We start from the raw sequence: 72,089 nt of genomic DNA, 5'->3' as shown, positions 1-72,089 counted from the left end.
TTTTTTCTCACAGATTAACAATATTGGTTTATGTAAATAGTGAAAAGATCTGGACCAACAATGGATCCCTGTGGGACACCCTTTATTAAGTCCTGATTCCACACCATCACTAAATACACACTGTGTTCTGTCCTTTAAATATATCTATTTTTTACCAGCTACATGCAGCCAGACTAACACCATCACTAAATACACACTGTGTTCTGTCTTTTAAATATTTGTCTAACCAGATAAACGCAGCCTGGTCCAGACCAATTGATAAATATACTATAGTGTTTTTGCTGACTTTTCTATACTGTAGTATGTACTGTAGTGTTTTTGCAGACTGTAGTATACTGTAGTATTTACTGTAGTGTTTTGCGGAAATTTCTGTAGTATTTACTATAGTGTTTTGTTTTATTATCTTTGACATAGAAGTGTTTTGCGGAGATTACTGTAGTATTTACTGTAGTGTTTTTGTGGACTGTAGTATTCTGTAGTTTTACTATAGTATTCTACAGTATACTACAATATTCTATAGTAAGTACTGTAGTATTCTATAGTAAACTGTAGTATTTTTTCATGTGGGATGGGCCTTGAGAATGCACTGTACTGGTGAGGACACTTGACTTGCTCTGAAGAATGGAGGTGAACAGATAGAGAATGTGTAGCTACTTCACATGGATTGCGTGGGCATAAAGACCTCAGATTTACTGAGATGAGCTAAGAGATAGAGGGAGGGAGAGATAGAGAGGTAGGTGGAGGAGGAGGTAAATGGAAGGAATATTATTCAATATGAATAAACTTTAAACCCCCACCGCTTGTGTCTGACATATACTGTACAGTATATGTACTTATGTTAAGTAAAAATAGAACATTCTCCATGGGTTCCCTTCCTGTGAACCCAGTGTTCTCCAAATGAAAGGATAATTCCCCATAAACTTTGGTTTTATGACAATATAGACACTAGACAGGGTCAAAGCAAATTCACGCTGTCAATGTGTATTTTACAGCAAACAAACATGAATGACCAAATTCCTCATCCATATCTCGTCATGATTCCCCAAACAGGGTAGATTAGGACTTGTTAGGCCATTCTCTGCTCCAAATAGGCTTCTGGATGGAGCCAGTGACTTGGCAGGGTTGTAGTGATAATTAGGCTTTATCCAACCACGGTTATAGGAGCTAATCAGGCTCAAGATAATGCAGGATATCCTCACTATCGGCTGGCTGGGTGCTAGGCTTGAACGACTGACTGCCCCTTTCGTCTGACCCTGACAATCGGCTATATGTGGGTCTAAATCTACTTTCTCCAACTTAACCCCATTTCAGGCTGGGGATCTCTGAGAAGTTGAGAGCAATGGCTGTATGTCAGTCTGTCAGTATCTCTGTTAGGCTTGGGCAGTATCCAGATTGTCATACCTTCGTACCGACCTTGTGCCATATTGGGATATTTGGTAATGCCGGCACTGAACACAAGGGGCACTATTTTCTAACCCCACAGCCTCTGTAATCCGAAGGTTAGCAATGCTAACAAGTACATGTAAATTCCCAGCTAGAACGCAAACTAAATGCTAACGAGCGCATTGTGAACATTTTATACAGTCTCTGACCTAAACTATTTTCAGGACAGACATAAAGTAACTCAAGTCACTCAAAAATGCTACTCACAGTTTGCTGCATGCACAAAACAAATACTAGACAGAAAAAGCCCTTGATCCAGGAGGGGATTCTCTGCTGTTACCAAGCAAAGGTTGATTTTGGAAGAAGCTAACCACTTAGCTAGATAGCTAACTAGCTACTAAATGAGCAAACCAAATGCACAACTGCAGAGCATTTACCGCATTTAATACAGTTAACTTAAAAGTTATAAGATATGTAGCTGGCAAACATTTATACTGAAGAAAAATATAAATGCAACATGCAACAATTTCAACGATTTTACTGAATTACAGTTTATATAAGGAAATCAGTCAATTGAAATACATTTATTAGGCCCTAATCTATGGATTTCACATGACTGGGAATACAAATATGCATCTATTGGTCACAGATACCTTTAAAAGAAAGTAGGGGCGTGGATCAGAAAACCAGTCAGTATCTGGTGTGACCACCATTTGCCACATGCAGCGCAGCACATCTCCTTTGCATAGAGTTGATCAGGCTGTTGATTGTGTCCTGTGGAATGTTGTCCCACTCTTCTTCAATGACTGTGCGAAGTTGCTGGATATTCGCAGGAACTGAAACACGCTGTCGTACACATCGATCCAGAGCATCCCAAACATGCTCAATGGGTGACATGTCTGGTGAGTATGCAAGCGACATTTTCAGCTTCCAGGAACTGTGTACAGATCCTTGTGACATGGGGCTTTGCATCTCTGTGCATTCAAATTGCCATTGATAAAATGCAATTGTGTTTGTTGTCCATAGCTTATGACTGCCCATACCATAACCCCACCGCCACCATGGGGCACTCTGTTCACAACGTTGATATCAGCAAACCGCTCACCCACACGACGCCATACACATGGTCTGCGGTTGTGAGGCCGGTTGAACGTATTGCCAAATTCTCTAAAATTATGTTGGAGGTGGCTTATGGTATTGAAAAGAACATTACATTCTCTGGCAACAGCTCTGGTGGACATCCCTGCAGTCAGCATGCCAATTGCACGCTCCCTCAAAACTTGAGACATCTGTGGCATTGTGTTGTGTGACAAAACTGCACATTTTAGAGTGGCCTTTTATTGTCCCCAGCACAAGGTGCCCCTGTGTAATGATCATGCTGTTTAATCAGCTTGTTGATATGCCACACCTGTCAGGTGGATGGATTCTCTTGGCAAAGGAGAAATGCCCACTAACAGGGACATAAACAAATTTGTGCACACAATTTGAGATAAATACGCTTTTTGTGCATATGGAACAATTCTGGGATCTTTTATTTCAGCTCAAGAAACATGACACCAACACTTTACATGTTGCATTTATATTTTTCTTCAGTGTCGTTGTGAATTCCATTCTGTAACTAGATCACCTGACGCGTGCTGCACAACAGTGAGTGACTCACAAGGCTTCGGTCTCTCTGTGTTGTGTGCTTGTAAACAAACACCACGTGACTGGGGACTACCGGTAAGCTTCATAATGAATAATTATGGTACAGGTGAAATGAAGAATGTGATCTTCTTTATCTCCTAACGTATGGCACAAATTTCAAATAAATAGTTTCAACGGTATTGACGGTATTGAAAAACCATCCCGTGGCTATTTCCAAATACCCCGGTATACGGTATACCGCCCAAGCTTAATCTCTGTAGTTCTGTATTCCTTCATGTCTTTATTCTTGTATGTCTGCATTTTTGTATTGCTTTATTGCTGTATTTCTGTATTGCTGTATTTCTGGACAAATACTAAAAGAGCACATTTTCCATAACCTGATGTAGGTAGGAGTTAAAAATATAGTTCAGAGCTTCTGCTCTTTACTATAACCTGTAGGGAACACAATATGGTCTATACTTGCTGTATTTTTGTATTGCTGTATTTCTGTATTACTGTATTTCTGTACTGCATGGTGAATCAGCAGCATCCCATAGTAGTAGTTGTAGTTGTGAATGAAGCCCCTGCTGCATTCGGCTGAGTTAATCCCAGAGCCGTAGGCTTCTCTTAATACCATCGTAGCTCTCCCTTCATCCAGCCGACCATAAGGCAGAGAGAATAATTTCATTTTAAATGACTGCGCAAACAACAGCCCACACATTACTGTGTTAATCCAGCCCAATGAGAGAGAGAGAGAGAAAATAGCCTACTAATCAAAATAACAGAGGCGTGAAAACACCCCGTTCGTTCACACTGTTTCTCATAGGCTGATAAATGCAACACTTGCTAGTCGATCCCCCCGCTGCCTCGGGTTACCATTTATAACGTTTGATTATTTATTTATTTAGCGCAAATCTGAATAATCAGTTTTAGCTATAGGTCATATGCGAACAAGGCGGGGAGCTCAGAGGGACATGCATTATTCATGGATGGAGGATACACTGGGTGCCAGAGGTTTACAAGATATGTGAGTGAGATTTACCAAAGTCATCCTTTTCTTTATCGCACAAAAGCCTCTTGGACAGAGTACGACGAGCAACGCCCTTCTACATAGAGTGTGAGCAGAGAGTGTGTGATTAATAAAATTGGGAAAGGATGAGGTAACCCATATTAATATCTGGTAGTGGATTCTATTCATATCCTAGCCCCAGCACTGTGCAAACATGGACGTTTGACACTAGAATGAATGCTCCTCTTTTCACTCAGTAGGCTGAATTCATATTGCAGCTTTGATCACGTTAACTAGCCAATCAACTTGTTTATTGCTTTTTATGTATTATGAGGTATTGCAAAGAAACCTCCAACAATTATGTCAGCATTAGTTGTATTTGTAAATGTAGCATCATAGTATAAGTTCAGCTTATTGATTGCAAGATCCAGTAAAACATACAGAAAAATATTTCTTCTTACAATAACATTTGAAGGTCCAAATATGCCAAAGGGTTAAATAATAAGTTGTGGGCTGTTCTTACATGTGCTACATGTTCTGTACACAAAGCACCTTAATGTGTGAACAGGTACTTGTGTTACTGCCAACAGTGATGGTGAAAGGCTATGGAGTTGGAAAAGAAAAGTAAGGAGGGTCATTTGGGCGATGAGCACTCCTGTTGTGGCCTGCCCTCCCACGGCCCGGACTGACTCATACAGTGATTAGGGGGGTAGGAGGGGGGAGGGGTGTGTGTGTGTGGGGGGGAGCTTCCCTAGATCAGAGATAAATGACTTCATTAAGGCTTGACTCTCAGAAAGCTGCAATGAGCCGCTGAATCTCCCGTCTCCTCCCTTTCTCTCCCTCCCCCAGTCTCCCCACTCTCTGTGCCACGGGAGATTATGAACTCCATAAATCAATACATTTCTGTAAAAGGATAATTTTCCCCTGCTCTTTACCTCCAGGTGTGGGCTGACACGACTAAGGACTTTTACATTCAGTCAAGGTAGAGTTTATGTGGGTTGTTGGTTAGACAGTGGTTTCCATAGTGAGGTTATGTGGTTAGTGTGGGTAGCTGTTAGCAGGAGAGGACAGTACTATGTGATTAGTGGTTAGCAGTTACCTGCTCTCTCTCTGTAGCAGAGGGCAGAGTGAATCTAGTTATCAGGTAGAGTTATTAGGTTAACCTAAATAGCTGCATAGATCACTGACAGTAGTAACATGAAGGGTTGGCAAATTTGGTAATAACATAGTATGTATGTGAATAGCTGATAAAAGTAACTCGTTCTAATGGACTGCATTGTTGAGGTCTACGATACTAGCAAACAGCCTCCTATGAACTTTATCCAGGTTTGTATGCCCCTAAAGCAAAGGATTACTGCACAGTGTATAGACTTAACCTGGGACTTGAACCTGTAGATCATTCTCATCGACGGGGCTGTAGTGGAACAGGTTGAGAGCTTCAAGTTCCTTGGTGTCCACATCACCAACGAACTATCATGGTCCAAACACACCAAGACAGTCGTGAAGAGGGCACGACAAAGCCTATTCCCCCTCAGGAGACTGAAAAGATTTGGCATGGGTCCTCAGATCCTCAAAAAATTATACAGCTGCACCATCGAGAGCATCCTGACTGGTTGCATCACCGCCTGGTATGGCAACTGCTTGGCCTCCGACCGCACGGCACTACAGAGGGTAGTGCGTACGGCCCAGTACATCACTGGGGCCAAGCTTCCTGCCATCCAGGACCTCTATACCAGGTGGTGTCAGAGGAAAGCCCTCAAAATAGTCAAAGACTCCAGCCACCCTAGTCATAGACTGTTCTCTCTGCTACCGCACGGCAAGCGGTACCGGAGTGCCAAGTCTAGGTCCAAAAGACTTCTCAACAGCTTTTACCCCCAAGCCATAAGACTCCTGAACAGCTAATCATGGCTACCCGGACTATTTGCACTGCCCCCCCCCACCCCATCCTTTTACGCTGCTGCTACTCTGTTAACTATTTATGCATAGTCACTTTAACTCTGCCCACATGTACATATTACTTCAACTACCTCAACTAGCCGGTGCCCCCGCACATTGACTCTGCACCGGTACACCCCTGTATATATAGCCTCCCTACTGTTATTTTATTTTACTTCTGCTCTTTTTTTCTCAACACTTTTTTTGTTGTTGTTTTATTTTTACTTTTTTGTTAAAAATAAATGCACTGTTGGTTAAGGGCTGTAAGTAAGCATTTCACTGTAATGTCTGCACCTGTTGTATTCGGCGCATGTGGCCAATAAAATTTGATTTGATTTGATTTGTACCCTTGCAACCCTGCACTCCACAAAAACTACAACTCCCTTGATGTGGTTGCATAGCTTACCCCCTACCTACAGACCTGCAGTGATTGAACAGGAACTTATAAATAAATAAATTGGTCATTTGGCAGACGCTCTTATCCAGAGCGACTTACAGGAGCAATTAGGGTTACGTGCCTTGCTCAAGGGCACATCGACAGTTTTTTTTTTTTTTTCACCTAGTCGGCTTGGGGATTAGAACCAGCGACGTTTCGGTTACTGGCACAACGCTCTTAACCACTAAGCTACCTGCCGTTTACATAACTTGTTTGTAATTGTATAGAGCACCTCTGTCGACCTTCTCTGTCAGAAGGAAAATAGGGGCCATCATTCATCCCTGCCATTACCGGCCTGCACCGCTGTGGATAATGCAATTTGTATCCTCTATGGAGTGCATCCAGAACAACAGCCACTCCAATAAACAAACAGTAGAAATCCACTTACTGCCGCTGGCCTGGCCAACGCATCGGCCATTAGAGACATGATCAGGTGCCATCATTCCACCCCATTCACCCTGATATATACATTTGTTTCTGTGGCTATATGATAATGGGAATATCATGCCAGCTATGTTCTGAGGCTATTTCGCAGCTAATTCTTGGGTTCTCCTGGACCTGGAGTTAAATTGTATATGGTGCACGCACACACACACACAGACACATACTGTTGAGGGATGTTCTGTGGGGTGTCTGTGTATGTGTATTACTGTGTGCTCCTTTCACAGCCGCCCCCCCCCACCCACCATCATGCCTTTCCACGCTCCGCCTGCCAGAACAAGATAATCCTTCGCTCTCCCAAAAAATGGCGGCATCTGTCATCCATAATAATCTGTGGGCGCTGGCTGAGGAACAGTCGTGTGAGGGAGGCAAATGAAGGAGAGGGAGTGCAGACGGAGACGGAGGCGGGAGCACGCTCCCAACACAACACCCAATTAGAGGGGGTATTATCTCCTCACGTGAAGAGCCTTTTAGCTCTCTGACCCGACCGCTCTCTAGCCAGCAGGGGACCAGAGGATCCAGGCTCTGGAAACGAGACATACCCATACATAAGAAAATCGCGTCAAATTTACAGTTTCACATGTCAACAAAAGCTTTTCACAGATGAGGAAAATTACATGTTTTCTCCTCACATGTGAATTGCAGTTTTTCACGTTTTTATACATATGAAACTGCAAATTAGATTTTTGCATGTGATTGTTTTTCACATATGAACATGCAATTCCAAAAATACACCTTATGGAACAGCGGGGACTGTGATGAGACACACACAAAAGGTACAGACACACATTGTAATATTTTTGTATGGTGGTATTATACATTTTGTGTTGTACATTTTGTATTGTAGATATGTAGTGGTGTAATAATAGTATATGATTTACTGTTTAATCTTTTGTTTTATATGTAATGTAAGTGCTTTAATATGTTTGGACCCCCAGGAAGAGTAGCTGCTGCCTTGCTAGCAGCTAATGGGGATCCCTAATAAATACAAATACATGTGAAAGTGAAAATTAAATTAGCAGTTTCACATGTAAGAAAACCACATGTGAAAATCTCACTTTTACATGTGGAATTGCAGAATCACATGTGGGGTTGAAATAATGTTATTTTCCTCACATGTGAAAAGATGGTGTTAACATGTTGCAGTAGGAATGCTTCCACTAGTGGAATCAGGGTGACCACATCTAAAAAGCCCAAATGTGGGCCAAGGGAAAGATTTTGCGGGATATTCGCGGAACAGTGGATAGAATAAAACATTTTTGGGCAGGTTAATGGATCACGTTCAAATGGCGACATAAAATTGATGTAGCAACTAAGAATTGCCCCTTTAACAGGCAGTGACCGTCATACAGCAGAACTAAAGGGGCAATCCTTAGTTGCTACATCTGCTGTATGAAGGTGACTGCCTGTTACAAGGGCAATCTTTAGTTGCTACATACATTTTTGGACTTATAAATTAATGATATGTACCCATTGATTCTTGAAGAATATAACATATAAACGCCTCATGAGCTTAGTTCAACTATGGTACCCCATCAGAACCCAAAATACAGTATAAGCTTGTTTTACTCCAGTGTTTGTAAAGAAAGAAAATGTAGGAAACCCCTGTATAGCCTAAAAAACATGGTTAAAACTATAATTTTGACATAATGGATGGTCAGTCCTTGCATCCATAGCATGGCCTTTTTTCCAGTTGCAAGTTTTGGCACATTCATTCCAGCAACATCGCACCCTGGCTGGCGACCAGATGTAGCTGTAAGTAGTAAAAAATAAACGTGTGAAAAAAAGTGTCACGTGGGGAACTGTTTTTCACGAGGGAAAAACACGTGAAAAATCAACATGTGAAACTTCACACTTGTCTGAAAACCACATCTGACTCGTGAATATACACTGCTCAAAAAAATAAAGGGAACACTTAAACAACACAATGTAACTCCAAGTCAATCACACTTCTGTGAAATCAAACTGTCCACTTAGGAAGCAACACTGATTGACAATACATTTCACATGCTGTTGTGCAAATGGAATAGACAACAGGTGGAAATTATAGGCAATTAGCAAGACACCCCCAATAAAGTGACCACAGACCACTTCTCAGTTACTATGTTTCCTGGCTGATGTTTTGGTCACTTTTGAATGCTGGCGGTGCTTTCACTCTAGTGGTAGCATGAGACGGAGTCTACAACCCACACAAGTGGCTCAGGTAGTGCAGCTCATCCAGGATGGCACATCAATGCGAGCTGTGGCAAGAAGGTTTGCTGTGTCTGTCAGCGTAGTGTCCAGAGCATGGAGGCGCTACCAGGAGACAGGCCAGTACATCAGGAGAAGTGGAGGAGGCTGTAGGAGGGCAACAACCAAGCAGCAGGACTGCTACCTCCGCCTTTGTGCAAGGAGGAGCAGGAGGAGCACTGCCAGAGCCCTGCAAAATGACCTCCAGCAGGCCACAAATGTGCATGTGTCTGCTCAAACGGTCAGAAACAGACTCCATGAGGGTGGTATGAGGGCCCGACGTCCACAGGTGGGGGTTGTGCTTACAGCCCAACACCGTGCAGGACGTTTGGCATTTGCCAGAGAACACCAAGATTGGCAAATTCGCCACTGGCGCCCTGTGCTCCTCACAGATGAAAGCAGGTTCACACTGAGCACGTGACAGACGTGACAGAGTCTGGAGACGCCGTGGAGAACGTTTTGCTGCCTGCAACATCCTCCAGCATGACCGGTTTGGCGGTGGGTCAGTCATGGTGTGGGGTGGCATTTCTTTGGGGGGCCGCACAGCCCTCCATGTGCTCGCCAGAGGTAGCCTGACTGCCATTAGGTACCGAGATGAGATCCTCAGACCCCTTGTGAGACCATATGCTGGTGCGGTTGGCCCTGGGTTCCTCCTAATGCAAGACAATGCTAGACCTCATGTGGCTGGAGTGTGTCAGCAGTTCCTGCAAGAGGAAGGCATTGATGCTATGGACTGGCCCGCCTGTTCCCCAGACCTGAATCCAATTGAGCACATCTGGGACATCATGTCTCGCTCCATCCACCAACGCCACGTTGCACCACAGACTGTCCAGGAGTTGGCGGATGCTTTAGTCCAGGTCTGGGAGGAGATCCCTCATCCCTCCGCCACCTCATCAGGAGCATGCCCAGGCGTTGTAGGGAGGTCATACAGGCACGTGGAGGCCACACACACTACTGAGCCTCATTTTGACTTGTTTTAAGGACATTACATCAAAGTTGGATCAGCCCGTAGTGTGGTTTTTCACTTTAATTTTGAGGGTGACTCCAAATCCAGACCTCCATGGGTTGATAATTTTTGTGTGATTTTGTTGTCAGCACATTCAACTATGTAAAGAAAAAAGTATTTAATAAGATTATTTCATTCATTCAGATCTAGGATGTGTTATTTTAGTGTTCCCTTTATTTTTTTGAGCAGTGTATATCAAAAACATTTCACGTTAACACAAGTGTCTGAAAACCACGTGTTTTTTCACATGATTTATTAATGTTTTTTTTTTTGTAAGTGTGAGACAGAGAGGCCCCTCGCTGCACGCTGCCAGCCAACACAGGAAGGTAGAAGTAAAGGCATTATCTTTCCTTCATCGGGCACACACAACACGATAGCTCTCCTCTCAGAGCGACCCAAGTCAAGCAGTACACACAACACAACAACAAACGCACAAAGCAAAAAGGGTTCTAACTGAAACCAAAAAGGGTTCTCCTATGGGGACAGCTGAAGAACCCTTTTGGAACCCATTTTTCTAAGAGTGTAGGTCAAGCCATAGTTTCCACAATAATTGACAGGGAACTTCACTAAGTGAACTTTACTAAAGGATTTTGACAAAATGATTCATTAATTTTCCAGCATTACTAGCTATGCTCTTTCCTCGCCCTCTTCCATACTCCTACATTTAGCATTTCCTGCTCAGAAATCACCAGAAAACGTTATTTCATATCTCACAACACTTTGTGCATCTATCTTATAGACCGGATAGCATTTTCCCTCTCCTGCCTCCCTCATTCTAAAGCACACCTTACCCCAATCCCCCCTGCCTTTATCCAGCACTAACCCCCCTCTTCATGCTTTTGGCCTCACACAGGTCAATTAAAAGCCTTTACAGACTTCCCTGCACTTATCAACACATAACACACATCTCCCTCCCTCCTTCGCTCTATATGTCCCCTTTTCCATCTTCTCCTGCCCTGGTGTTTTTATCTTCCCAGCTCCGCCCAATCTCTCTGTAAGTCCAGGGCAGGCAGGCAGGCTTCCATATGCTGTCTACCCACCAGCACATCCTCTTTGTGTGTGTGTGTGTGTGTGTGTGTGTGTGTGTGTGTGTGTGTGTGTGTGTGTGTGTGTGTGTGTGTGTGTGTGTGTATGTGTATCTCTGTGTGTGTCTTGAGCAAAGATAATAGTGAGATGGGTTTTCAGCTCCTCTCTCCTATCTCAGGCAAACAGGCACACACAGATCTTTGGGTTCCAGAAACACCTCTACCTACCATCACCACATGCCATTATGGTCGTCACAATTAGGAAATACAAAATCATGCTGGCGGACGCCCCAGACTTCTTCTGATCTCAAGTTGATTAGAAAATGGCTGATATAATAAGGTCTGGATCTTTGTGTGTGTGTGTGCGTGCCTGTGTGTGTGTGTGTGAGTGTAAGAAAAAGAGACCCGCCCATTGAATTAACAGTAGAGTTAATTGTGCCCTACAGTCTTAGAAGAAAGGGTTCTTCAGCTGTCCCCATATGAGAACCCTTTTTGGTTCCAGGTAGAACCCTTTTGGTTCTTTAAAGGGTTTTCCTATCGGAACAGCTGAAGAACCCTTTTAAGTTCTAGATAGTCCCTTTTTGTCGTTGATGTACTGATGCATTACATACAGTGGGGAAAAAAGGATTTAGTCAGCCACCAATTGTACAAGTTCTCCCACTTAAAAAGATGAGAGAGGCCTGTTATTTTCATCATAGGTACACGTCAACTATGACAGACAAATTGAGAAAAAGAAATCCAGAAAATCACATTGTAGGATTTTTTATGAATTTATTTGCAAATTATGGTGGAAAATAAGTATTTGGTCACCTACAAACAAGCAAGATTTCTTACAGACCTGTAACTTCTTCTTTAAGAGGCTCCTCTGTCCTCCACTCGTTACCTGTATTAATGGCACCTGTTTGAATTTGTTATCAGTATAAAAGACACCTGTCCACAACCTCAAACAGTCACACTCCAAACTCCACTATGGCCAAGACCAAAGAGCTGTCAAAGGACACCAGAAACACAATTGTAGACCTGCACCAGGCTGGGAAGACTGAATCTGCAATAGGTAAGCAGCTTGGTTTGAAGAAATCAACTGTGGGAGCAATTATTAGGAAATGGAAGACATACAAGACCACTGATAATCTCCCTCGATCTGGGGCTCCACGCAAGATCTCACCCCGTGGGGTCAAAATGATCACAAGAACGGTGAGCAAAAATCCCAGAACCACACGGGGGGACCTAGTGAATGACCTGCAGAGAGCTGGGACAAAGGTAACAAAGCCTACCATCAGTAACACACTATGCCGCCAGGGACTCAAATCCTGCAGTACCAGACGTGTCCCCCTGCTTAAGCCAGTACATGTCCAGGCCCGTCTGAAGTTTGCTAGAGTGCATTTGGATGATCCAGAAGAGGATTGGGAGAATGTCATATGGTCAGATGAAACCAAAATATAACTTTTTGGTAAAAACTCAACTCGTCGTGTTTGGAGGACATAGAATGCTGAGTTGCATCCAAAGAACACCATACCTACTGTGAAGCATGGGGGTGGAAACATCATGCTTTGGGGCTGTTTTTCTGCAAACGGACCAGGATGACTGATCCGTGTAAAGTAAAGAATGAATGGGGCCATGTATCGTGAGATTTTGAGTGAAAACCTCCTTCCATCAGCAAGGGCATTGAAGATGAAACGTGGCTGGGTCTTTCAGCATGACAATGATCCCAAACACACCGCCCGGGCAACGAAGGAGTGGCTTCGTAAGAAGCATTTCAAGGTCCTGGAGTGGCCTAGCTAGTCTCCAGATCTCAACCCCATAGAAAATCTTTGGAGGGTTGAAAGTCCGTGTTGCCCAGCGACAGCCCCAAAACATCACTGCTCTAGAAGAGATCTGCATGGAGGAATGGGCCAAAATATCAGCAACAGTGTGTGAAAACCTTGTGAAGACTTACAGAAAACGTTTGACCTGTGTCATTGCCAACAAAGGGTATATAACAAAGTATTGAGAAACTTTTGTTATTGACCAAATACTTATTTTCCACCATAATTTGTAAATAAATTCATAAAAAATCCTACAATGTGATTTTCTGGAGAAAAAAAATCTTATTTTGTCTGTCATAGTTGACGTGTACCTATGATGAAAATTACAGGCCTCTCTCATCTTTTTAAGTGGGAGAACTTGCACAATTGGTGGCTGACTAAATACTTTTTTCCCCCCACTGTAACCCCAGCAAAATCTGAAAATAAAGTTTATTTTGATGTACTTCATGCCTCTTCAAAAGGGAGGGATAGACTTTGCTTTCTCTCTTTCTCTTTTTTCCTCTTTCAAAAAGACTCTCACCCAAAAAATATCTGACTTTTATTCCTACACATGATGATAATCTCTAATATGAAATTACCCTCTTTTTCATTTTGAGGCTGAGAGAAAGAACACGTAATCGCTTTGTTCACCATCTTGGCTTCAAAAGCCCGCCCGAGGTTCAATGAGGGTATTGGCATTCAAGGATGACTTGAGATTAAAGTGGCCGTTATGTGTTTCTATTGTCCTATGGAAGCCATCCTGCGGACTGCAAATGTCAGTGTGTTTCTAACGATAACAGAATGGCCGTGTTTGACTCGTGTAAGATTGGATGTATCCTTTTGTTGGGCTTAGAGATGCTGAGAAATAAGCTGGCAGCAGCTGAGTCTATTCCTCCTCATCTTCTCCACCCTGTCGGACAAAAATGCTACTGAGTTTCCACCGAGCTCTGTTTTACAAATCCACTGCGGTTTTAACAAAAAGGCTTGTCAATTGCCATCAGGGAGGCTGGTTTATTTTCCTTTTTGAATAAGATTCTATCCAAACAGATACCTGTAATTTTACCATCTACTTCTTCACTATGGTTGGTAGGAGCTGTGCCGTGAGGAAAGCAAGTGTTTCTTGCTCAAAAGTCAGCATGTTCCGTTTCTTCAGCATTTTGATTTCTTGGTTCTATGTTTTTCTGCCTCAGAATAACTCAATAATGTGAGCAAAGATGGTGCATCAGAGCATGGAAAGGAAATTGGTGGAAGATGCACTGTTATGTTTGGTTCAGCAGTCGTGGGGTTATGGTGTGTTTGTGTGTGTGTGTTAGCCAATCTGTGTGTGTGTGTGTGTGTGTGTACTGTATGTGTGTACGCATGTGTGTGTTTGCCAGTGTGTGTCAGTGTATATTAACGTGATCAGTTCTTCTATTCTCATTATGCACCAGGCTCACCATCATCCTACCTGTTAGCCATTTAGCTCATCCCACCTCCCCTCCCCTCCATGTGTACTGATGACACATAGAGGACAGCCAAACTGAGACAGAGGATACAGAGAACCATGCCATGGCAGGAGGATAGGTCCTCTGTTGGAGGCTTCAATAGGCCTGCCCAGCCTGTCTGTCCCTGTCCCCAGCACAGCCCTGTTAGAGAGAGGCAGATCTCTGCTGTCAGAGGAGAAGAGCGAGAGGTGTGGGGAAGAGAGAGAGGAAGAGAGCGAGAGAGAGAAAGCAAGAGAGAGAGAGAGACAATGGAGAGAGAGGGAGAGCGATGGAGAGAGCACCATCATTAGAGATGATTAATGATGGTGCTTAACTAAACTATAGCATTTGATTGGTTTGGTGTACTGATTTATTCGTCCACACCTGCTCTCCATCTCCTGATGTAATTTCCTGTTGGTGACCTGAAAATCAATGATATGTCACAAGTTCAAGTGTTGCTCACATTAACAGAAGGAAGGAATTATCCTGTGATCTGTTGCATGATGAGCAGACGATTGGTTCTGGTAAATATTATTACATCTTATGACAGCACTTAAATATGTCCTTGCAGCCATGATGGTTATTTTGAACAACATAGTTCAGTTTGCAATCAACCATATTTGTTATATCAAATAATGTGTTTAAAAACAAATACTTGATGTTTGATTTACAAAAGATTACTGACTCATACCACCCTTATCAGAGACAAATGACATGGTTCACTCACGCTCTTGTATTGTGTTCCTCTTCAAACTTTTGCTCTCCATGATCACTTATCCTTCCCTTCTTTAACCCATCGCCTCTTTCTGATCCTGTCCACTATCTGGAGAGAGAGAGAGAGAGACCGAAAGATAGATAGATAGACAGACAGACAGACAGACAGAGAAAGAGAGAGAGAGAGAGAGAGAAAGAGAGAGAGAGAGAAGGAGAGAGAGACAGAGAGACCGACAGATAGATAGAGAGACAGACAGAGATCGAGACAGACAGACAGAGAAAGAGAGAGAGGGAGACAGAGAGAGAGAGAGAAGGAGAGAGAGAGAGAGAGAGAGAGAGAGAGAGAGAGAGAGAGAGAGAGAGCTAGAGAGAGAGAGAGAGAGAGTCTTGTCAGGATTCTCCTAATGGCCACATTAGCTTAAATAATTCACATTTAATACTTGATAAATCAAGCATAATGCCTCACTTGTTATGTTTTGGAGAGGGTCTACTCGGCTCTGTGTTTTACAAAATTGAGTTGAGGACGAGAATGAGTGGCCATGCGAGCCTTACCCTCTTTTTTGTCTTTCTGCATGGTTAATAGATTCAAGGCATTTAATGCTTGGTAACATCAGTGGGGAGCATGTCCTGGATAAAGGTACTCACAGGGCTGGAGGTCTATCTGCCGTGTATTAATGAGATAGAAGAAGAAGAGGTTTTCTGAGTCCCAGACTCACAAAGTTACAATACAATAACAAACAGTTATATTGGGGCAGAGAATGGCGCCAGAGAAGATGGCTGCCGTTTTACAGCCCTCTAACCAATTGTACTATTATGTGTGTTTTTTCGCGTTATTTGTAATTTATTCTGTACATAATGTTTCTGCCACCGTCTCTTATGACCAAAAAGAGCTTCTGGATATCAGGACAGCGATTACTCACCTCGTATTGGATGAAGATTTTTTCTTCAACGAGTCGGACGCAAAGGATATTCTACAGACACCCGACAAGGCCCAAATCCCCGTCATTTGCATGAGAAAGAGACAGAGATATCGTGGACATAGGCCTTGTAAGCATCTGACAGCGAGCGAGTAAACTGCTTCTACCATCAAACCTACTAGCCAATGTTCAATCATTTGAAAATAAATTGGACAACCTAAGATTAAGGTTATCCTACCAACGGGACATTAAAAACTGTAATATCTTATGTTTCACAGAGTCGTGGCTGAACGACGACATGGATAACATACAGCTGGCGGGATATACACTACATCGGCAGGATAGAATGGCTGACTCCTGTAAGACAAGGGGTGACGGTCTGTGTATATTTGTAAACAACAGCTGGTGCATAAAATCTAATACTAAGGAAGTCTCAAGGATTTGCTCGCCTGATCTCATGATAAGCTGTAGACCACACTATTTACCAAGAGAGTTTTCATCTATATTTTTCGTAGCTGTCTATTTACCACCACAAACCGGTGCTGGCACTAAGATTGCACTCAATGAGCTGTATAAGGCCATAAGTAAACAGGAAAATGCTCATCCAGAGGCAGCGCTCCTAGTGGCCGGGGACTTTAATGCAGGGAAACTTAAATCCATTCTACCAAATTTCTACCAGCATGTTAAATGTGCAACCAGAGGAAAAAAAACTCTAGACCACCTTTACTCCACACACAGAGACACGTACAAAGCTCTCCCTCACCCTCCATTTGGCAAAGCTGACCATAACTCTATCCTCCTGATTCCTGCTTATAAGCAAAAACTAAAGAAGGAAGCACCAGTGACTCGAATATGCACAGACTGGAATATGTTCCGGGATTCTTCCGATAGCATTGAGGAGTACACCACATCAGTCACTGGCTTCGTCAATAAGTGCATCGATGACGTCGTCCCCACAGTGACTGTACGTACATACCCCAACCAGAAGCCATGGATTACAGGCAACATTCGCACTGAGCTAAAGGGTAGAGCTGCCGCTTTCAAGGAGAGGGACTCTAACCCGGACCCTTATAAGAAATCCCGCTATGCCCTCCGACGAACCATCAAACAGGCAAAGAGTCAATACATTACTTAGATTTAATCGTCCTACACCGGCTCCGACGCTCGTCGGATGTGGCAGGGCTTAAAAACTATTACAGACTACAAAGGGAAGCACAGCCGCGAGTTGCCCAGTGAAACGAGCATACCAGATGAGCTAAATCACTTCTATGCTCGCTTCGAGGCAAGCAACACTGAAGCATGCATGAGAGCATCAGCTGTTCCGGATGACTATGTGATCACACTCTCTGTAGCCAATGTGAGTAAGACTTATAAGCAGGTCAACATTCACAAGGCCGCAGGGCCAGACGGATTACCAGGACGTGTACTCCGAGCATGCGCTGACCAACTGGCAAGTGTCTTCACTAACATTTTCAACATGTCCCTGACTGAGTCTGTAATACCAACATGTTTCAAGCAGACCAACATAGTCCCTGTGCCCAAGAACACTAAGGTAACCTGCCTAAATGACTACCGACCCGTAGCACTCACGTCTGTAGCCATGAAGTGCTTTGAAAGGCTGGTAATGGCTCACATCAACACCATTATCCCAGAAACCCAAGACCCACTCAATTTGCATACCGCCCCAACAGATCCACAGATGATGCAATCTCTATTGCACTCCACACTGCTCTTTCCCACCTGGACACGAGGAACACCTACGTGAGAATGCTATACATTGACTACAGCTCAGCGTTCAACACCATAGTGCCCTCAAAGCTCATCACTAAGTTAAGGACCCTGGGACTTAAGACCTCCCTCTGCAACTGGATCCTGGACTTCCTGACGGGCCGCCCCCAGGTGTTAAGGGTAGGTAACAACACATCTGCCACGCTGATCCTCAACATGGGGGCCCCTCAGTGGTGCGTGCTCAGTCCCCTCTTGTACTCCCTGTTCATCCATGACTGCATGACCAGGCACGACTCCAACACCATCATTAAGTTTGCAGACGACACAACAGTGGTAGGCCTGATCACCGACAATGATGAGACAGCCTATAGGGAGGAGGTCAGAGACCTGGCCATGTGGTGCCAGGATAACAACCTCTCCCTAAACGTGATCAAGACAAAGGAGATGATTGTCGACTACAGGAATAAAAAGAGGACTGAGCACTCCCCCATTCTCATCGACGGGGCTGTAGTGGAACAGGTTGAGAGCTTCAAGTACCTTGGTGTCCACATCACCAACAAACTATCATGGTCCAAACACACCAAGACAGTCGTGAATAGGGCACAACAAAGCCTATTCCCCCTCAGGAGACTGAAAAGATTTGGCATGGGTCCTCAGATCCTCAAAAAGTTCTACAGCTGCACCATCGAGAGCATGCTGACTGGTTGCATCACCGCCTGGTATGGCAACTGCTCGGCCTCCGACCGCAAGGCACTACATGCTGACAGACATGATAGGCTACATTGATTGATGGACCACATCAAATTGGCTAGCTAGCTAATAACAGATCACTTCAATATAGCTACTTAGTTTGTTAACTTTCAGGGGATAAACTAGATGGCTGTATTAAAATATTGTATGATTTGCTTGCCATCTATAGTGGTGATGATAGTAGTCCAACTGACAACTTTACCAGGACGAGGACTTGCCAATGTTAAGCTCTTTCCAAAAGCCTAATCTCTGACGAAGCAAGCTAAATGACATACACTATGTTGTTTGCTTAGTTAGCTAGCTACATGCCAAATGGATAGGCTACCCTCATGTATCTGAAAATACATGATCAATTTATGTTTACTGATCATGAAAAGCATGCAGTTACTTGCTGTATACAGTGGGGGAAAAAAGTATTTAGTCAGCCACCAATTGTGCAAGTTCTCCCACTTAAAAAGATGAGAGAGGCCTGTAATTTTCATCATAGGTACACGTCAACTATGACAGACAAAATTAGAAAAAAAAATACAGAAAATCACATTGTAGGATTTTTAATGAATTTATTTGCATATTATGGTGGAAAATAAGTATTTGGTCAATAACAAAAGTTTCTCAATACTTTGTTATATACCCTTTGTTGGCAATGACACAGGTCAAACGTTTTCTGTAAGTCTTCACAAGGTTTTCACACACTGTTGCTGGTATTTTGGCCCATTCCTCCATGCAGATCTCCTCTAGAGCAATGATGTTTTGGGGCTGTCGCTGGGCAACACAGACTTTCAACTCCCACCAAAGATTTTCTATGGGGTTGAGATCTGGAGACTGGCTAGGCCACTCCAGGACCTTGAAATGCTTCTTATGAAGCCACTCCTTCGTTGCCCGGGCGGTGTGTTTGGGATCATTGTCATGCTGAAAGACCCAGCCATGTTTCATCTTCAATGCCCTTGCTGATGGAAGGAGGTTTTCACTCAAAATCTCACGATACATGGCCCCATTCATTCTTTCCTTTACACGGGCCTGGACATGTACTGGCTTAAGCAGGGGGACACGTCTTGTACTGCAGGATTTGAGTCCCTGGCGGCATAGTGTGTTACTGATGGTAGGCTTTGTTACTTTGGTCCCAGCTCTCTGCAGGTCATTCACTAGGTCCCCCCGTGTGGTTCTGGGATTTTTGCTCACCGTTCTTGTGATCATTTTGACCCCACGGGGTGAGATCTTGCGTGGAGCCCCAGATCGAGGGAGATTATCAGTGGTCTTGTATGTCTTCCATTTCCTAATAATTGCTCCCACAGTTGATTTCTTCAAACCAAGCTGCTTACCTATTGCAGATTCAGTCTTCCCAGCCTGGTGCAGGTCTACAATTTAGTTTCTGGTGTCCTTTGACAGCTCTTTGGTCTTGGCCATAGTGGAGTTTGGAGTGTGACTGTTTGAAGTTGTGGACAGGTGTCTTTTATACTGATAACAAGTTCAAACAGGTGCCATTAATACAGGTAACGAGTGGAGGACAGAGGAGTCTCTTAAAGAAGAAGTTACAGGTCTGTGAGAGCCAGAAATCTTGCTTGTTTGTAGGTGACCAAATACTTATTTTCCACCATAATTTGCAAATAAATTCATAAAAAATCCTACAATGTGATTTTCTGGATTTTTTTTTCTCAATTTGTCTGTCATAGTTGACGTGTACCTATGATGAAAATTACAGGCCTCTCTCATCTTTTTAAGTGGGAAAACTTGCACAATTGGTGGCTGACTAAATACTTTTTTCCCCCACTGTAACTCTGATGATAGAGCTAAATTTGGAATAATTGTAAATGTGTAGTTCCGACTATGTTCTTCAAGAGGTGATGATATTAAAACCAAATAGTTATAACATTTATTTAACAATCCCTTGAAAGCGGCACGTAGTTGTCAATGGTTTAAGCGGAGCTGGTGGTCACCTTGCCCCCCAGCAGCCAAATAGAACACTCTGCACCTTATTGTGACGTTATATTGATAAAGAGCTATACAATATAATACACTACAATACAACACAATACAATGATTTGTCCTTAAACTTCTCTCAGTCCTGTTTTCTGGGCTCATTATCAGTCTGTGCCTGACGTCCTATGTTATCTCCCACAACCATATCCCAGTGTGAAGGTCTCCCCACTGCCTGATGACAGTCTCAATGTGAAATAGAGGACATATAGATAATTTTACAGCCTGAGAGGCTCTGGCAGCGCTGGCCTGTGTTTGCTTGGCTTTATGCTTCCACATTATACTGTATATTTGGAGAGCTGCAGTTGTGAAGAGGAGAAAATGAAATCTCCTGTGACCTGGGAGTCCTAAAGAATAGTCGTGTGTTTGCTTTGGGCGTTCATCTCCTGCCCTCCCATCACAAACCTAGTTTTCTGATCATTACATCCCTTCCTCTATCCTCCTTCTATCTACAACCCTCCCTCCTCCTTCCCTAGAGCCATATAGCACCCTTTAAAAGATTTCACTAGAAGAATATAAAAACATCACCATAGATTCTTAAAGGACTGATTGCTGACCAAGCTCTGACCTCTTCTAAACCGAAGAGGAGAGTAGAGAGAAGAGAATAGGAGAGTACACCACTAGCTCACAACTAGTCCATTAAAACCCTAAGCCACCTCCATAATTAAAGAGTTTTATTCAAACAATTCCCCATTAAAAGCTCGGGGAGTGGAGAAAGGGATAATGTGAGATTGGAAGTGACAGCAACATTCTCCACAGTGGCCTGGGCGCATTTAAACACACGCTGGCTCATTATAAATGCATCTACTTTTGTAGCGACATCACAGCTTAACAAAGCTACTCATCTCGACACAGTGGCGGTTGAACATGCGCTCGGACACATGCAAAGAAGTACTCGCTCGCAAGCACATACACAAACGCAAAGATATACTTGCATGCACACTGGCAGACACGCACGCAATGCAACACACATGCATGAACGCACACACACACACACACACACACACACACACACACACACACACACACACACACACACACACACACACACACACACACACACACACACACACACACACACACACACACACACACACACACACACACACACACACACACACACACACACACACACACACACACACACACACACACTCCATACCAGAGGGTAAAGTACCCAGTTCAACTTGAAGCTCAGTTGGTAGAGCATGGTGCTTGTAATGCCAGGGTTGTGGGTTTGATTCCCATGGGAGACCAGCATGAAAAGGTATAGAAAAAATACTCACTACTGTAAGTCGCTCTGGATAGGGGTGTCTGCTAAATGACTAAAATGTAACTATGCATTTAATTCATGAGTTGATGTGGGGAATGCAGTCATTTACTCAGCTACTGTGTAGTTACAGTAAAAGCCAATTTAGGCTTGTTCCGAAAATGTGGTCAGTGGCTTCCTATGGACAGTGTGATGCAAATGCGGAGCCTCCGGTGGCATGCAGAGGCCAAATCAAGCTCCGTGCCATGCGCCTCTCAAATGTTTTAACAGTGTGGAGGGCTCCGTATAGCTCCGCACTAACATGATTGGTTGACGGTAGGTGGGGGCGGGAGGTCCTGTATAAACACAAACTCACTTCCTTGACAACAGCTCTGCGAAGCGCAAAAAGTATGGTTGCTCTGACCTCTGCGGAGGCTGCATCACAGTAAATGTTGTACGGCCACTGCAGAAGTCATATTGACCATGCAGCGCCTTTTAGGCATCTTGAATCATTCATATTATAAAATAAAATGATGTTTAACTCAGCTTAGGGTCCACTGTTTCGCCATGCATATTATCAATAGCGGTGACTAGTATGGATGGTGTTAAGAGATAGATGGCAGGGGTTGAATGGAGCTGAAGGTTGGGACTAATAACAACTAATAACAACAAAATAACTAATGTAAAACATACTGTGTCCATAATAAGTATATAGGTTATACAGTGAGGGAAAAAAGTATTTGATCCCCTGCTGATTTTGTACGTTTGCCCACAGACAAAGACATGATCAGTCAATAATTTTAATGGTAGGTTAATTTGAATAGTGAGAGACAGAATAACAACAAAAAAATCCAGAAAAACACAAGTCAAAAATGTTATAAATTGATTTGCATTTTCATGAGGGAAATAAGTATGACCCCCTCTCAATCAGAAAGATTTCTGGCTCCCATGTGTCTTTTATACAGGTAACGAGCTGAGATTAGGACCACACTCTTAAAGGGAGTGCTCCTAATCTCAGCTTGTTACCTGTATAAAAGACACCTGTCCACAGAAGCAATCAATCAATCAGATTCCAAACTCTCCACCATGGCCAAGACCAAAGAGCTCTCCAAGGATGTCAGGGACAAGATTGTAGACCTACACAAGGCTGGAATGGGCTACAAGACCATCGCCAAGCAGCTTGGTGAGAAGGTGACAACAGTTGGTGCGATTATTCGCAAATGGAAGAAACACAAAAGAACTGTCAATCTCCCTCGGCCTAGGGCTCCATGCAAGATATCTCCTCATGGAGTTGCAATGATCATGAGAACGGTGAGGAATCTGCCCAGAACTACACGGGAGGATCTTGTCAATGATCTCAATTCAGCTGGGACCATAGTCACCAAGAAAACAATTGGTAACACACTACGCCATGAAGGACTGAAATCCTGCAGCGCCCGCAAGGACCCCCTGCTCAAGAAAGCACATATACAGGGCCGTCTGAAGTTTGCCAATGAACATCTGAATGATTCAGAGGAGAACTGGGTGAAAGTGTTGTGGTCAGATGAGACCAAAATCGAGCTCTTTGGCATCAACTCAACTTGCTGGGTTTGGAGGAGGAATGCTGCCTATGACCCCAAGAACACCATCCCCACCGTCAAACATGGAGGTGGAAACATTATGCTTTGGGGGTGTTTTTCTGCTAAGGGGACAGGACAACTTCACCGCATCAAAGGGACGATGGACGGGGCCATGTACCGTCAAATCTTGGGTGAGAACCTCCTTCTCTCAGCCAGGGCATTGAAAATGGGTCGTGGATGGGTATTCCAGCATGACAATGACCCAAAACACACGGCCAAGGCAACAAAGGAGTGGCTCAAGAAGAAGCACATTAAGGTCCTGGAGTGGCCTAGCCAGTCTCCAGACCTTATTCCCATAGAAAACCTGTGGAAGGAGCTGAAGGTTCGAGTTGCCAAACGTCAGCCTCGAAACCTTAATGACTTGGAGAAGATCTGCAAAGAGAAGTGGGACAAAATCCCTCCTAAGATGTGTGCAAACTTGGTGGCCAACTACAAGAAACGTCTGACCTCTGTGATTGCCAACAAGGGTTTTGCCACCAAGTACTAAGTCATGTTTTGCAGAGGGGTCAAATACTTATTTCCCTCATTAAAATGCAAATCAATTTATAACATTTTTGACATGCGTTTTTATGGATTTTTTTGTTGTTATTCTGTTTCTCACTGTTCAAATAAACCTACCATTAAAATTATAGACTGATCATGTCTTTGTCAGTGGGCAAACGTACAAAATCAGCAGGGGATCAAATACTTTTTTCCCCTCACTGTAGGTTGAGAACTTTTGTGAAAGATCACAGTTTGAAAGATATGGCATATAGAAGCAACCGGATGGACATCATGAAAATGATTGGGGAGGTTGAGGGTAGAGGAAGTTCAGGAGTAAAAACAAACAAAATATAATTATTGTAAAATTGACTGTGTCCATAAAATGTATATAGTATGTATAAGCTGGAAGTAGAGGCCTAAGCATTGTTGTTCACTAGTTTACTCCAATTAGGGGAGGGGTGGTGGGGTTGTAAAGTAATGAAGGAAAATCTATTTTAAAAAATGATATATATATATATATATATATACACACACACACACACACACATAGTTGAAGTCGGAAGTGTAGGTAGCTTAGTGGTTAAGAGCGTTGTGCCAGTAACCGAAAGGTCGCTGGTTCTAATCCCCGAGCCGACTAGGTGAAAAATCTGTCGATGTGCCCTTGAGCAAGGCACTTAACCCTAATTGCTCCTATAAGTCACTCTGGATAAGAGCGTCTGCTAAATGACTGAAAAAAAAAAAAAAAAAAAAAGTGTACATATACCTTAGTCAAATACATATAAACTCAGTTTTTCACAATTCCTGACATTTAATCCTAGCAAACATTCCCTGTTTTAGGTCAGTTAGGATCACCACTTTATTTTAAGAATGTGAAATGTCAGAATAATACTAGAGAGAATGTTTTATTTAAACTTTAGTTTCTTTCATCACATTCCCAGTGGGTCAGAAGTTTACATACACTCAATTAGTATTTGGTAGCATTGCCTTTCAATTGTTTAACTTGGGTCAAATGTTTCGGGTAGCCTTCCACAAGCTGCCCACAATAAATTGGGTGAATTTTGGCCCATTCCTCCTGACAGAGCTGGTGTAACTGAGTCAAGTTTGTAGGCCTCCTTGCTCGCACAAGCTTTTTCAGTTCTGCCCACACATTCTCTATAGGATTGAGGTCAGGGCTTTGTGATGGCCACTCCAATACCTTGACTTTGTTGTCCTTAAGTCATTTTGCCACAACTTTGGAAGTATGCTTGGGGTCATTGTCCATTTGGAAGACCCATTTGCGACCAAGCTTTAACTTCCTGACTGATGTCTTGAGATGTTGCTTCAATATATCCACATCATTTTCCTTCCTTATGATGCCATCTATTTTGTGAAGTGCACCAGTCCCTCCTGCAGAAAATAACCCCCACAGCATGATTCTGCCACCCCCGTGCTTCACGGTTGGGATGGTGTTCTTCGGCTTGTAAGAGTCCCCCCTTTTTCCTCCAAACATAATGATGGTCATTATGGCCAAACAGTTCTATTTTTGTTTCATAAGACCAGAGGACATTTCTCCAAAAAGTACGATCTTTGTCTCCATGTGTAGATGCAAACTGTAGTCTGGCTTTTTTATGGCGGTTTTGGAGCAGTGGCTTCTTCCTTGCTGAGCGGCCTTTCAGGTTATGTCGATATAGGACTCGTTTTACTGTGGACATAGATACTTTTGTACCTGTTTCCTCCAGCATCTTCACAAGGTCCTTTGCTGTTGTTCTGGGATTGATTTGCACTTTTCGCACCAAAGTACGTTCATCTCTAGGAGACAGAACGCGTCTTCTTCCTGAGTGGTATGACGGCTGCGTGGTCCCATGGTGTTTATACTTGTGTACTATTGTTTGTACATATGAACGTGGTACCTTCAGTCATTTGGAAATTGCTCCCAAGGATGAACCAGACTTGTGGAGGTCTACAATTTTTTTTCGGAGGTCTTGGCTGATTTCTTTAGATTTTCCCATGATGTCAAGCAAAGAGGCACTGAGTTTGAAGGTAGGTCTTGAAATACATCCACAGCTCTCCAATTGACTCAAATTATGTCAATTAGCCTATCAGAAGCTTCTAAAGCCATGACATCATTTTCTGGGATTTTCCAAGCTGTTTAAAGGCACAGTCAACTTAGTGTATGTAAACTTCTGACCCACTGGAATTGTGATACAGTGAATTATAAGTGAAATAATCTGTCTGTAAACAATTGTTGGAAAAATTACTTGTGTCATGCACAAAGTAGATGTACTAACCGACTTTCCAAAACTATAGTTTGTTAACAAGAAATTAGTGAAGTGGTTGAGAAATGAGTTTTAACGACTCCAACCTAAGTGTATGTAAACTTCCGACTTCAACTGTGTGTATATATATATATATATATATATATATATATATATATATATATATATATATATATATATATATATATACACACATACATACATACAGTGGTGTGAAAAAGTGTTTGCCCCCTTCCTGATTTGTTATTTGTTTGCATGTTTGTCACACTTAAATGTTTCAGATAATCAAACACATTTAAATATTAGACAAAGATAACACAAGTAAACACAAAATGCAGTTTTGAAATGAAGGTTGTTATTATTAAGGGAAAACAAAATCCAAACCTACATGGCCCTATGTGAAAAAGTGTTTGCTCCCCCTGTTATAACACAACTCAACTGTGGTTTATCACACCTGAGTTCAATTCCTCTAGCCACACCCAGGCCTGATTACTGCCACACCTGTTCTCAATCAAGGAATCACTTAAATAGGACCTGCCTGACAAAGTGAAGTAGACCAAAAGATCCTCAAAAGCTAGACATCATGCCGAGATCCAAAGAAATTCAGGAACAAATGAGAAAGAAAGTAATTGAGATCCATCAGTCTGGAAAAGGTTATAAAGCCATTTCTAAAGCTTTGGGACTCCAGCGAACCACAGTGAGAGCCATTATCCACAAATGGCGAAAACATGGAACAGTGGTGAACCTTCCCAGGAGTGGCCGGCCGACCAAAATTACCCCAAGAGCGCAGCGACGACTCATCCAAGAGGTCACAAAAGACCCCACAACCACATCCAAAGAGCTGCAGGCCTCACTTGCCTCAGTTAAGGTCAGTGTTCATGACTCCACCATAAGAAAGAGACTGGGCAAAAATGGCCTGCATGGCAGAGTTCCAAGACGAAAACCACTGCTGAGCAAAAAGAACATTAAGGCTCGTCTAATTTTTGCCAGAAAACATCTTGATGATCCCCAAGACCTTTGGGAAAATACTCTGTGGACTGACGAGACAAAAGTTGAACTTTTTGGAAGGTGTGTGTCCCATTAAATCTGCCGTAAAAGTAACACCGCATTTCAGAAAAAGAACATCATACCAACAGTAAAATATGGTGGTGGTAGAATGATGGTCTGGGCCTGTTTTGCTGCTTCAGGACCTGGAAGACTTGCTGTGATAAATGGAACCATGAATTCTGCTGTCTACCAAAAAATCCTGAAGGAGAATGTCCGGCCATTTGTTCGTGACCTCAAGCTGAAGCGAACTTGGGTTCTGCAGCAGGACAATGATCCAAAACACACCAGCAAGTCCACCTCTGAATGGCTGAAGAAAAACAAAATGAAGACTTTTGAGTGGCCTAGTCAAAGTCCTGACCTGAATCCTATTGAGATGCTGTGGCATGACCTTAAAAAGGCAGTTCATGCTCGAAAACCCTCATGTGGCTGAATTACAACAATTCTGCAAAGATGAGTGGGCCAAAATTCCTCCACAGCGCTGTAAAATACTAATTTCAAGTTATCGCAAACGCTTGATTGCAGTTGTTGCTGCTAAGGGTGGCCCAACCAGTTATTAGGTTGTAGGGGGCAATCACTTTTTCCCACAGGGCCATGTGGGTTTGGATTTTGTTTTCCCTTAATAATAACAACCTTCATTTCAAAACTGCATTTTGTGTTTCCTTTTGTTATCTTTGACTAATATTTAAATTTGTTTGATGATCTGAAACATTTAAGTGTGACAAACATGCAAACAAATAAGAAATCAGGAAGGGGGCAAACACTTTTTCACACCACTGTATATGCCAGAGAAAAAAACATATGGGGGATTGGAAGTGATGCAGACAATTACATTGATGGAAGTTACAATCTATCTGCAATATTAAAGCTGATCTACCCCCTAAAAGAATATATATACAGTGGGGAGAACAAGTATTTGATACACTGTCGATTTTGCAGGTTTTCCTACTTACAAAGCATGTAGAGGTCTGTAATTTTTATCATAGGTACACTTCAACTGTGAGAGACGGAATCTAAAACAAAAATCCAGAAAATCACATTGTATGATTTTTAAGTAATTAATTTGCATTTTATTGCATGACATAAGTATTTGATACATCAGAAAAGCAGCACTTAATATTGTCATGCTGGAAGACCCAGCCTTGACCCATCTTCAATGCTCTTACTGAGGGGAGGAGGTTGTTGGCCAAGATCAATACGGTGCAGTCGTCCTGTCCCCTTTGCGAAAAGCATACCCAAAGAATGATGTTTCCACCTCCATGCTCCAAACACGGCGAGTGGAGTTTAGACCAAAAAGCTCTATTTTTGTCTCATCAGACCACATGACCTTCTCCCATTCCTCCTCTGGATCATCCAGATGGTCATTGGCAAACTTCAGACGGGCCTGGACATGCGCTAGCTTGAGCAGGGGGACCTTGCGTGCGCTGCAGGATTTTAATCCATGACGGCGTAGTGTGTTACTAATGGTTTTCTTTGAGACTGTGGTCCCAGCTCTCTTCAGGTCATTGACCAGGTCCTGCCGTGTAGTTCTGGGCTGATCCCTCACCTTCCTCATGATCATTGATGCCCCACGAGGTGAGATCTTGCATGGAGCCCCAGACCGAGGGTGATTGACCGTCATCTTGAACTTCTTCCATTTTCTCCAAGCTGCTTGCCTATTGTCCTGTAGCCCACCCCATCCTTGTGCAGGTCTACAATTTTATCCCTGATGTCCTTACACAGCTCTCTGGTCTTGGCCATTGTTGAGAGGTTGGAGTCTGTTTGATTGAGTGTGTGGACAGGTGTCTTTTATACAGGTAACGAGTTCAAACAGGTGCAGTTAATACAGGTAATGAGTGGAGAACAGGAGGGCTTCTTAAAGAAAAACTAACAGGTCTGTGAGAGCCGGAATTCTTACTGGTTGGTAGGTGATCAAATACTTATGTCATGCAATAAAATGCAAATTAATTACTTAAAAATCATACAATGTGATTTTCTGGATTTTGATAAAAATTACAGACCTCTACATGCTTTGTAAGTAGGAAAACCTGCAAAATTGGCAGTGTATCAAATACTTGTTCTCCCCACTGCATGCATATATATATATATATATATATATATATATATATATATATATATATATATATATATATATATATATATATATATATATATATATATATATATATATAAATAGTGGTGACTACTGCCCTGAGGAAATTAAATGTGACCTACATTCTCTCTCAAAGACATCTACATTCTCTCTCTTGACACATCTTGATAATGTCGCCGGAGGAGATGGCTGCCGTTTACGGGCTCCTAACCAATTGTTCTATTGTGTGTGTTTTTTCACGTTATTTGTAACTTATTTTGTACATAATGTTTCTGCCACTGTCTCTTATGACCGAAAAGTGCTTCTGGATATCAGGACAGCGATTACTCACCTCGTACTGGACGAAGATTTTTTCTTTAACGAGTCAGGCGCAAAGGATTTACTTCAGACACCCGAAAAGGCCCAAGTCCCCATCATTCGCAGGAGAAAGAGATGGAGATATCAGCGACGTAGGTCGGGGTGCCTTGTAAGGATCTGGCGGCGAGTGGGTAATCTGCCTCTACCATCAGTCCTATTAGCCAACATACAATCATTGGATAACAAAATAGACGAGCTACGATCACGAATATCCTACCAACGGGACATTAAAATCTGTAATGTTTCACCGAGTCGTGGCTGAACGACAACATGGATAACATACAGCAGGCGGGGTTAATGCAGCATCGGCAAGATAGAACAGCTGCCTCTGGTAAGACAAGGGGTGGCGGTCTGTGTATATTTGTAAACAATAGCTGGTGCATGAAATCTAATATTGAGGAAGTCTAAAGGTTTTGCTCGCCTGAGGTAGAGTATCTCATGATAAGCTGTAGACCACACTATATACCAAGAGAGTTTTCAGGCCCCACAGTGACCGTACGTATATACCCCATCCAGAAGCCATGGATTACAGGCAACATCCGCGCTGAGCTTAAGGGTAGAGCTGCCACTTTCGAGGAGAGGGACTCTAATCCAGATGCCCTCCGACAAACCATAAAACAGGCAAAGCGTCAATACAGGACTAAGATTGAATCGTACTACACCGGCTCCGACGCTCGTCGGATGTGGCAGGGCTTGCAAACTATTACAGACTAAAAAGGGAAGCACAGCCGTGTGCTGCCCAGTGACACAAGCCTACCAGACGAGCTAAATTACTTCTATGCTCGCTCCGAGGTAAGCAACACAGAAGAATGCATGAGAGCATCAGCTGTTCCGGACGACTGTGTGATCACGCTCTCCGTAGCCGATGTGAGTAAGACCTTTAAACGGGTCAACATTCACAAGGCCGCAGGGCCAGACGGATTACCAGGATGTGTACTCATAGCATGTGCTGACCAACTGACAAGTGTCTTCACTGACATTTTCAACCTGTCTCTGACTGAGTCTGTAATACCAACCTGTTTCAAGCAGACCACCATAGTCTCTGTGCCCAAGAACACTTAGGCAACCTGTCTAAATGACTACGGACCCGTAGCTCTCATGTCTGTGGCCATGAAGTGATTTGAAAGGCTGGTCATGACTCAAATCAACACCGTTATCCCAGAAACCCTAGACCCACTCCAATTTGCATACCGCCCCAACAGATCCAAAGCTGATGCAAACTCTATTGCACTCCACACTGCCCTTTCCCACCTGGATAAGAGGAACACCTACGTGAGAATGCTATTCATTGACTACAGCTCAGCGTTCAACACCATAGTGCCCTCAAAGCTCATCACTAAGTTAAGGACCCTGGGACTAAACACATCCCTCTGCAACTGGATCCTGGACTTCCTGACGGGCCACCCCTAGGTGGTAAGGGTAGGTAACAACACATCTGCCACGCTGATCCTCAACACGTGGGCCCCTCAGGGGTGTGTGCTCAGTCCCCACCTGTACTCCTTGTTTACCCATGACTGCAAGGCCAGGCACGACTCCAACACCATCATTAAGTTTGCCGACGACACAACAGTGGTAGGCCTGATCACCGACAACAATGAGACAGCCTATAGGGAGGAGGTCAGAGACCTGGTCGTGTGGTGCCAGGATAACAACCTTTACCTCAACGTGACCAAGACAAAGGAGGTGATTATGGACTACAGTATAAGGAGGACCGAGCACACCCCCATTCTCATCGATGGAGCTGTAGTGGAGCAGGTTGAGAGCTTCAAGTTCCTTGGTGTCCACATCACCAACAAACTATCATGGTCCAAACACACCAAGACAGTCGTGAAGCGGGCACGACAAAGCCTATTCCCCCTAAGGAGACTGAAAATATTTGCCATGGGTCCTCAGATCTTCAAAAAGTTCTACAGCTGCACCATCGAGAGCGTCCTGACTGGTTGCATCACTGCCTGGTATGGCAACTGCTCGGCTTCCGACCGCAAGGCTCTACAGAGGGTAGTGCGTACGGCCCAGTACCTCACTGGGGCCAAGATTCTACCACCAAGCCATAAGACTCCTGAACAACTAATCAAATGGCTACCCGGACTATTTGCATTCTTATTGTCATACCAGGACTTGATATGAGACATATGGCCATATAAAAACACACAGAGATCTGGTGACACCATGATAGTATACTGTACCAATGAGTTTGAGTTTCTATGGGTAATGGGTCTGGCTGTGATTCCTACTCTCCTCACATCACAGGCATCAGCCAGCAGTACTTACTCACATTAGTCGGCTGCCACAAGCAGTTGAGCAAATCAAACAAGAGTCAATCAAAATAGGAAAATAGACTGTAGGTGATGTTAATAGTTCTGCTCCTGCCCCATAAGAGATCCATCCATAGGCTTTAGCCTTTTCAGGTCATTAAAAGATAACACCATTTACGTTACAGACTCATTGGGCTTGAGCCCTCACAAACCAGGTTATGTCATATTATCAGTATGTCCTTAGAAACCAGGTTGTCATATTACCAGTATGTTCTTAGAAACCAGGTTGTGTCATATTATCAGTATGTCCTTAGAAACCAGGTTGTGTCATATTATCAGTATGTCCTTAGATACCAGATTGTGTCATATTATCAGTATGTCCTTAGATACCAGGTTGTGTCAATTTCAGTATGTCCTTAGAAACCAGGTTGTGTCATTATCAGTATGTCCTTAGAAACCAGGTTGTGTCATATTATCAGTATGTTATGGTTTAGTGGGACATGTTTAATAAGGAACCACCACACACAACTCATCTAATGAGAGGGTCAAGGGAACCTCATCATAAAGTAAGACAACAAGCCAACAGCAACCACTTACCATTGCATTGCATTCCTAAAGGATTACTGTGTAAAACTGTCCATTTAAAACTGACAGTCAGACAAAGGATATATATTAATTCAATCACCATTAATATGGTCTGTTTGGATAACTGTCTGACACAGTCTGGAAAGACACCTGTAGGACTCCATGGTAACTTTTCACTCACAGAGACGGTTTCCCCTTCAGTGTACCAACAGATACTTTCACAGTCAATCTGGACTGTGTTTATATCTCCCAAGAGCACCACTTTATATAACTTTACCTTTCTAGCTAGTACAGCTACTTGTGTGACTGACATCACAAGACTATGTTAAGCCGCTGAGCTAAAGCCTTTGCATAACCCGCATGCAAGTATTCAGGTCTCAGGGAAATCATACAGTATGCAGCTTCTGTGACTATGTAAGCCTGCTGAGATATCGTCACTGTCGGAGGAAAACCTTGTATATCCAAAACAGAGGTTTTCATCCGACAGTGGCGATATGCAGATATAGGTCTGTGGTAGTAGGAGGGAGTAGAGCTGTGCAGTAGCAGCAGGGTATAATGACCCTCTCTGTGATCAGGGGCCGTATCCACAGTGTCTCAGAGTAGAAAATTGGTCGAAAGTGCTGAGAATAGAGACATTCTACTCCTACTCTTATGGGTAACAGTAAAAGCTATGCATGAAGCCTCTTTAGTCATAAGAGTTCCACCTAGTTGACAGGTATTTAGGAGACCTCATGAGCTGTCCTAACCAGTTAAGAGTTACCAGCAGGTGTCTTGATAATAGAAAAAAGCAGCGAGTCAGTTTCTGCGCCATAGACAGGCAACTGCTTTGGAGTTGAAAGAATGTTTTGATATTTTTATATGATCAACCCATAAATAATCTATACCTACATGCAACAGTATATCTTGGGCTTTTGACAATGATTGCACATGAGGCCTATTTCACATGATATGCCTAAATATTTAGCAGTGGAGGCTGGTGACTTGAATAATTGAGGAGGATGGGAGACCCACGGTATAGGAGAGGAACGCACAGAGACGACAAAGTGTGTTTCAAAAATCGTCAAAGACTAATTATTTTAACCTAAAGCATGTATAGAAGACATTGATAGTACAATATTATGGGGAATGGGAGGGCTACTTACACAGTGTTGGGAAGGGATCACAGTATTGATTGAATGTGGAATGAGTTGAGGTGTTCAGAGGCTTGACTTAAGTGCAGGACAGGATTTGACTGAGAAGACTAAAAACAATAACAGAGCACAGTTAGACAAAATAGTTAGTCCAAGCAATGAGTAAAATAATTTATGTGTAATAATGTGATTGTGTTTGTGTATGTGATTGACTCTACAGTCGTGGTCAAAAGTTTTGAAAATGACAAGTATTGGTCACCACAAAGTTTGCTGCCTCAGTGTTGATGATGGCAATTTGCATATACTACAGAATGTCATGAAGAGTGATCAGATGAATTGTAATTAATTGCAAAGTCCCTCTTTGCCATGAAAATGAACTTAATCCCCCAAAAACATTTCCACTGCATTTCAGCCCTGCCACAAAATGACCAGCTGCCATCATGTCAGTGATTGTCTCGTTAACACAGGTGAGTGTTGACGAGGACAAGGCTGGAGATCACTCTGTCATGCTGATTGAGTCAGAATAACAGACTGGAAGCTTTAAAAGGAGGGTGGGTGTTTGAAATCATTGTTCTTCCTCTGTCAACCATGGTTCCCTGCAAGGAAACACGTGCCGTCATCATTGCTTTGCACAAAAAGGGCTTCACAGGCAAGGATATTGCTGCTAGTAAAATTGCACCTAAATCAACCATTTATTGGATCATCAAGAACTTCAAGGAGAGAGGTTCAATTGTTGTGAAGAAGGCGTCAGGGCGCCCAAGAAAGTCCAGCAAGTGCCAGGATCGTCTCCTAAAGTTGATTCAGCTGCGGGATCGGGGCACCATCAGTGCAGAGCTTGCTCAGGAATGGTAGCAGGCAGGTGTGAGTGCATCTGTACGCACAGTGAGGCAAATACTTTTGGAGGATGGCCTGGTGTCAAGAAGGGCAGCAAAGAAGCCACTACTCTGCAGGAAAAGAATCAGGGACAGACTGATATTCTGCAAAAGGTACAGGGATTGGACTGCTGAGGACTGAAGTAGAGTCATTTTCTCTGATGAATCCCCTTTCCGATTGTTTGGGCCATCCGGAAAACACCTTGTCCGGAGAAGACAAGGTGAGCGCTACCATCAGTCCTGTGTCATGCCAACAGTAAAGCATCCTGAGACCATTCATGTGTGGGGTTGCTTCTCAGCCAAGGGAGTGGGCTCACTCACAATTTTGCCTAAGAACACAGCCATGAATAAAGAATGGTACCAACACATCCTCCGAGAGCATCTTCTCCCAACCATCCAAGAACAGTTTGGTGATGACCAATGCCTTTTCCAGCATGATGGAGCACCTTGCCATAAAGCAAAAGTGATAACTAAGTGGCTCGGGGAACAAAACATCGACATTTTGGGTCCATGGCCAGTAAACTCCCCAGAACTTAATCCCATTGAGAACTTGTGGTCGATCCTCAAGAGGCGGGTGGACAAACAAAAGCCCACAACTTCTGACAAACTCCAAGCATTGATTATGCAAGAATGGGCCCAGAAGTTAATTGACAGCATGCCAGGGCGGATTGCAGAGGTCTTGAAAAAGAAGGGTCAACACTGCAAATATAGACTCTTTGCATAAACTGAATGTCATTGTCAATGAAAGCCTTTGAGACTTATGGAATACTTGTAATTATACTTCAGTGTACCATAGTAACTACTGACATAAAGATCTAAGAACACTGAAGCAGCAAACTTTGTGGAGACCAATACTTGTGTCATTCTCAAAACGTTTGACCACGACTGTACATATAGTAATGAGAGAAAATTGACAGAGCTACTCACAGTGCTTGAAGAGGAAACATTCAATGTGCCAGTGGATGAGCGGGCACATGAGACGTGGCTTCAGTTCATGTCAGGAGAGAGTTGACAATGGTAGTGGAGTGGAGTGGAGTGGTCATCACCTCTTAAATCAGGGAACAGGAGGGGACTTAGCTGTAAATACAAATAGTAGATACATTCCATTACAGCTGCGCCATCGTAGGTTTGAACTACAAGTTTTTCCATGAAGTTAAACTCAGACATCTCAAAATTCACACAAAGTCAAAACACAGAATGAGCATCTTGCCCACTTGACACATCAAAGTAGCCCAATAAACTTTCCTGAATAAAGCCCTGATCATCTACATACCTGACGATAACTGACAACTGCAAGCAGACTGGTGGCACCATAGGTCCCAGAGTGGTGGGGCAATTTTTACCACCTGGGGCCCAGAGTTTTTCCTTATCTGTTAACCTAACCAGGAAAACTCTAGACCCTATAAGCTATGACAGTGATTAATCAGTTGTAAAAAGGTTTTATAAGGGTTATGATGGGACCAGTTTTTCCTAATCAGGTCACATGGTTTAAAATAAAACTCCTGAAAAAAACTCCTGGCCCTGGGGGGGATGAAAACCCTGTCAAACTGCAGCAACCTTATACTTTTTCATATGAATTATATTTAGACTAGATTAGGAGGGGGATTTCCTCTACCCAGACACAACAACTGATAGACAATAGAACTCACAGGGCTGAGCTTGCTTTATGCATGTTTGCATCATGCACACCTATGCAACTTCAGGCTTTATCAAAAATTAACACATCTGTCATCACTATTATGTTGATTGATTAATTCCAGTTAATCATTTTGGATTGAAAACGTATAGGCAGCCTAGCCAGCCCAAGTTTGAATATAATCCAAATTTGATCACATTCACATTTTCTACTGACACACAAATGGGCTATAAATACATAACATTACCAATTAGTTTACCCTGACCAGATGGACAGCGCACATAGGCTGTAAGCAGCTGCTCTTATTAGTAGCCTACAGTTGATCAGAATGAAAAATCATCTCGTTTTCCTCGTATTCAGCATGTCAGATCTCTCATGTTTAGGTGTAGCCTAGGCTGCTGCAACATTTATGGAATTAGTTTTTGCTTGGGTCTGTTCGGAGTGATTATGTGTTATCATCTTTGCTAAATAAATACCAGAGGAAAGTGGAAAGCCTACTTGAGCGCGCGCGAACCTCTCTCTTTAATCAAACTTTTAATGGATGATGCGATGGAAGCTATCAAATCCTTCTGAATTGATTTTGACATCCCAGAAAAGACAGTCGAAAGTTCCATATGTTCAGCAAGTAAAGCATCATAACGTGCAACTACCGCTGCAAGCTCCTTGTAGTTGCCCTTGTTAGCGGACCTTTCCCTCTCGTCATGTCCTCTAATTTGAACACCGACTGTGCTTTTGGTACACCAGAAGTACATTAATTTCCAATGGAACGCTGCGTTAGCCTTGCAGCATTGCGTTGCAGAAGCAGTTGCAGTGCGTTCTGTGTGATTCATATGTTGGTATGCATCAAACTGTATGCGGAAACGGGTTGACTGAAATGGTAGCAGAAGGTGAACGTTGAACTTTTGTTGCACACATATCTAGATCATGCTGCATACTATTTTGCGCAAGACACAGTCGGTGTGTTCAAAGCGTTTAAGCCTATTCTTGCATTCTCCAAAACGCAGTGGTGTTGAACTTTCTTACTTTCTCGTTGTGTTGCGCAGTTTGAATATGCAGACCTTCGTCATGATCGATGCGGCTTTTTCCCAGAAGCTTGAATCTGATGTGGGCATTTATATGCTCCCTGCGTTTGTTTTGCCATTTAGCTGAACGATCAATGTTCTTCAGGTCACTGTACCTCCCTTTTGCCCAAGGCTCAGACCTTCCAAAAAGCAGGCAAGGCCAGAAATACAAGCAGCTTATTGAAAGACTCCCCGTTAACCAGCTATACTTTTATAATATAATAATAATATGCCATTTAGCAGACGCTTTTATCCAAAGCGACTTACAGTCATGCGTGCATACATTTTTGTGTATGGGTGGTCCCGGGGATCGAACCCACTACCTTGGCGTTACAAGCGCCGTGCTCTACCAATTGGTATTAAACGCGCTCACCTTTTCATCCTTCTTCATGAAACTGATCTCAGGCAGAGGTCGACCCTCGGTTTTAATTCACACCTTTTCCGCATACCCCAGAGAATGAAAGGGGTTCTTCAACAAAAAGTCAACAACACTGTTAGAAATTGCGTAATTCAAATCTGGTATTGGAATAAGAATCAAGAGATCTTCAATCCAAGCTTAATTTATTATATGCAAAATGTATGGATGATAAGTATGAAGGTTCGTATATACGGGTCCACTGAGATACCCCGCAGGGCACTCAGAGAACTGATCCATTGTTTACAGGATATTTCTCAAATACTCTGACAGAGAGTTCCCACCTCTTCTGTTGGCCAATCAGAGTAAAGGACTGAGTGTGGTTTAGACTTTACTCAGCCAATCCATTGGCGCAGGGGTTGGTCCCAATCCCTCGGCGCTCCATTTGTTGCACACTGTTGCCAGGCACAAGTTTATCATAACAACCTGTGGAGTCAGCACCCAAAAGACACCCCTCCAATCTGTACTCCATGTACCCACGTTCAAGGACGGTTTCACAGACAACAAAGAGAGAGTGTTCGTATCTGTAAGAAATACAAGTCTTATCTGTCCTACCCCTAACGTTCCTTACATGAATCACAGCCTGTTATGTGAAACAATTTATATCAGTACAGTTCAAACCTATGCTCCTCATTAATGCATTCCTTCTAAGCTATTCATCACATACAGATCCAATTATGAGAAAAATAGAACCCAACAATCCCCCTTTTGACACCCTCTAGGGTGTCACTCATTAAAATACAATACAAACAAAAATAAACACTTTTATTAATAGACAATTTGATAATAAAAGGCCTTCAGTCCTTCCATCTACACCCAACTTGCAAAGGTTGGCTACCAGTCACCCAGGAACTTCAAACCTTCACATAAGGAAAGACAAACATCCACAATGGTTAGCTTGATTAATAATGCATAAAACACAAAAGTACATTTTGGCCCCCTTTAGACACCCTCTAGAGTGTCACTCCACCAAGCCTGGTAGGTCATATCCTTAATTCCTTAGGTCGGAGTCCGGGATTGGGCCGTATCTCACCATCTGTTTGGAAACCACCTTCTCCATCTCCTTTTCTCACCAACCCTCAGACACAGGAAATAAGACAACATCCACAAAGAACAAGTATACCCATAGAAGCTATAACTTCACCCAGAATAGTCACAACAATAGTTTTCCATTTACCAAATATGTTATCAAACCAACCGTTTATGGAGCTATCAATACCAGAGTTCTCAACCAGTTCGTTCGCCAGCGTGGTGAGTCCCTGAAGCGCTCTGGTCACGGAACCGTCCGGTGCTGTGTTGTTGGAGATGAAAGTACAGCACATATATCCAAACAGAACACAAACCCCGTCCCGCTCAGCCAAAAGCATATCTAAAGCTATTCTATTCTGCCATGTCATTAAGCTAGTTGGTGCTGTCTGCTCAGCCAATCCCTTTATTGCATCACGAGTGTGGTTTATACATATTTTGCTGGTTATATTAAATATAATTTATCCAATCTACATTTTTATTAATTGTTGACCACCAGAAAATACTTGATTCAAACCCAGCTGCGATCTGATTGTGGATCCCATCAATATATATCCTTTCATCAAAGGATCCCGGGAGGAGGTCCTACTTTCTACGTGACAACTCACCAGTCTCTGACACGTTTGATTGTTTGCGTATGTAGGTGAGTTCACAATCAGTTATCACCACACAACCATCAGATGTCAGCACGGGCCTGATTTTGGTTCCTAAAATCCTCTGGCTGCAACAAAGAGGAGAGGAGAGATTAGTCATGGTCTCTTTTAGTTGTGATATTCTCTGTGTGGGAGCAGGAGCTAAGAGGCCCTACCCTGTATCATGTCTTACTAGTCCTAGAAAAACAATTAGAATCCCCTGTGACTTCAAACTGAGGCAACCCAGGTCGGGATTACTTTGTTATCGGGGGAAACAGATAGTGCAAGTTACCATAAGACTCTTTCACCACATTCCCAGGTGGCTTGCATGGAGGATAAACCTGACAGAGAGTTAAAGCCTGTCAAAGGGAACGGAGTAGTTGTTAACCTTGGTTTGGCTGTCCTACAGGTACAACAGTCCTCTTTAGACCGTATACTGAATCCCATTCCAACCACAGGTTAAAATCTATTTACTCCGTCTCCATCTGTACTACTTCCTTCAGGTCTATAGTTTGCACTGTCTCACTACCTCCCTCAGAGAGGTTTACTCTATAGGGTGCCCCAGTTGAAGAAGATATCTCACTTGTCAGGTCTGTAATCTGTTTTAGCATAATTCAGACTTTCAGACAGTACCTACCCTTATATGGGTCGCACTGCCATTTCTGATAATTCCCTACTTTCACAATACTACACCTGTCCCTAAACTGTGTATGGAGATTGACATGTCCCCCCCTAAAGTCCCTAGTACTTCCCCTTTCCCTACGTCTAGCTGTCTCCTATGCCTTTTCAACTTGTGTTAGGTTAACTACCACTTCTGGCTGAAACAGGAGGGTCCGTGTGTGTTAGGAATATGGCCCCCACAATCAGACAGCTACCTACCGTCGGGAGACCTGTGAATCCCCACCCTCGCCCTGAGAACATGTCAGACGCCAGAGGCCAACCCATTGCTTCACCTTCTATCGAACTCACACAGGGATGATCAGACAGGGTAAGGGAATCTTCGTTAAGGAGCCAACCCCCGAGCCCTAGTGGTGATCGGTTCTTTCTCCTAACTCTGTGTTTGTTCGTCAGGTGTAGCTGGGTTTACCTTTTTGCAGTGAGTGACATACACCCAGATGGATCTCTCAGCTATTCTGCTGGCAAAGGCAGTACTTGGTAGGGCCCTTCCCGCCAGGCCTGCTTCAGTCTCCTGGTTAGATAGAGTGGGTCACCTTCTCCTTTAATTCACCTGTGGGGCACAAAACCTCTGACATACAGGTGTGGTTAATAAACTATCATACATGTTTTTTTTGTTTTATATTTGAAAGTATTTTGTCCTCTCCTTCGTATATATTTTAATATTTAATCCAACCATCCCCCTTTTTGACACATGATTTGGCCATGTGTCAATATTACCACCTACCTAAACAATCACTTTAGTTAATATTGGTAATTCATTATCCAATTGCCATTCCTCCACTCTCTCTTCTGTTATTTTATGGTTCAAATCAAATATATTATTACCAAATTCTAATCTTCTTCACAATTTTCACAGTACTATAAATTACCCTCAACTTAGTAAAATAAACTATCTTAAAGTCCTCCTCTCATGCCTTTAGAATTTACTAGTGTGGATGATTAAAATAACACCAGAATGTTAAAACAGAGTTCAGAGTTAATTGAAATAATTTAACGAACTGTTTAATCCCATAATATACTAAACATTACCATTATTCTAAATATTTCATAAATGTTAGTTATCCCAAGTGTTCATTAAGTCCTCATGACATTCATTCTCATAAGAAATCATATATACCCCAAACTCAGCCAAAAGCTAAAAAACTCCATACAATTCACTGTGTGCTCCTCTAAGACCTATCACCCTTGACCTGCTGAAACCCCCCCAAAATTGAAACAACAAGGCTTCATAAACATCATACTAGGTGTGTTGTTTTTTGTTTGAAAAACCCAATTTGAAAAATAACAACCACAAATAGCCAGGCCTTAATTTGGTAGCTCACTTTTATGACCTAAATACTGCCTAACTTCACTACTGCTCCCCTAGCCCTTGGCAACATTCCAACGAGATGAGCTAATCTCTTTCTCCTGGTTATAATCTAAAGATGGGAGTACACACAAAACATGATATGGGGCGGCAGGCAGCTTAGTGATCAATAGCGCCGCGCCAACAACCGAGAGGTCGCCGGTTCCAATCCCCGAGCCGACCAGGTGGAAAATCTGCCGATGTGCCCTCGAGCAAGGCACTCAACCCCAATCGCTCCTGCAAGTCGCTCTGGACAAGAGCGTCTGCCAAATTACCAAAAATGCAAATATAAATATTCTCTACTTTCTCACCCATGACGCACGTCTACGCTCGGGTGAGCAAGTTTAGAACATTCTCTCGTCAAATACCCACATGCGTTCCCAGCCAACTCCCAGTCTTTTCTGGCTCCAAAAGCCACACTTTCGCTCTCTCCAGCCCCTTCCCTCGCAACTCTCTCTCTCCTCAAAGTGGGCTTTGAGGAGCTATTTCTCGTTTTTAGTGTTTCCAATATTCTGTCGTTATTTAAAGAATTTTAATATATTTATTTAAATCAAATGATTCCCACCTAATTAGTTAAAGTTGGTGCATGTTTATATTGAAACGATAAACCAAATTATTTCAGTCTAATTGTTTAACCAGTATTTTGCAGGGTCAAACATCAAACGTTAAATCAAACAATAAACCAAAAAGCCTCAACCCAAGCACCTAAAACCAGTATTATGCTATGTCAAACATCAAACATTAAATCAAATAATAAACCGAATTGCTTCAACACAACTATTCAAAACCAGTATTATGCTATGTCAAACATCAATAACAGGTTATACGGTTTTAAGCAACCACAAACCCAACAGTTATCCCCAAATGTATACAGTTTGGACAGGCACAGATGTCTTTGATTCCCAATTAGTTTTCTATCAAGGTATACAGGTTTATCATTCACACTCTCATGCATACGTCACCCCTGTCTTAAAGAATTTTAAGTGTCTCCTTTGAACCTAGTCATATCTAGTCTGAACTGATATGTGCCATAGCGTCGCACTGCCTATTTATTTAAAGTACCTCCTATGGGTGTCTTTTGTTAACGTTTGCACAATTTAAACTTTATTTCCTAATTGTAATTCTCATTATTTACTGTTTTAAAATATTGTTTGTATTCTCAGCCAAAATGGTACACAGTTATTACACAGTTAAACGTAGTATACAGTTATCACACTCACTCACAATACACAGTCATAATCCTATCACAGTCATAAATGACACACTTACACTCGACACACAATCGTAATTCTTTGTCACACAACTAAAGTTTATTAGGACACACAGATAACAAAGGTATACAATGGGGCACACAGCCACCTCTACTATGGGGCACACAGCCACCTCTACTATGGGGCACACAGCCACCTCTACTATGGGGCACACAGCCACCTCTACTATGGGGCACACAGCCACCTCTACTATGGGGCACACAGCCACCTCTACTATGGGGCACACAGCCACCTCTACTATGGGGCACACAGCCACCTCTACTATTCCATGGGTTTAACCATCAGAATTATCAAACATTTGCATAGTATATTATGAAATCGAAATAGCATACTGTAATCATACTGTGACGCATACCAGGGAGACTGAGAGGGAGAGGCAGTCGGACAACATCCAAGTTTACGCTTTAATTGATTCTATGTTATCATTTGCTTTACTTACCTCGCGTTGGTCAGCGTGCGGTTTGACTAGGTTACTGTTATTGCCTGGGGTTGTCCAGCACGCATGCAAAATTACTTGTAGATCAATCACTGTCAACGCAGTTACATGCAGTTCGACACTGAAAGAGAGGACGCATCATTTGTTACAAAATATTCTGTATTTTGATATAATAACCATCATATCGAAGTTAACTTGGAGTCACGTGATGATATATGTTTTACTACCACTATGACGTAGGAAAGCATTAAGAGTTTATAGGCAGATCAAATAAGTTATCATGAACTTCATGGTGGTGATGGACGGTGGTGAGCTTCATGCAAATTTACTATAAAATATTTAGAATATTATTTGAATGTTGGTGACATATGATGATACTCTTGTGGTCCTGTTGTTGTCGGGAGAGGTCGGGAGAGGTCGTGTTTTTCTCTGGCTGGAGGTAAGCAGGAGGTAAGCTACATGTAGTGTTGAGTAAAGCTTAACCATGTGTTAGATCGTAGGTAGGTAGTTAGCTGTAGTTAGGTATTGTATTTATTGTAGGTTAGTATTGTTGTTTTTGTAGGTTTCCGTGGGTAATTGTGGGTTAGTATCGAGACACGAGGCTAGCTAGCTAGCGGGTAGCTACTGGTAACGATTAGCAACGCTGGAGAGCTGGTTCCAATGGTAATGTAGTCCTAGCCAACGTTTAACTTTTGCTTAACCATGTATTAGATCGTAGGTAGGTAGTTAGCTGTAGTTAGGTATTGTATTTACTGTAGGTTAGTATTGTTGTTATTATAGGTTTCCGTGGGTAATTGTGGGTTAGTATCGAGGCACGAGGCTAGCTAGCTAGCGGGTAGCTACAGGTAACGATTAGCAACGCCGGAGAGCTGGTTCCAACGGTAATGTAGTCCTAGCCAACGTTTAACTTTTGCTTAACCATGTATTAGATCGTAGGTAGGTAGTTAGCTGTAGTTAGGTATTGTATTTATTGTAGGTTGGTGCTGTTGTTATTGTAGCTTTCCGTGGGTAGTTGTAGGTTAGTATCGAGGCACGAGGCTAGCTAGCTAGTGGGTAGCTACTGGCAACGATTAGCAACGCTGGAGAGCTGGTTCCAACGTTTAATTTTTATTTTTTATTTTGCTGCGTTGTGAAGGGAACTCGACACGGACTTGAATTGTCTGTTTGGTGTGCTGACACACTCTTGGCAGTTTGTTGTGGCCAGGTGTTGATGCTAAGTTGTGTGCTAATGGATGCTAGCTTGCAGGTTGGCTACGGCGTCATAGCTAGGCTTCGTGGGTTGTTGTGGGTAGTTACTGTGTCTTGGCAGTGTCCTCGGCCGTGCCGGCTGTAGCACGAAGCTAGCTAGCTAGCCGTTCTTCAAACAGAGTCAACACAGTGGCCATTGCTAGCTACCAACATGACCAGCTGGCTGTACTGTAGTAGCTAACCACAATATACTTGTCCTAGCTAGCCAACGTCTAATCATTGCTGCGTCATGAAAGGAACTTGACACAGACACGAATGATCTGTTTAGTGTGTTATCACACTATTGGTGGTTTGATGTGACCAAGTGTTGGTGCTAAACGGTGTGTTATTGTTATTGGATGCTAGTCTGCTAGCTGGCTATGGTGTCATAGTTGGCTAGCTGAACAAAGTGGGCTGAGTCTATTCCTTTAAACATTGAACCGCTGTGGTTCACAACAATTCTGATTTCCAAAGGCGGAAGTTGGGAGAGTTTTTTTGTTCGGGTGGTTCAGTGAAACAATTTTAGTTTCTGAGGTAGAAGTCTTTGGTAAGGGAGGCCCTGCTCTCTCCGCTCCCAGATGCTTAGTCCATTTCATTCCGATCTCCTCTGCATTTTTGTAGCCATTTGCTACAGCCTGTCAACTATGCCTCTGCCTATCCCTGTTCTCTCCTCTCTGCACAGGCTACACAAACGCACCACACCGCGTGGCTGCTGCCTCTCCAACCTGGTGGTCCCTGCACGCACCACCCACGTGGAGTTCCAGGTCGCAGGCAGCCTCTGGAACTGCCGTTCTGCAGCCAACAAAGCTGACTTCATCCCAGCCTATGCCAACCTCCAGTCCCTCGACTTCCTGGCGCTGACGGAAACATGGATCACCACTGAAAACACCGCTACTCCTACTGCTCTCTCCTCGTCTGACCATGTGTTCTCGCATACCCCGAGAGCATCTGGTCAGAGGGGTGGTGGTACAGGAATCCTCATCTCTCCCAAGTGGACATTCTCAATTTTTCCCCTAACCCATCTGTCTATCTCCTCATTTGAATTCCATGCTGTCACAGTCACTAGCCCATTTAAGCTTAATATCCTTGTCATCTATCGCCCTCCAGGTTCCCTTGGAGAGTTCATCAATGAGCTTAACGCCTTGATAAGTTCCTTCCCTGAGGATGGCTCACCCCTCACAGTTTTGGGGGATTTCAACCTCCCTATGTCCACATTTGACTCATTTCTCTCTGCCTCCTTCTTTCCACTCCTCTCCTCTTTTGACCTCACCCTCTCACCGTCCCCCCCTACTCACAAGGCAGGCAATACGCTTGACCTCATCTTCACTAGATGCTGCTCCTCTACTAATCTCACTGCAACTCCCCTCCAAGTCTCCGACCACTACTTTGTTTCCTTTTCTCTCTCACTCTCCTCCCACACTACTCACTCTGCCCCTACACAGATGGTAATGCGCCGCCGCAACCTTCGCTCTCTCTCTCCCACTACTCTCTCCTCCTCCATCCTATCATCTCTTCCCTCTGCTCAATCCTTCTCCCTCCAATCTCCTGATTCTGCCTCCTCAACCCTCCTCTCCTCCCTTTCTGCATCCTTTGACTCTCTGTGTCCCCTATCCTCCCGGCCGGCTCGGTCCTCCCCTCCAGCTCCGTGGCTTGATGACTCATTGCGAGCTCACAGAACAGAGCTCCGGGCAGCGGAGCGGAAATGGAAGAAAACTAAACTCCCTGCCGACCTGGCATCTTTTCACTCCCTCCTCTCTACATTTTCTTCATCTGTTTCTGCTGCTAAGGCCACCTTCTACCACTCTAAATTCCAAGCATCTGCCTCTAACCCTAGGAAGCTCTTTGCCACATTTTCCTCCCTCCTGAATCCCCCCCCCCCCCCCCCCCCCCCTCCTCTCTCTCTGTGGATGACTTCGTCAACCACTTTGAAAAGAAGGTTGACGACATCCGATCCTCGTTTGTTAAGTCTAATGACACTGCTGGTCCTGCTCACACTGCCCTACCCTATGCTTTGACTTCTTTCTCCCCTCTCTCTCCAGATAAAATCCTGCGACTTGTGACTGCAGGCCGCCCAACAACCTGCCCGCTTGACCCCATCCCCTCCTCCCTTCTCCAGACCATCTCCGGTGACCTTCTCCCCTACCTCACCTCGCTGATCAACTCATCCTTGACCGCTGGCCATGTCCCTTCCGTCTTCAAGAGAGCGAGAGTTACTCCCCTTCTCAAAAAACCAACACTCAACCCCACTGATGTCAACAACTACAGACCAGTATCCCTTCTTTCTTTTCTTTCCAAAACTATTGAGCGTGCCGTCTTTAGCCAACTCTCCTGCTATCTCTCTCAGAATGACCTTCTTGATCCAAACCAATCAGGTTTCAGGACTGGTCATTCAACTGAGACTGCTCTTCTCTGTGTCACGGAGACTCTCCGCACTGCTAAAGCTAACTCTCTCTCCTCTGCTCTTGTCCTTCTAGACCTGTCTGCTGCCTTTGATACTGTGAACCATCAGATCCTCCTCTCCACCCTCTCCGAGATGGGCATCTCCGGCGCGGCTCACTCCTGGATTGCGTCCTACCTGACCGGTCGCTCCTACCAAGTGGCGTGGCGGGAAGCTGTCTCCGCACCACGTGCTCTCACCACTGGTGTCCCCCAGGGATCGGTTCTGGGCCCTCTCCTTTTCTCCCTATACACCAAGTCACTTGGCTCTGTCATATCCTCACATGGCCTTTCCTATCATTGCTACGCTGATGATACACAACTAATCTTCTCCTTTCCCCCTTCTGATAACCAGGTGGCGAATCGCATCTCTGCATGTCTGGCAGACATATCAGTATGGATGACGGATCACCACCTCAAGCTGAACCCTGGCAAGACGGAGCTGCTCTTCCTCCCGGGGAAGGACTGCCCGTTCCATGATCTCGCCATCACGGTTGACAACTCCGCTGTGTCCTCCTCCCAGAGTGCGAAGAGCCTAGGCGTGACCCTGGACAACACCCTGTCGTTCTCCGCCAACATCAAGGCGGTGACCCGCTCCTGCAGGTTCATGCTCTACAACATTCGGAGAGTGCGACCCTGCCTTACACAGGAAGCGGCGCAGGTCCTGGTCCAGGCACTTGTCATCTCCCGTCTGGACTACTGCAACTCGCTGTTGGCTGGGCTCCCTGCCTGTGCCATTAAACCCCTACAACTCATCCAGAATGCCGCAGCCCGTCTGGTGTTCAACCTTCCCAAGTTCTCTCACGTCACCCCCCTCCTCCGCACACTCCACTGGCTTCCAGTTGAAGCTCGCATCCGCTACAAGACCATGGTGCTTGCCTATGGAGCAGTGAGGGGAACGGCACCTCTGTACCTTCAGGCTCTGATCAGTCCCTACACCCAAACGAGGACATTGCGTTCATCCACCTCTGGCCTGCTGGCTCCCCTTCCCCTGCGGAAGCATAGCTCCCGCTCAGCCCAGTCAAAACTGTTCGCTGCTCTGGCACCCCAATGGTGGAACAAGCTCCCTCACGACGCCAGGACAGCGGAGTCACTCACCACCTTCCGGAGACATTTGAAACCCCACCTCTTTAAGGAATACCTGGGATAGGATAAAGTATTCCTTCTAACCCCTTCCCCCCCCCCCAAATTGTAAAGTGGTTATCCCACTGGCTATAGGGTGAACGCACCAATTTGTGAGTCGCTCTGGCTAAGAGCGTCTGCTAAATGACGTTAATGTGCCCTTGAGCAAGGCACTTAACCCTAATTGCTCCTGTAAGTCGCTCTGGTTAAGAGCGTCTGCTAAATGACTAAAATGTAAAATGTAAATGATTTGTGGTACAATAGGGTTCACTTACATCAAACAGGTGTTTCACAAAATTAATTTGGATAAAGCCAATGTGCAAAACTTTAGTTATATTACAATAGGTGTTTGCTTACCTTTTTAGAAGCCCGGGCACTTTGTGAAACACACGGTTCGAAGACAGCGATTGTCCAATAGGCTGGATGAATTCCAGCGAAGTTCCGCTACCAGATCACAGTCGGAGGTCACCAATTGTTAGAAATTGCGTAATTCAAATCTGGTATTGGAATAAGAATCAAGAGATCTTCAATCCAAGCTTAATTTATTATATGCAAAATGTATGTATGATAAGTATGAAGGTTCGTATATACGGGTCCACTGAGATACCACGCAGGGCACTCAGAGAACTGATCCATTGTTTACAGGTTATTTCTCAAATACTCTGACAGAGAGTTCCCACCTCTTCTGTTGGCCAATCAGAGTAAAGGACTGAGTGTGGTTTAGACTTTACTCAGCCAATCCGTTGGCGCAGGGGTTGGTCCCAATCCCTCGGCCCTCCATTTGTTGCACACTGTTGCCAGGCACAAGTTTATCATAACAACCTGTTGAGTCAGCACCCAAAAGACACCCCTCCAATCTGTACTCCATGTACCCACGTTCAAGGACGGTTTCACAGACAACAAAGAGAGAGTGTTCGTATCTGTAAGAAATACAAGTCTTATCTGTCCTACCCCTAACGTTCCTTACATGAATCACAGCCTGTTATGTGAAACAATTTATATCAGTACAGTTCAAACCTATGCTCCTCATTAATGCATTCCTTCTAAGCTATTCATCACATACAGATCCAATTATGAGAAAAATAGAACCCAACTGTCAATGGGTGCTGAAGGTGGGTGTGGTGTATGAATCAGGCGCAGGACGCAGAGGCTCAGTCCAAAAGACTTTAGTGCAATATTCACGAAAAGAAATAAGCACAATAAGCCCGAAGGCGAATACACGGCGCACACAGGCGTTAAATAAACGGCGCACTAACATGTGCAAAAAGAACCTCTCCAAAACACTGGAGGGAAATAAGTAGCTCCAACACGAAACAGAAGAGCAATCACACACAAAGACAAACACAACCAACGAGAACTAAATAGGACACTAACGAGGACTAACAAGACACAGGTGTACAACATCAAGACAAAACCAAACGAACATGAAACATAGATCGGTGGCAGCTAGTACTCCGGGGACGACGACCGCCGAAGCCTGCCCGAACCAGGAGGAGGAGCAGCCTCGGCCGAAACCGTGACACCAACTACACTTTCGGTAGCATTGCTGCACACTAGAGCTGGTAGCTAGCTAGCAACTGCCTACTGAAGTTAGCAAGGCAAATTGAAATAAATTGCGCTAACTGGACACAAAAAATAAAGTTCTAAAACCAAGAAAATAATTTATAATCTACCTCCTCCGTCTCCTGTAATTTGAAGAAACTAATTTGAATTGAATAATTTCCCTAAAATGCTCAACTATCCCTTTTCAATCTCTATCCAATAATGTCACCAACTCACCAAGCTTCTCAACACATAGAGCCCCCCCCCCCCCCCAGGTTTATTCTCTGATTCTAATCCTATGATTGGATGGGCAACATGTCAGGTCATACTGGAAAAGCTTTGATTGGTTGGACCTTCGGAAGTGGTCATAATTACCATGGAGGTTTATGGAAGGGGGTGAGGCCTACGAGCCTCCTAGGTTTTGTATTGAAGTTAAAGTACCCAGAGGAGGACAGAAGCTAGCTGTCCTCCGGCTACACTGTGGTGCTACCCCAGAGAGTGCTGTTGAAGTTACTATAGACCTTCATTGCAAAACAGTGTGTTTTAATCAATTATTTGGTGACATATACATATATTTAGTTTAGTTTCATCTAAAAATTATAATTTTTTTTGTGTTTCACTATTTTTATTTTTATGAGAATTTCACAGCTGGCGATGCCTCATTCTTGATTGATTTTTCAGCATTATTTGCAACTTGGTCAAGGAGTGTCATCACTAGCTTTCCTTTGTGGTACCTCAAACTGTCGCGATTACCAGCTGAGAGGAATTTTGGGGAGCTGATTTTACTCCTGGCTCAGAGTTTGTCTAAACAATGTCTTAACATAATCTTTTTTTGTGTCTTAAAACAGGTTTTATCAGGATTCCTAGGACCTTTTCTGAGACGCTTCTGGCCCCCTCCTAGCCCGCTCTTAGCCCCCTCCTGGCCCCCTCCTAGCCTCCTCCTAGCCCTCTCATGGCCCCCAACTACACCCTGCCTCATAGCCTTCACTTGTACTGAGCTCTATGGGTCATAATGTATGTTCCACAGGCAGGGGCAATAGAGATGTGTTACAGGAGGGGGTCGCAGTTCCGGAGCGACCCATTAGGTGTCTTCCTCCAACAACCTTAGGCACCTCCTCACTCACAGTTTGGACTAATCAGTATCCTATTAGTGTCACCTGTGTCTACCTGTTCACCTGTGTATTTATGCCCTCACTTCCCTGTGTTCCCTTGCTCAGTATTCCAGCAGTACTACTCAGTGTCTGATCAGAGACCTATGTACAGGTACTTGAGAAGAGTTCTCCCTGTTTTGTTATTTGTTTCAGTATTTCGTATTATGGCAGTCAGACGGTTTTTGTAGACTTATTTGCTCTACCTTTCTTTTATCGTGATAAGTCCGTTATTTTGTATTCTGGCTTCGGGACCACCAGTAAAGATCCTTGTTTCACCATCTCTGCCTTCTGCCTACTGTACATCCTGCACCGCACCTGGGTCACACCTCACACCAACCCTTACAGAACACTGAGCCAATATGGACCCAGCGGAGTCAGCACAGTATCAGAGCGCATTGGCAAAACAGGGAGCTATGCTGAACCAACACGTCCCCAGCCTGCAGCAGATCACAGAGAATCTCCGCCAGCTGACGATCGCCGTTCAGAGCCGGGTGGACACCCGACCAGCCCCGGCAGCCGGCGGAGAGGAAGCCGTGGCAGCGTCATCTCCAGTCTCGCCTGCGACATTGCAGGAAACCCGCCTACCACCTCCGGAGAGGTATGACGGACGTCCAGAGGGCTGCAGGGAATTCCTCACCCAGTGTTCCCTGGTATTCAGCCTACAACCCTCCTCCTTCCCGACGGAGCAGGGCCGGGTGGCCTACATCATCACTCTGTTGACGGGTCGGGCCCTTTCCTGGGCTACCGCGGAGTGGGAGAGCCAAACTCTGGGCTATGGGAGGATATCCAGTTTTTCATTGTGGACTCTCCGGAGTGTCCCCTCGTCCTTGGGCACCCCTGTCTGGTCGCCCACAAACTCCAGATAGACTGGTCCACGGGGCGGCTCATCCTGTTCCGTTCTCCACCGACCACTCATCAGCCCAAACCACCGTCCCAGACCACCTGCCAGTCCTCACCTCTTCCGCATTGGCTAGAGTGGGCCACCCATCAATTCGTCGTATGGACGGACCATAAGAACTCAGGGGGCCAAGAGGCTCAACTCGCGCCAGGCCAGGTGGACGTTGTTCTTCACCAGGTTCCGGTTCACCATCTCATACCGTATGAGGTCGAAGAACACCAAGCCTGACGCGCACCTGGGTCATACCTCACACCAACCCTTACAGAGATGTCATCAATAGAGAGCACATCAATGGTGCAGAGAAACCATGGCCTATTATAAAAAAAGTCAACGTTTCTGGACATAAACCTGCGAAAGCAAGGCAGGAAAAAACACTCTCAAAGTAACTAATTATTTCACAACCTGTTGGCAGTGCTTCAATACACAACAACAACTGCTTCTGTATAAAAACACAAAGACCAACCATCAACACATTGGTTCTTATTATGTTGCTTTCACAAAGCAGACTCTTCAGATGCTGACGGAGTGACATGAACATTCAAAGATTCCTGTACAAAAGGCATTCAATAGACCCTCAATGATAACACATTGGTGCTTCTGCCTGCCTGCATGCACACCATCCCTCTACTCTCTCCTGCATTAGAAGCCTTTGTGGCTCCTGGGCCTGGCTTGCCATTATAAAACATTTATATCGGAGGACACTGCGCAACCGCAAGTGTGTAAAATGCTTACGAGGGAAGTTGACTGTCACTGGAGGAACACAATGCCTCACGGAGGACGGTGTTTCCAATTAATTGACTTTAATGCACTGTAATGTGGTGTGTTCCTTGCCCACTCTTCATAATTGCATTGTGCCAAATGCCCAGCCACCGTACAGTCAATTAAAACATAATACACATTGAGTTAAGCAGCCACTGCTTTCTCTCTTTGTGATTAGTTATTTTTTTTGTTGCCTCATGCTGCAGTCAAATACATTGTCTCACGTTTAATGGTGTATAGCTTGCTGCTGTAAGTACAGATGTTTGTTTTTTTCTTCTATCTTTTGAGAGATGTTGGTTGTGTGTTCCTGCAGGCCACAGGGAGCCCTCTAGAGACAGCACCAGGCAGCGAAGGACGTCTCTTTCCTCTCCAGTTGAAATGTCTCTGTCTCTCTATATTGTCTATGAAACACCACAAGTAATGTGTGTAATAAACCCACACTCATATGCAGGGAGTCCACATAATGTCCTCTACTGTAATTGTTCTGTAGTATTATCTCTAGGTCTGTGATTGAGTGTGGCAGTAAAAAGCCACTGAGAGAGATGTAGAAGGCATGTGGAATGATTACCAGCGGCCTCAGATAGGGCTGGGTAATTTCCCTCGCGCGCCCGCTGATGCCGCTCCCACCGTCGTTTGTCAGCTGCCACCGACTCCGGTGGTAGCAATTGTGCCAACAGCAGTCAATCACGGCGCTTATGAATCCAAGCAGCAGTCAATCGCCCTGGTTAGCATTTTGAGTCACCAGTGAATCCCTCCGCTATAGGGATCTGAGCAGCAGTCAACCAGCAGTCAATTGCTAGGTTTATGAATCTGAACCAGCAGTCAATGGCTGTGTTTATGATTTGTTATAGACATATCTGGTGGAACCAGCTGGTAGCATGAATACAATACTGGCAGGAACACTGGAGTCCAGGAGAGATGAATAACACCAGTTTAGTTTAGCAGCAACACAACACCAAGGAGATCAAATCCTTCACACTGCTCCGTTTGTGATTAGACACATCCTTACAGCCGGCCATCTTTTAGCTTTAACTGTTTTGATGTAAGTCAATAAAAATACAGCAGAAAATGCTTTTAATATAAAAAGTGAATATGTGTGATTTATTTGATGAATATATTTTCAGAAATCTTGTCTCTCTGTTGAACATATGAATATATAGTTACCCATGTCGTAGAAATATATATGACTCGAAAGTAGTCAACTCAAACATATCTCTCAAGAAACTGGAGCCTGTGAATCCACAAATTAGACTTTTATTATCTAATAACGAAAGCTGAGCAGTTCCATGGAACGGCTGTCTTCCTTTGGCTTAGCGCTCCCTTTTATACACACACACAAATGCACAAACATACTTCCATGGCATATTCAGTTACCCCCTTATGGCAAATTCCTAACTTATTTTAGTTCTGCACCACCCTTCTTTTCCAACGTCCAGCTGTCACACAATGTCCACTCCAAAAGGTCATGGATGCTTTTTTCTATATGAAGCCTCTCATTCTATCATTCTATTGGCTGAGTGGCCTAGGCCCCTTCTTAAAAAAGAACTAAGGTAATGCATACAAAGTGTCCATAATAAGCACATGGGCCACAGTTTGAGAGCCCCTGTGACAGAGCACATACATTCATTTAAACATAGTCATGTTTATTATATTTTACCTTTGACCTCTCCCTACATTTGCCTTAATGATACATAAAATAATACCATACCCACAATAAGGAAGCCCAGTAAGATTTACTCTACATTTTAGATTGACTGATCACATCTAAATTGACTGATCAAAATCCCAATCCTGCCTTTATACTCCAAAGGTTGTGTAATGGGTAAGTGAGGTTAATGATGTAGAAATGGGAAGGTTGAGGCGGTGTGTACAGACGGCTCTCCCTGAGATCCCTCTTCCCCCTCTCTCCCACATACCACTTGTCTGCCTCCCCCTGCCTCCTCCATCTCCCTCCACTTCCCCCACCTTCCTCTCACACTGCAGGCCCAGGGAGACTCCCACTAGCCTGGTTGGGTCTCCCTATCCTACTCCCCCATACCACCTGTTCCCTCCCCTACCCCTGCCTCCCTCCGCCTCCCCCAGTGAGACTCCCACTCTCCTGGCTGGGTCTCCCCTCTCCTCTCCCCCTCTGTGGAGGTCTGACTGGGGCTAAATGGATTCCGCTCTGCTGCTCTCTTATCATAACTGTCTGCCATTCTGTCAGTGCAGAGCCAAACCGCAAATGCAATTCCCCCACCCCGTGGTAGTCCGACTGAGCACCAAGGCATCTGTTACATTTAATAAAGTCCTGACCCAAATTTAACACGGCCCCTGTGTGATGCTCACCAGGGTCCAGGTGGACCATGCAACCAGGGAGAGAGGGTTTCTGCTGTTTATAGGTCGGTCATGGGTTTACTGTGGCTGTATATACTGCATCTGAAATAGAGGCAGAACTGTAGGTATAGTTATAGGTATGAGGAAGCCTATTCCTGATGGTGGACAGTTGGATTATTTTTATTCTTATGGACTTTATTAGTATAATTTTCATTGAACATTATTTTGGTATCATACATTCAGTCTCAGATATAAATGACTCACACACATATCAAAACAAATTACTAATATCTCAGAAACCAAAACATTTTAAATGTATTTTTTAGATTAGGTCACTTTTTGATTCTTACTCATATGGGGTCCCATCTAAAATGTTGTGGACACACCTGAGAATGTGTACAGAACTATAGGTTTGACGAGCAAAAAATGGGTTTTGACAACATTTTAACCGCAAATGTGCACAATGGCCAGAGGAGGCTAATACCATATGTCCACCAGATACCTTATGTTGTTTTGCCAGATGTCTAGCCCGCATATTGCATACATGAAGCACATGTACTTCGCAAAGCTGCAGAATGGTTTGCAGCATGGAGAATATCATTTTTGCCCTTTTCGACCAAAGCTATATTAGAACAGATTAAAGTTATTCTCCTATTGCCCTACTGGTTTTCTAGGCTGGCAGAGCTGTCAACAGACTGGCTCGCACAAGGACGCATTACAACAATTAATCTAGGTAGTTTCTATTCTTCTGTCACTCATCTCTAGCAACATCAATACATTGAACTGGTTGTTCCCATACAGAGTACTGATTTGAAATCACTAGCTTGCCCTGCATGATGGCATGCTAAATTACGCACAGAGCAATTTCTGTGCATATTAATTTTGCATGCCATTCTGTTGGCTGATTTCATGAAAACTAGCGAACAGTGCGCACTACCCAAGTGTAGTAATGATGAATTGTCCCTGTGTCATTCTTACCTGAGACAAATGTCCAGTCCTTCAGCCGGTATCTTCTCCTCTCTAACTACACAATAGTCATCATTTGGCCTCTTTATGGTGCCACCCCCGCCATGGGAACTTTTATGAACTTCTGTTTGTACCACCGCACAGTCATGCAATGCACGAGTTGAACGCATGCGGTACACAGAATGCACCGCAGCCAAATGTAGCGTTGCAGACTGCTCAATTGACAATTAATGACTTCCGCCGGAGGACATGAAGCTTAAGGGAGAAGTAAAAACTGTAAGTCAACTACCCCCCCCCCCACCAACAAGATAAATAATTGGTTACATCACAGGACCCAATAGGTCTGTATTCCCCTTTGATATAAACCATAATCACCCAGAATCCCGATCCCTAGCTTCACCCCACATCAGATCCAGCCCTGAGGAGAGAAAGGACAAAATGGAGAGAAATAGATGTGCAAAGGAAGAGAGAAGAGGGCAGAGAGGGGACTCCAATCTCCATTGTAGATTTACTGATGTGTCAGATCTTTATGTGGTCGAAATGGAAAAGAGAATTGGGCTGTGTTTACAGCATCATAAACCTTTCTTTTAAACCCAAGGACTTGGCCACCCTGAAAGTGTGTCCCAGCCTCCATAAAAGTAAGGCTAATGCCATCTTTTAAATCTGATGAAACATTTATCGATTATTTTTAGATCTTGTTTTATTTGTGCCTCCCAACCTTCCAAGTTCCCATCTCCTGGGCTGAGAGACCAACCTGGTCTCAGAGCATTTCGCTACACTCGCAATATCTGCTAACCATGTGTATGTGACCAATACATTTGATTTGATTTGATTATTCTGTACGTATGTATTAATTTGTGGTGGTCCATTACCCATTTCGTATGATATGTTACGAATTACAATTCGTATTATATGTTACGAATTTGAAAAATGTACAATATGTTACGAATTTGCAAAACGTATGATATGTTACAAATTCTAGCTACATGGCTAGGTGGCTAATGTTAGCTAGTTCACTAATGCTAGCTAGGCTAGGGGTTAAGGTTAGCGGTTAGCGGTTAGCGGTTAGGGTTAAGGTTAGGGTTAAGTTTAGGAGTTAGGTAAAGGGTTAAGGTTAGGGTTAGGGGATGGGTTTGCTAAAAGAGTTAAGGTTAGGGTTAGGGGAAGGGTTAGCTAACATGCTAAGTAGTTGCAAAGTAGCTAAAAAGCAGTAAGTTGTTGAAAAGTTGCTTATTAGCTAAACTGCTAAAGTTGTCCGTGATGAGATTCAAACTTGCAACATTTGGGTTGCTAGACGTTTACGTTATACACCCACCCATCCACCCTGACCAACCACCCTCCTTTCGTTTTTGCCTTAAGTAACTATCTGTGTTATGTAACCATACCAAAAGTAACTGATAGATTAATTTGTATTTTAAGAATAATGACTAACGGATTTCACCCCAAATACAGTATAAATGTGTGAACGGTGTTAGAGTTATAATGTAGTGTCAACCCACTAACAGAGGGGGAGGAGTTAGAAACTGTTGAAAGCATTCCAGGGTGAAGGGGGCTAAGAAACGGTTTAAAGGTGGGCGGAGCAAAGTGCCTTTGTGTGTCAAGGGATATAAAAGCTGTATGTATGTTTTTTGGTGCCAGAGCTCTCCATGATTAAAAATACAGATCATTCTTGCTGGTTGCGGACCTTTGTTTAATTCATGATTAAACCAGAGAATTTACACCCTCTGGGAATTATTCAGAGCATTAAGTTTGATTAATTAGAGATAGAAATTCTCGTGACAAATGGTCCTTCGGGCGGAACTCAAAATACGTCTTTATCGTTCTGAGGACACCGAACACCGTGCACGGGCATATGATAGCATCCGTATAGAATAGACCTGGCCTTCGACGTTAAGGTTATAAACAGGCCGGTGATTAATCTTATGAACGATAAAGACGTTAACGAGATTGAAAAAGCATTTAAATCCGAACTGCAAGGAGAAGGTCAGTAATTTTTATTCATGGGTTTTGGTGTAATTATTTGAACTTGTATGAGAATAGTAATTATTGTGGAGGGCAGAGAATAGTTACCAAAATCTCATAAGAGAATTAAAAGGGAGGAAGGGGGTCTGAAATTACTCAAGGTGAATGGCCATCACCAAAATAAACTAGTTTATATTGAGATTGTACGGGGTACAGTGTTTACAATATAAACAGGAAGGGAGATAATTATCATCGTGTCCATCGAAATATGTGATAATTGTTTCAAGGAAGGGACTAAAATAGGTCACGTGAGAAAAAAAATGGTCGTCTCATCCGTTTCATGAAACTGGTGTTTAAAAAAAACTCTGGGTTACGGGTTGGATAATTAATTACAAAAGCAGATCATAAACATTGGCTCAAGAGTCGCACCAAATAATAAGTCCCAGGAAAATAATTCTGGATTGAATCATTACTAAACGGGGGGGATTTCTTATTTTTCCACCATGGGAAATAAATATTCTAAAGAGGTCTGAGAATTAACGGGGGATGAAAGATATAGCATTATGTTAAGGCGATCGAAGAAATATGTTTTATGGATCCATTTGGGAGAAGAGGTATGGATTTATTGGGCATCTCAATGTGGAGAAATTAGAGGCTAAACTGTGGAACGGATTTGAAGAAACAGCGAGGGGAGGGGCTAGACACAGCGAGAGTATGGATTTTGGAGAGTCAGGAAAGACTAGAGAATTTTGCTAGAGAGTGTAAGGCCCTGTGTAAATACTGTAACAAAACAGGTCATAACCATCGGGACTGCAGAGCTAAGGGAAAGGGCAATGTCCGGGAAATGACAGTCTATTTTTTTGTTCCATGGGTAAAATGTTTGAAGAAGTGATTTGTGTCGATTAAGAATTGGCTAAAAACACCCCGAAGCGATTATTTGAGAGGTACCTATACATTTCTAACGATATATACGTATTAATTTTCTCACCCAAACGTAGACGTACGTCATGGGTGAGAAAGTAGAGAATATTTACATTTGCATTTTTGGTCATTTAGCAGACGCTCTTGTCCAGAGCAACTTGCAGGAGCAATTGGGGTTGGGTGCCTTGCTCGGGGGCACATTGGCAGATCGTTCGACTGGTCGGCTCGGGGATTGGAACCGGCAACCTCTCGGTTGCTGACACGGTGCTCTTGGTTACTGGGCTACCTGCCACCCCATATGAGTTTAAGGTTGTGCCGTTGTTTGATTATGTGATAAGGTTATGTGATAAGGTTTAATGGGTAATCGGACCATAACTAATGTGGTTATAGAAGTAATGTATAAATAGTAGAGAGCCAATAGAGGGTTCCATTGAACTATTATGTTTTGTTGGGCATTTCAATGGCATATGGTGAAATCTGTGTGTATGAGTTAATTCAACGGCTGGTATGAATGGTAACCGGATACTACTGAGTATTTGGTTTGTTGATGTTGAATGGAAGATTTGTAGCGTGGTTGGGGTTAAATAGAAAGACTCACTTATTCAATAGGGAATGGGTGTAGGGAGAGAGAGTTTTTACGTGTATTAAAAGTTGAATTAGATAGCTTTAGAAGTATTCTAGATAGGTCTATGAAAATATGTTACAAGTACGAATGACATTATTTCCTAAGAAGGAAGATGATTAGGGCAGGTCCCCGCGCCTCCCCCGTTGTGTAGGAAGGAGCAGAAGGGGAAGGGGTGAGAGACAATACATAGTTCAAATGATAGGAATATCATTAAATGTATGCTTATCAACGATATCAAGTATTTGTTTTACTAATTAGGGCCGAATCAGAGAGAACAGTTAAAGAAATTGAATAGCGAACTGAAATGGCGATAGAGCTGTGAAAATTGAGTTGAGGACAAAGGAGAATAATTTATGGCTCTGGTTAGCGGGAAAAAAAAGTCCAGCGAGTTAGATTGAGCTGTAAGATTTCAAGTAGAGGTCTAAATACTTGACTGGAAGGAAGTGCTTTGATAAATTCAAATGGTTATTACTTTATTGTATAGGTTGGGTAACACCAGTGGTGTATGAAAATAAAAAACGATAATTTGGTTTCGTTACGTGAACAATGGGATATCGTTTTTACTATTAGGATTATGGATTGAATAAACATTGGTTATAAGTATGAAGTTATTAAACAATAGGTTTATATTTTAAAAACATCAATGCAACAGGTTGCAATTTACATTTACATTTTAATGCAATGATTAAATTAATAGAAAGGGGTTATAGGGTTATATTAGAAGGTGTAGTGAACTTAATGAAATGTGGTATTATATAGTGTCTTCCAGGATTGATGGAAGTCTCCTATAGCATTATGTTAAGGGATGCCTGGGATAAAATATAATGTCTTACTTACACGGAGTATGTGATTGTATTGGCTAATGAATGAAATATGACATTTACAGGAGCGAAAGGAACAATAGAAGGGGAGACAGATTTTCCTATGGTGTTGGTAAAATAATTGATAATGGATCATTTGAGATGAGATCACATGGAGCAGATTTAGGGGTTCAATAATCATTGTGAGATTAGTTATGAGGAATTAGATTGATACAAACGATTATTGATGAGTTAGGACTGGGGATATCTGTATCATGTTTTGTGTGTACTTACCATCTTTAGATTACTGATGGTAATTGAAGGTTGACAAAATGTATAACCAGGAGAAAGAGATTAGCTTATCTCATTGGAATGTTGCCAAGGGCTAGGGGGAGCAGTAGTGAAGTTAGGCAGTATTTAGGTCGTAAAAGGGAGCTACCAAATTAAGTGGGGCCTGGCTATCTTTGATTGTTGTTTTTCAATTGGGTTTTTCAAATAAAAAACAATACACCTAGTATGATGTTTATAAAGTGTTGTTATGTTGAATTTAGGGGATTTTCAACAGTTCATAGGTGGTGTTTACTATGCTGTGGGATGGAACGGTTTGTTGGGTGATTTCAATGGCCTCTGGGCTCTGTTTTGACTTTCTGGTGTTGATTGGTCATCCACACTGGTGGCTCTGGGGGCATGAGAGGAGGACTTTGGGATGGTTTATTTTATCAAATTGAGGGTAATTTATAGTGCTGTGAAAAGTGTGAAGAAGATTATAATTTGGTAATAATAGGATTTGAAACATTAAAATAACAGAAGAGGGAGAGAGCTTTCCCTGAATGAAAGATACCTGTTGCTAGTCAATTGTACTAATCTTGGATTTCTTTTACGGGATAGAAGTAAGTTGAGATGTTATCAAATGTTGTCATTTACATTTCATTTTTATTATGCTTTAATAAACAACAAGTTGGTATTTGAAACTAAATTAATGCAATGAGCTGCAGTAATCAGAGGAAGGCACAATCTAATGCGAAACAGCTATTGCCTAGATCATTGATTTAGTAATAAGATCAGGAAGATAGTAATAATAGGAAGCTGGATAGGATAATTTAAGATAGGGACTAGCTGTCCAGAAATAGATGAAGAATGATGACCTTTTTGGGAATGATAGACTGCTGTAAAGCTTGGGTACTCCATTATGTACTGCATACTGGTAAATTAAGTGATCTTATCTATGGGAAGGCAATGGCAGCCCATGGTAAAATCATTTGGAACTCTGAGGAGGAGGAACAATTTATGAAGAGAAAAAAGTTGCTCACTTCCCAAACAGTCTTAGCTTTTCCTACATATAACAGGGATTTTACCCAAATGGTAGAGAGTAAAGAGGGATATATGACATTGGTCGTTATTTAAAGATGGTGATGAGGGAGTTTTTTTTTAGTGGGCTATTAGATATAACTGGGTTAATCACGAACATAGAGTTTTTTTATTCTTTGTTGCTAGGCAGAAGACTTAGGTGACCTAGGGTCGAAGTGCTTGCTCTTACTTCAATCCATGGCTGTCTTTTGTCTCTCTTCAAACATTGTGAAGGGAGCAGCACCCGGGTTGAGCAGAGTTCAGGCTAAAACCTGTCTATCCTTTGCTATCTTCTTGATTGATTACAGCATAAAGGGTGGTTTGTGTTAGGTTTGAAAGATTTAAGTATGGATCAGTCTTCAGGTCAAGCCCGGGAGAGCCGGGGTAGAACAGAGATTGAACTAAACATGAGTGTTTTTACAAGATAAGAGATTGATTGATTGGATTCTGAACTGAATGAAAGTTGAATTTAGCCGCCATAAAAGACAAAGGAAGTGGGAGGAGCAATAAAGAAGCAAGGGACAGTCTCAAAAATAAATAAGGGATGGCAATTGGATGATAAATTACCAATATTACCTAAGTGATTGTTTAGGTAGGTGGTAATATTGACACATGAGCAGAACCATGTCTCAAGAGGGGGGAAGAGGCTAGTGGTAGGATTAAATAATATACGAAGGAGAGGACAAAATACTTTTTAAAAAACTAAGATTTTTTTTAGATACAGTCTAGAAAGAGAATACTGACGAGGTTTTGTGCCCCACAGGTGAACTAAAGGAGAAGGTGACCCACTCTATCTAACCAGGTGACTGGTGAGCATCCAGTCCCTAAAGAAGAAAGACTGGAAGCAGGCCTGTTGGGAAGGGCCCTATCAGGTTATATTGGTCACTGCCTTTGCCATTAGAATAGCAGAAAGAGCAACCTGGGTCCACGTTACCCACTGCAAAAAGGTAAGAACACATACAAGTACCACTGAACACACGCAGAGTTAGAGAGAAGAACTAGACCAATAGGGTCTGGGGATCACCTCTGTTAACGAAGATCTCCTACCCCGACCTATCATCACTGTAGTGTGTTCTCAGGGTGTGAGTATGGGGTGATACCAAGCAGAAAGACTGAGGACAGGAGAGGGTTGGCGGTTTTTGGGAATAGGGGCAACTTGAGCTGCATCATAGTCTCGGCAATGGTCTTGATATGTCAAGATCAACCACCAATTACGCCATGCCCTTACAATTGTTAAGAAGTAAAAGAGAAGAGAAGCGACCCGACATACTGACCGTCAAGGACGAGTGGCCTACAAAATGGGAGTCAGAGAAGGGCAGACTGTCGGATTCAAAATAAGGGTTAGGGACGTAGCCAGTGGGTGAGGTACATGTCAATAAACAACTTGGGATTATAAAATCCCATTATATTCGTGTTCGGCCCCCACGGCGGATTGTTCCTAGACTCAAGTGTTTAAACACACTTGGGGACGGGAATATGAGACCGGGCGGGACTGAACATCCAGATGGGGGGTAAAGAGAAACAAAGACATCACCAATTATCAATTGGAGATAGTAGTAATGTGATGGACTTGAGTTCAGAAGCACAGGAGAGAATTCTGAACCTTACAGCCCATGTAACCGATGTGTGGTGGGCGTGTGCCAGTAAAGGCAGTATAAGGCAGAGAATACCAAAAGGGTGGCTGGATACGTGCGCCCTGGTTCTACTGATTCAGCTAGTTAGAACTAGTCACCAGGAACCAAGGAAAGGGTTAAACAGACGTAGGAGGAGTTTTAACAAGAAGGAGAATAGCCCTATTTAGATGGATGCGATTGGGATACCAAGGGGGGTATCGAATGGATAACAAGCTATGAAAGAATTAGGGGAAGGGTTTACTACCACGTTCTTTTGGTGGGTGACAATAAACAAAATTGTGAAGTGGATTAATTATTTCTATTACGACCAACAACGATTTATTGGCGGGACTAGGGATGCAGTAAAAGGGATCTCTGAAATGATCCGCCATCCCACTCATGACTTAGTAAAAGAGGTTGGCTCTAGATCAGGCAGGAAGGGCCGGTGTCTATAGAATGATAAGCCATTGTTGCACATTTATCCCTAACAACACCACACTGGATGTGACAGTCACCAGAGCTCTTGTAGAATTAACTGCACTAAGTGAAGTATGAACTGAGAACTCAGAAGTTAGTACATCGTGGATAGGGTGGTTTGATGAAATGTTTGGAAAATGGAAAACCATAGCAGCCACCATCTTAGGGGCGGTCAGTGTTTGTATGGGTATTCTTGTATTATGTGGTTGTTGTCTTGCTCCCTGTGTCTGAGGATTGGTGAGTAAGGTGTTGGTGAAATGCAGTATCTCAACAATGATGAGAGATGGACCGACTCCGGACTCTGACCAGGGGAATGTGAAAAACGATCCTCCAGGCTTGGTGGATGATGAGGATTTTGACCCTGAAAGACCGCCATTGGATGAAATGTTTATTAGTTCTGATGTAATCTCTGAGATTAATCATGCTTGTAAATACATTTATCCTGAATGTGAAAACATTTAGTCAAAGGGGTGGATTGATAGATTAATTTGTATTTTAAGAATAATGACTAAAGGATTTCACCCCAAATACAGTATAAATGTGTGAACGGTGTTAGAGTTATAATGTAGTGTCAACCCACTAACAGAGGGGGAGGAGTTAGAAACTGTTGAAAGCATTCCAGGGTGAAGGGGACTAAGAAACGGTTTAAAGGTGGGCGGAGCAAAGTGCCTTTGTGTGTCAAGGGATATAAAAGCTGTATGTATGTTTTTTGGCGCCAGAGCTCTCCATGATTAAAAATACAGATCATTCTTGCTGGTTGCGGACCTTTGTTTAATTCATGATTACAGTTTTTTACAATCACTTTGTCACTAATTTCAGAACCTTCACGTAATTTTTCAAAACTCTAGACACAAAACTCACAACCAATGATCAAAATGCAAATTTTTCAAAACTCTAACACTTTTTTTCAATTGCTTGGATACAATACACATAACACTAAGATCATTTGTTCATTTAACAAAAATCACCTGTTCAATATGACACAACTTAACATCAAAGTACTACTATTTCAAAAGGCAATTCACACATTACATTTCAGATGAGTGTCTATTCATTTCTTTACAATTATCCAACTATCAATTGATACAACTGCTCAAAATGATAAGTAACTGTTGCATTACTCTTAATGCATAGTTGTATGGAAACAGACAAACAATATGCCATGTTTAGATCATGAAAGTTTCAAGATAACGAGATTCATTGTCACCAATTAGCGTGGAGCATGAACCAATTAGACTACATTATTTATGGATGTAATATTTCATCATCATTCTTTATCAGACACCGTTTCTATGGTCCCATGTACCACCTTTTCAGACTATTTACAGTATTGACAGTACTGCACTGTATGGATGCAGGCCCTTGTAATTGCTTGACCAATTCTGCCAACTCATTACTGATGAGTTCACATTGTGGAACGAGTATATAAAGAATTGATTGGGATCCACTTGCAACAACATAGCGATACGTACTGTAACATGGAGCCGGCAGGTGATCCAGGTCACAATAGAGGTCAAGCAGTGGTGGGAGGAGGGCGAGGAAGACGTATTGGTCAAAGGAATGGCAGGGGACAAGCACCCCTTCTGAGAGGTGGTCGTGGGCCTTGTTTGAGAGGTGTGGGGGAACGTGGTAGAGGACAAGGCCACGGACCAAGACAGCGGCAGCAACAGCAAAGAGTGTCCAATGAAATCTGAGCAATAGTTGTAGACCATGTCATAAATCATGGCATGACAATGACTGAGGCGGCTACAATGATACAACCAAACCTCAGAAGGTCAACCGTGGCCTCAATAATCAGAACTTTCTGCAATGAGAACCGGTAAGTCGTCAGCATGCACTAAACATTATGCTACTCTCAATTGTCAAATGACTGCATACCAATGTGTATCACAGAGTAGGTGATGTGACCAAGTTTCTTCTTACTGTAATGTTCCCTGTAGAATTGAGACTAGGCCAAATATGGGAGGCAGAGGCAAAATTCTGACTAACCAACAAGAGCAGGCTGTGGTCGATTTGGTTTGGGCCAGAAATTATATTCGCCTTACAGAAATTCGCCAGCATATCTTGGACAATGAAGACATGTTTAACAATGTGGAATCCATAAGTTTGCCGACTATTGCACGCATGCTGAAAAGGCACCAGGTGTCTTTAAAACAACTATACCGTGTGCCTTTTGAAAGAAATGCAGACAGAGTGCAGCAAATGAGGACTGAGTATGTTCAGGTATGTTCAGTTTCAAGATGGCTGTTGTAATAAAATTCCCTAATACTGTAATTCTACATTGTACAGTAATCAGTAAATCTCTTTCCAAAATGTATTTTTAGAGGGTGATGGAGCTGGATGCTGATGACAACCATCACAAATGCATATATTTGGATGAGGCAGGCTTTAACCTGGCCAAGACAAGGAGGAGAGGTCGGAATTTCATTGGCCAGCGGGCAACCATCCAAGTACCTGGACAACGTGGGGCCAACATTACCATGTGTGCGGCTATAACAGAAGATGGTGTGGTGGGACGCATACCTCGTATTGGATCATATAATGCAGCTCTCCTTGTAACCTTCCTTGATTAGCTCGATGAGGTCTGTAGAGCTGATGGCGTGACCTATGTCATTGTGTGGGATAATGTCAGGTTCCACCATGCTCATATGGTGCAAGCATGGTTTCAGGCCCATGCACAATTTACCACCCTATATTTACCCCCATACTCTCCTTTCCGTTTATGATAGGCGCCCTCATGAACAAGTCGCCCTCATGATAGGCGCCCTCATGAACAAGTCACTCTTCTCCAGGCCATGGATGACGCATGCAATGACATCACGGCAGACCAGTGTCAGGCCTGGATTCGCCATGCCCGAAGGTTTTTTCCAAGATGTTTGGCTAATGAAAACATCCACTGTGATGTAGATGAGAACCTGTGGCCAAAAATCCACAAGACAGAGTTGATGAAAATGTAGAAGTACAGACATCACTCCTATGCTTTTCTTTTTACAGTACAAGCAAGTTGAAGAACACTGCATTTGAGGTTTTATTGTTTTTCATCAATATATTTCTGATTTTGTTCAATGATTCCACTGTGTCTGTAGTATTCTCTCTACTACTGCAGTACTTTTACAGGGATGTATTTACATGTAGTACCATAATGAAACATGTATCACCTATTTTGTACTACAATATTTCATGATTGTACGAACAATGACACAGTGAAACTATCGGTTGCTTGTGTGTGGGTGATCTAAATTAACGTTTCATTGGAATTTCACAATAAATTTGTTTTTTGAACCAATGATTGTGCAAGTGCAAGATTTCTTTAAAGATATGAATGCACAATGCAATGTTTTGAACATTGGACAGCCTGTGTTACAAGTGATGACCGTTTTGAGTTTTGTGTCTAGAGTTTTGAAAAATGACGTCAAGGTTCTGAAATTAGTGCCAAAGTGATTGTAAAAAACTGTAAACCAGAGAATTTACACCCTCTGGGAATTATTCAGAGCATTAAGTTTGATTAATTAGAGATAGAAATTATCGTGACAGTAACATATCGTACTAAATGGACTGTCTCGGATTTACACACAGAACAATATGAAATGCTCTGAGACCAGGTTGGAGAGAGAGTGTAGCTAAGGAGCGAGGTGATATGGGTCCTCCTTCAAGACATTTTAATTCATGAATTGGATTTCACTCGCGTTTCCTGCATAGACTTCCCATGATATAGAGTTAACAAAATTAGTCTGGTCCCCCTGAGAAACAGGATGACCCCCATGACTTCTGACCTTTGACCCTTATGTCCTCTGTTTAGAACATAGAAGAACTGCTTCCCAGATCAATGTGGATCTGTCTTATCGGTATTGTTGCCCAGGCACAGTGTTGTATTCCTGATTTATGGTTATTTAGATGAATTTCAAGAACCCTCATAGATATTTTGTTATCACTATTAGTCAAAAGGTCATTGAGAAGTTCAACTCTCTTGAGGGGCAATAGGGAAAATCCTCACATCTGCTTTTTTGATGGGGTCACAAATAAGGACATGATGAGTGAAAAATGACATAATTAAGATTGTATTGATGTAGCGTTGCTGGTGTAAATCCTTATTGAAATGTTTATATACGTATGGCAAAGCTTCACCGGCTACTGAGATATGGCAACCCTGAAGATGATTTTTCATCATGTAAGTGACCTAATGGATTGAGAGGTTGTTGAGATGTCTAGCCATTGTATGCTGCTTTACAATGACCATTTTCCTTATTACTCTTTCTTAGCTGCCTAATTCTATTAACTATAGCACGTCTTATTTATTTCTAGTCATATGCTAACAAGAGGGTGAACTAAATGAACTAAATAATGTGTTTCAGAAAGGTTGATTAGGACATTAATTGTTATGCTACTTTCAAAATAGAGAAGGGCCAATTTCCAGGATGTAATTATGACCGGTTTCTTAATAGACTGTTTTAATGACCCTGGCCTGGGTTTATTTTGGCAAGGCCCACAACATGACTGCATAATTAGACCATGACAAATCATAGAGAATGCCTGTTCTGTTTAAAGGGAATGTCATTTCAAAATGACTTAATGGCCTCTATGTAATATCAATATAATATGTTTGTGTCCCAAATGCCCTTTGGGTCTTTGTGAAAAGTAGTGCACTACATAAGGAATAGGGTCCCATTTGGGACACACCCTATATATTTATGGTATATACTGTATATATTAAGAATGAAAAAGCTATATATCTATTAGCTATAGTGATTAACAATTCTAACAACATGAATGTCAAATGCAAACATCTATACAGCCTCCAGTAACATATGTAAGATATATATATATATATATATATATATATATATATATATATGGAAGAATTGTACTGTACATAAAGCCTATTTCTGTTCTGTGAGCCCATTGCATTTGGTCTCTCAGCTCTCATCTCAAACACCCTCATGGTGTTAAATGCTGAAGCGAAAAGCTCAATGATCTTGAATGGAGGTCAAAGGGGATATTTTAAGCTGGGGGAGAGAGAGAGAAAGAGAGAAATAGAAAGAACAAGAAAAAGAAAAATAGAGAAAGAGCTTGGTGGCACTGAGCCACCTGTGGTGACCAATATCCCTCATTTGCTGAATAAAGATTTACGGAATGGTTGAGAGTAATTTTCTGGTTGAGAGCTTTTTCTTCATGTACACTACACATATGGCTGAATGGTGGGTTTGATGGTTGGTTGGTATGCACACGGCTCTGTACAAGGTTAAGAGTAAGGTACTGTAGGTCCTATTTCACCCTGGTGAAAACATGGTATTGCATCGAGCCATTGAATGGCACAGACCTGGTATTGTCAGGGTAACAGTGTAGGTAGAGATATGTTGTAGGCTACTGTAAGTAGCGAGTGAGGTAAGCAGTGATGAGGAGGCACAGGTCTGTAAATTGATGAAATGCAAAGTGCTAAGTTAATATTACAAAAGTAAATGTATGTATTCTTTCTGCCTGTCACAACAAATGAACAGTGCTACATTATCGCAACACACTACAAAACACACACACAATCATTACCTACACACACTCCAAGCAGGCTGCAAGGCCAAAGTGGTAAGTGGGAAGTTCTGGGGGAAAATCAGAGCACATCCCTTTCTGATTTGTGCCATAATTAAATACGACAAGTGATTTATGTTGAGCATTAATGATGTTCTGGGAGGCAATTTGTTACAGTGAGGATGCACAGACGTTGGCCTTGTTCATAACTGAATCACACACACAATAATGAATCGCACACTTTGTCTGCACAGCCTGTTTGTCTTTGTTACAGCCTGATTTTGTTTTTATAGGAATAAATCATCTCATATAATACACAGGAAAATTGTAGTGGTGGTGAAAACCATGTTTCATATAAGTTGAAACAATGATTTATATTTTAGTGTTGAACTTTGCTTTTTGAGAGGCATACTTAATGGTCATAATCCTCTGAGAAATATCAGACATATAAATGATGTGCTTTTAAACACTATCACCCCCATGCACTACAAAGTGTATACTGTCCTATGCCATAGCCCATGCAGTACATCACAGCATTATATCCAGTGTCATTGTATTGATTGCATTGCATCTAATGGAAAAGTACTCGAAGAGAGAAACACACAGACAGATTCTCAGTAAGATGTTATTATCAGTATGAGGCTTCTGTTTGCCATGTTTCTATGGGTTCTTGATATGATTACCCAGGGCTGTCATAAATGACTTCTCTTTCTTCAAGCACTACATTAATTAATAACACTGTTTAATTAAGATTTGATTTATCCAATGGGTGGCTTGGTGACTGTTATATTCAGTGGTGTGCCATTCACTTTCCTACAACTTTATAATTAGATAATGTATTCAATTCCCTCTTTTAAAGAGGCAGGAGACAGGAGCCATCAGAAGAGATTTGATGACACACACACACCCATGCACACACACACACACACACACAGTGGATGGTACGGGCTGCTTGGATGGGTAGTATCAGTTGATGATTGACTACACATGGCAGTAGTTTTACTCATGGTGCTTGAGGTCTGATGATCGTAGTGGAAGTAGCCCTGATATGCTGTCAGTATCCCAGGGATGGACTGTGAATGAAGGTCCCATCATGTTTCTGCTACAGGGGCAGGAAATCTCATTAAAAATGACATGGGAATTATTACTGCATATTTAATGTGTGGCTCATATTATTAATCTGTAGGCTGTCTATCCACCCCCCATCACCACTCACACTGGAGAGGGTTGTTTCTGTTTGGGAGCCGCAGTGCACACAGGACATAATGTAGAGTGGAAAACAGACATATTATCAGGAAAAGTGTCCATCCACACAACTCTACCAACCAATTACACGAAACTCTCGTCTCTACACATTGATGCTCTTATGACATTTCATGATCTGTCTCTCTCTCTCTCTCTCTCTCTCTCTCTCTCTCTCTCTCTCTCTCTCTCTCTCTCTCTCTCTCTCTCTCTCTCTCTCTCTCTCTCTCTCTCTCTCTTCCCTCTCTGGTTTATTCCCTCTCTTTCTCCCTCACCCTCTCCTCCTCCTCCTCTCCATCTCTTTTCGGTCGGTGTTGGAGACATAAATCTTTATTAAAATAGATGGCAGTGTTGGTTCAGGGGTGTGAGAGTCTCTCTGTCTTGCGATGGGTGCTAGCTCTTTATTCTCAGCGGCTGTTGACTTATGTGTGGCTGTCTAGTAATTAGGCTGAGTAATAGCCTGCTGTGATGAGGACTGTGGCCCATGTCACAAGTCACAGGCAGGCAGGGTGGGAGGAAGGGCCAGCATGCAAGGAGGGGGAGGGTGGAGGGGCACCCAGACCAGAAAAGGAGCTGGGGTTGGAGTGGTCTGAGGGGAGAGGGTGGTCAGTGAGGCAGTAGGCTATGGAGCAGAGTGGACCAGGGGAGAGGATACAGCTGTGCATAGATTAACATGTACATCCACACACACACATATGCATGGACTGTCAATTAGTTAGCCTAACTAATGAGCTAATTAGCTTACATGAAGTGTCCAGTTAATAATGCTTTTTAAGATATTTACATTTTAAGATATTTCTTAATTCCTTTCTTAAAATTTTTTGGATTTGTGTGCATTTTTTTGTATTGTTAGGTATTACTGCACTGTTGGAGCTAGGAACACAAGCATTTTGCTGCACCTGCGATAACATCTGCAAAATATGTGTACTTTGAGGTTCTGATCAGCATTATATCTGAGTCAGTTCATGGTCTCTAATTGCTTACTGGAGGCTTTAGGTCACGATAATTAACCCTGTGCTACGTGTCTCCCAGAAGGTGCGATGACTTCTACCTTTATTAGTTCTCCCTCTGAAGCATAAAGGGGCAAACTCTTCTGGCCTCTGGAGAATTGGCTGTTTGATTCATACAAATTGATGTTCAGTTCTCTGTCTGGTTTCCTGCCCCTCACCTCGCTTTGTGCCTACTTTGATCATGTTTATCAAAGCAACAAGCTATAGAGAAAAATGAGTCAAACCATTTTACCAGTGCCAGTGGGATGAATTCTCTGAATGGAAGCGCAGTGAAGAGACACAGTGAGAGGCCGATGACTCCATCCACTCTAATGAATACAGCCATCTGGTTTGGTTTCAACTCTCCATCGCAGGAGGGAAAGACAGTAATTGTGCCTGGGTCATACTTTCACCCACATCTCGACCCTAGGGCCAAAAGGCATTGCTAACACAATGTAGCGTACAAATAGTATAAAGTTCATCAAGTGAGGAATGCCTGAGGCAGTTTTTTGATAAATTATTTCTGACAAATATGACATCTCAACTTCAGAAATGGTTGACATTTTGACAGTGTACAAAATAATTTTCACAGGAGGCGAAATCATCTTGCCGGAAGAGATATTATGGTAATTACAGTTATGTTATTTCCCCTTTGGAGGCGAGGGCAGAAACTGACAGGAGAAGGACACGTTTTGTTCTCTGGGGCTCGTAGAGATGATGTCATTGTCTAGTGTAGGACTCCTCCCACTATTGTTGTAGAACTGTGGTGTCTGACAAGCACACAAATAATATTTAATCACACAAAAGGCATTTCAGAGAGCAATACATAATTATGTATCTTTATATTAAACGGTGTCACACTGTTGAAAGTATGATTATGGCTGTCTTCACAACACTCATCAATTTGATTTATAAATCGATATATTGAAATGCACAAAATACATTTTTCTGATTTCAAATCTGCTCACTAATTATTTGCCATGCTACAATGATCCCTGCAAGGAGACTTGCACAAAGGAGGGAACTACAGTAACTTGTTGGCATAGCAAGTTAACGCATGACACCTGGCTACTGTACTATACATTTACAGAGTTAGATCTGATGTGACCTTATCTTTGCTCTCCTACTGTATGAAAGATGGTAAGGCTTGAGCAAAACCTTACATTACCTGGCTGCATTCAATTTAAACATGAATTTTTAATTGCATTACATTTTAACTTAACGTGGTCCTCTCACACCAGAACTGTTGTGAAGAAGGCACGGCAACGCCTCTTCTCCCTCAGGAGGCTGAAACGATTTGGCACGGCCCCTCAGATCC

Source organism: Coregonus lavaretus, assembly GCF_964263955.1.
Source record: "Coregonus lavaretus genome assembly, chromosome: 13".
NCBI classification, from domain to species: domain Eukaryota; kingdom Metazoa; phylum Chordata; class Actinopteri; order Salmoniformes; family Salmonidae; genus Coregonus; species Coregonus lavaretus.
Note: the sequence above shows the minus strand (reverse complement) of the source record.